Source organism: Apodemus sylvaticus, chromosome 2, assembly GCF_947179515.1.
Source record: "Apodemus sylvaticus chromosome 2, mApoSyl1.1, whole genome shotgun sequence".
Classification (NCBI taxonomy): domain Eukaryota; kingdom Metazoa; phylum Chordata; class Mammalia; order Rodentia; family Muridae; genus Apodemus; species Apodemus sylvaticus.
This window is the reverse complement of record NC_067473.1, coordinates 112,920,903-112,992,621: the sequence shown is the minus strand read 5'-3', so window position 1 is coordinate 112,992,621 and position 71,719 is coordinate 112,920,903. Positions and strand designations below refer to the sequence as shown.

The 71,719-nt window shown below is 43.7% G+C and overlaps 1 protein-coding gene across 2 annotated transcripts; it reads left to right on the top strand.

The window, feature by feature from the left end:
* The first annotated feature begins 33,638 nt into the window (after positions 1-33,638).
* On the top strand, positions 33,639-71,135 carry Pole4 (DNA polymerase epsilon 4, accessory subunit). Of its 2 annotated transcripts, none has more exons than XM_052174046.1 (4): positions 33,639-33,933; positions 34,379-34,463; positions 34,920-34,961; positions 70,972-71,135. In XM_052174046.1, exons 1-4 carry the CDS (start codon positions 33,718-33,720, stop codon positions 71,133-71,135), a joined length of 507 nt encoding a protein of 168 aa, XP_052030006.1. In that variant the 5' UTR covers positions 33,639-33,717. The 2 variants fall into 2 exon arrangements, with proteins under 2 accessions (XP_052030006.1, XP_052030007.1); XM_052174047.1 differs by lacking the exon at positions 70,972-71,135 and adding an exon at positions 40,151-41,461 and having other exon boundaries at positions 33,650-33,933.
* Positions 71,136-71,719: the final 584 nt, after the last annotated feature.

Below are 71,719 nucleotides of genomic sequence, written 5' to 3'. Positions count from 1 at the left end.
AGAGACAGGCCTGGTGATGGGAGCTGGCAAAGCTCCTACGGTCCCTTCAGGGTCTCTGTGGCCTCTAGCCTTATCTCAACCAGGGACCATGCTACCTTTCACGGTCTAACAGTCACCTTACATTTGGAGACAGCTTTTGATAATCATGGAGTCCACTAATTCAGCTAGACTGGCCGGCCAGAGAATGCTAGGAATCCTCCTGTCCTGGGATTATGAGCATGTGCCACTGAGTGCACCTTTTTGTGTGGGCTTGGAGATTTGGACTCATGTCCTCAAACTTGAGCCACTTTGCCAACTGAATCATCTTCCTGGATAATTTATTTACTTTAGGATGGCAAAATTGTAGCACGTGTCACTCATCTTTATACTCAGTAGATAGAAGAATGTTCATAAATACGGGGCGTCATGAGGGCTCGTCTTGATAGTCAGCCTGAGTAGATTTGGAAGTCACCTGGGAGACACAGCACCTGGTTTGTCTAGGAGAGAGTTTCTGAAGAGATTTACCCAAGGACGGAAGGCCTGTGCTGAGGGTGGGCAGCATCCTTCCTTGGGCTGGGGTTCCAGACTGAATGAAAAGGAGGAAGCAGGCTGAGGGCCAGCTTCCTACTACAGATGCAACATGGCCGCCTCACACTCCTGCTGCTGTGCCTTCTCAACGTGTGGCCAGTGCCCCGGAACCATAAGCCCAGAGACCTATCCTAAGTCAGTTCTGTCAGGTGGTCTCACAGGCGTGAGAAAAGCAGCTGATGCGGAGAGGGACTAGTGAAGGAGATCATGCCCTTGGGTGATCCCAGGTCAAGGTGCAGGGCGTGTATGGAGGACCGAAGCTCTTCTTCCCAGCAAGCAGAGTCATGAGAAGAAATGTCCTTGGCTCCCTGGGACCCTGTGATCATGCGTAGGAGGGGATTATGGAAGGTGCAGCTATTTCTCAGGTTCCAAAATGTGTTAATTTGATAATAATCTTGCCAAACTGAGCCTAGTGACACAGCCCTGTAGCCCTAGCTACTTGGTAGACTGAGGCAGCAGGCCTACATATGCTGCAGAGTGAATTCAGCTAGCCTCAACACAACTCCTGTCTTAAGCTTTTTAAAAGGGGGGCTGGATGGTGCTGTGCTCCCCAGCACGACAAGATAATGAAACACTCTCCACAATAACGAAACAGCCTCTTCTGCATCAGGCCGTGGGAGCTGCTGACCAATAGGGGCTTGCTGCTGGTCAGCTCACCTGGGCTGAGTGCTTCTGCCTTGTCCTGCAAAGGGCGCCTGCGTGGCTCCTGGCTGACCTGGCTTGAACTGAGTGGAATCTGGTGGGAATTTGATGACCAGCAAGTAAGTGACTTAGTCTGCTCTGTCCCTTGCTGAAACTGGGCTAATAGTTTCTGCTTCCCGACCCACTTAGAGAATTACAGGAATAGTGGACGGTTCTGGTGTGGAGGTGCGTGCCTGTGGTTCCAGTTTTTAGGAAGCAGAGGTTGGAGAAGCTTTTGACACAAGCTAGAATCAGAGAGGAAGGAGCCTCAGTTGAGAAAATGCCTCTATGAGATTCAGCTGTAAGACATTTTCTCAATTAGTAATCAATGTGGGAGGGCCCAGCCCATGGTAGGGGATGCTATCCAGGGGTTTGTGGTCCTGGGTTCTATAAGAAGGTTTGTTGAGGAAGCCAGGAAAGCAGGTCAGTAAGCAGCCCCTCTCTGTAGCCCTGAATCAGCTCCTGCCTCCAGCCCTGCTCAAGTTCCTGTCTTGACTTCCTCCAATGATGAACCATGATCTACAAGTGTAAGCCAAATAAACCCTTTCTTTCCCAATTTTTATTTTGGTCATGGTGCTTTGTTGCAGCCATAGAAATCCTGACTAAGACAGCCTGACTTCATTACACATTGTTTCAAAAGCATCAAGGAAAAATTAATCTGGATTAATTCAGCTGTAATCGAGAGGTAACACTCGAGAGGCAGAGGCAGGAGGATCTCTGTGAATCTGAGTTCAGCCTGATCTATAGAGTGAGTTCTAGGCCAGCCAGGGACACATTGAGGGAGCTGTCTCAAAATTAATAAATAAATAAATAAAGGGAGTATCAGGGTTTCTCTTCTCCTGGGGGAAGCAGAGTTAACAAACAGGGGTTTGGCAGGCCCCGTGGGAACACTGGAAATAACAGACTATATCTGGGATCGGCTTCAGAGAGACAGATCGACTTTACTTGGGATGAATCAAGGGTTATATACAGTTTGAGGGACATGGGTAGGAATATCCAGGGTGAGCAAAGGTCATTGGCTGAAGGATGAGGCACTGAGATGCCTCATTAGCATGGAGAGGCGTTCCAGGGGTCTCAGGTGCTTGCTGAATGGGTTCTTATGGGAGAGAACGGAAACTGAACCTACAAGCTAATCGAGGCTATGTATGTGATGTTCCTCAGGAGGAGGGTTTCGAACTTCTCAGACCAGGTCAGAGAAGGAGAATCCCTGCTGGCAGAGGGAGTTCCCCATTTTGTTCTGAGCTTAGAAGGCTATCCAGGCAATGGTAGACCTTGACCACGCAGCAGGTATCAAGTACACAGTGCAACAGGGGTCTCAAGTCTCTACTCTTGAACCCCAATATTGTTCCCTGTGCTTGTAAGCAAAGTCAAACTATTATAACAGTCCCATTGCTTCCCCTGTGTTTGGGTGTGGGCGTACGCATGTCCATGCCATGGTTGGGGGGTGTTTGATGAACACAGGTTTGCCTCTCATCCTCTGAGCTAGTCCGCCAGCCCCAACAAGGCCACATCGTTCACCTGTGAGAGCAAGCTTTTGTCTCTCTGCTGCCTGTCCCATTGCTCTGTGTCCCAGCAGGTCTCTGATGCTCCCGCCTCAGACACAGACTCCCTTTCTCCATGGCTACCTTTTCTTAGTGCTTTTTCAGTGGAGCTGTTCCTCCTGTGCAACTGCAGAATTGAGGGAATTTTGCTCACCCATGTCTGGCACCTCCCTTTCGACATCTCTGCTCCACCACTGGCTCCCTCTTCTTCTTCCTCTTTTCTTTTTTTCTCTTCTTTCCTCTTCCTCTCTTTCTTTCTTCACGTGTGTGTGTGTGTGTGTGTGTGTGTGTGTGCACCTCTTGCTCTCCATCTTGAATATTGAGGGAGGGTCTCTTTCGATGAAACTGGAGGGCACTGGTTAGGCTAATGTGGTGAGCCATCTGGCTTTGGGGATCTAGCCAGCTTGCATAGGCAGCCCTGGCTGTTTGGCTTTTATGTGGGTGCTGGGAATCTGTTCTTATGTCTTCATGTTGCCCTGGTTAACATGCTCTGTCCTGAGCCATCTCCCTAGCTATTGGTTTTGGGTTTGTTTGTTTGTTTTGTTTGGTTTTGTTTTGAGATAGGGTCTTGTGTAGCTTAAGCTGGCCTTAAGCTTGCGGTGCAGCCAAAGCTAGCTTTGCACTCTTGATTCTCCTGCCTCCTTCTTCCCAGGGCTGAACTGGCCTTCCTAGCTCCATCTTCCTAGGGCTGAACTGGCTTTCCTAGCTCCCCTGTTCTTAAGAGCCTACGGCCTCGAGTATATGTCAGAGTGACCACCAGGTGGCGCCCGCCACTCGGAGGAGCTGAAAGGGCTATGCCGGGCGGGGAGAAAGAGGAGCTAGACCTGTTGCTGTGCAGAGTCAAAGGCTCTAGAAACCGGCCTTGGGGAACCACAGGCCAGATGTGACTGGCTGACTGATGCGCAGCTTGAGTTCGGGTTGCATTTCCTTTGACTGTATTATGCAGATGTGTTAGGATTGTTCCTTGGGGGCGGGGAAGCAGGGAAGCGGGGAGGGGGGGGGAAGGGGGGATGAGGGCCGGCTCGGTTGGTGATGATGCTGGTGCTGCCACCTGTCAGGCATTTAGGAGGTAGTTAAGTTTCAGCTGACAGTTACGGGAGGGGGTTGGGGGAGGGTTGGAGGAGCCACATCCTCTTCCTTACAAGCACCTCAACCTCTCTGTCAGCTGCCTCTGTCTTCTCTTGGCTTGCCCTGGAAGCCTCTCGGAATTCACAGTTGGCAGATGCTGCCAGGAGGACAGAAGCCAATGTGAAACTAACATACAGGAACCCTGGTTAGAATGTTTAAACATTTCGAGCTGGAGAGATGGCTCAGGGGTTAAGAGCCCTGACTGCTCTTCCGGAGGTCCTGAGTTCAATTCCTAGCAATTACAAGGTGGCTCAAAACCATCTGTAATGGGATCTGATGCCCTCTTCTGGTGTGTCTGAAAACTATGCCAGTGTACATATGTACATAAAATAAATAAATCTTAAAAACAAACAAACAAACAAACAAAAAACAAAACACAGTGAGGCCTTCGAGATGGCACAGGAGGTACCGGGGCTTGCCTCCAAGGCTGACAGCATGAGTTCTATTCCCAGAGCCCACGTAGTGGAAGGAGAGAACCGACTCTGACCACTGAGGACAAGTGCTCACAACAAATACATGTGAAGAAGGATCACGTAAATCCCAAGGTGGCAAGAAACTGAGGGACATCTGAGGTTGACCTCTGCCATTCACAGCTGTGCCACAGTACATGTGCATATGTGTGTGCACACATACACCAATCCCCCACACATGCACACACACACACACACTCCCCACAACCACATTCTATCCCACACATACCTATTCTCTCCCACCACACACACCCATACCCACTCACACTTTTGAGACTTTCCTGCGGTGAAAGTCCAGGAAGGTCACACCCCAGGTCACACCCCAGGAAGGTCACACCCCAGGTCACACCCCAGGAAGGTCACACCCCAGGCCACACCCCCAGGAAGTCTTTGTATCTGGTCATAAATGTGCGTTTGCACCCTCTCACAGGATCTAGGCTTATCTGATCACTCGATGCCCCCTTTGCCCTCTTCTCAGCCTGTCACCATCACTGTTCTCAGCTCTTTTAATTTCCCCAAGCCTTGCTTGTTGTCTTTCGGGAAGTCTAGAGTGCCCGTCCTGTTACCTGGGACGTGTGGTGTGGTAGATAGAGTCTCTGTTGTGGGAGAGCCCTCTGTGGCTGGCTGCCCCTTTCACATGGGTTCTGGGCTTCTAACTTAGATTCTCATGCTTACAAGGAAAACACTTTGCCAGTTGAGCATCTTCCCAGACTCTCTTTATCTTGATTCTCCCTTTTTTGCCTTTCCAGCTCCTGCTCAAACAACAGCCTAGATTAAATCCTTTTTATTGAAGTAACTGCTCCTGACCCACTGATAGACCTATGCCTAACGCAGGCCCCTGAAGGCATCACCTGAGAATCACACCACAGTGCTGCTTCCCTGGGATGCTTCAAGGTGTCCAGTCTCAGAAACCTTGCCGGTATTCCCAGCCTCTTAGTTTCCAAGGTAAAGGAAATGCTCGCCCAGGACAGTTCTCCGGTCTGAAACAGTATATATGAGCATGGAAGGAATGTTTAATTTGAGAAAGCCAGTAGAGACCCTTTATCTTTTTACCCCAATCAAAGCTGTCAGAGCTAGTTAGCATCAGAACCAGTCAAGTGTCTCCAGCTGCTGCTGTGTGTGTACCGCAGCCCATCCAGTCACCAAGGAAACCACGCTTCAGTGAAAAGGGCCCCCAGGAACCAGCTAGAAACTCAGTTGCCTGACAAGTCTGTCATTTGCAACTGGGCCCAAGTGTAGAAGGAACAATTCTCAAAACTTCTCCTGCCCAAACTCCTGCTGTCTGCAGCTCTCCCCCACCGAAAATCTGCTCACCTCAGAGAGACATGTTCTGGCAGGCATGACCAACAGCAGGAAGAGTGCTTGCTTATTTCCTAACAAATAAGACAGGCTGTCTGCTGGGCTGGATGACTAGCATCCTTGGGGCACATCAGCCCACCTTCCCAGATCCTAGTGCCCTCTGGCCTCCAAACAGCGGTCACTGAGTCTGCCCAACATCTCTGGGCAGCGGTAATCAGGAAGGTTGGTCCATAATTAACCCTTCTTTTTCTCCAAATTGGTTCTCCCTCTCCCTCTCCGTTCCTCCTCCCTCTCCTTCTCCCTCTCCTTTTCCCTCCCTCTCCCCTCTCCCTCTCTCCCTGTCTGACTCTCATGCTTCTCTCTGTTTTATTTTTTTTAAATATTATCTTTATTTTCATTTTAAGTGTGTGTGTGTGTGTGTGTGAGAGAGAGAGAGAGAGAGAGAGAGAGAGAGGAGGCTAAACGAGGCTCCTCAGGAACTAGAATTTTATAGTCTGTTGGACATGGGTGCTGGGAACTGAACTGGGGTGCTTTGCAAGGGCAGCATGTGCCCTGAAGTGCTGAGCCATCTCTCCAGTCAGTTCTGTTTTGTTTCTTTGGAGTAGGATCTCATGTAACCCAGGCTGGCCTCCCACCTGCTATATAACCAAGAGTGGTCTTGCATTCATGATTCTCCTGCCTCTATCTCCCAAGTGCTGAGATTACAGGCAAATCCTATCATATCTGGCTTGAACTGGTATTTGCTACTATCACTGCATTAAAAAAAAAAAAGTTTAAATAGATCCCCAGCTCATTAACGAATCTAATGTGACAAGAGGATTCATTCATCTGTGCGGTCTACAAATATTCACTGAGTGCTTCTTGTTTGCCAGGAAGCAGTAGTGTTGAGGTTAATAGAGATGGTAATTTACCGGTTGTAGATGAAACCAGAGTCATTAGACAGGATGTGGGCGGGCATTTCTGAGGTGGGGACTCACCAGCTGTGTCCCAGCTATTTATTGCTCTGTAGCAATCCATCCCAACACATCATGACTTCAGGTGATCATGGTTATTAATCTCTCCATGAATTTTCAGCTTAGGTGGGGAGAGGGGAGGCTGCAGAGTGACACAGAGTTGTCTGGAGGGGACTCCCGACATGGAGGACTTTCTCCCTGGAGTGTTTAGTCCATGCTGTGTTTAGTCTCCATGCTGTGTTTAGTCTATCAATAGGGATCTCAGGTTGAAGAGTCAACGGAGACACCCGCAGCAGCTTCATGTTTACATCACAGCACGGCGGCTGACTTGGAGGCATGCTTCCAATAAAAGAGCCAGACGGAGGCCACAGCTGCTTATAGTCTTAAAAATCACGCGGTACTTTACTCATGGAGTCACTGGAGACATTGCATCTTTAAGGGTCTCCCGTCTCTACCTTCCAAGGCCGGAATCACAGATGAGCTGCCATTCACACCAGGCATTTAAATAGGTTCTGGGGTTCCAGACGTAGGTTTTCATTCCTGGGTGACAAACATTTACTCCCTGAGCCTTCTCCCTGACCTCCATCCAAATCCTGGTAGGGCAGTCCCAGCTACTGCGCTTAGACTTGAGATGAGACTGAAACCCCAGTAAGGACACGGATGGAGCTGCTCAAAGGGAAGAACCGGTGAGGGCTTGGACAAGAATGTTGGCCTCAGCCGGGTAGTGGTGGCGCATGCCTGTAATCCCAGCACTTGGGAGGCAGAGGCAGGAGGATTTCTGAGTTCGAGGCCAGCCTGGTCTACAGAGTGAGTTCCAGGACAGCCAGGGCTACACAGAGAAACCCTGTCTTGAAAAAACCAAAAAAAAAAAAAAAAGAATGTTGGCCTCAGAGGTACAGAGAAGAGGATGAACTGGTGTGATGGCTGGAATGACATTGGCCCCAGTAGGCTCATGTGGAGTGGCACTATTGGAAGGTGTGTTGCCTTGCTGGAAAAAGTATGTCTGGGTGCAGTGGTTTGAATATGCTTGTCCCAGGGAAAGGCACTAATGGGAGGTGTGGCCTTGTTGGAGGAAGCGTGACACTGAGGGAGTGGGCTTTGAGACCCTTCCCCTAGCTTCCTGGAAGATATCGGTCTTCCCCTAACAGCCTTCAGATCAGGATGTAGAATTCTCAGCTCTTCCTGCGTCCTGCATGGGCACTGCCATCAGCCTGATGACAAGGGACTGAACCTCAGAACCTGTAAGCCAGCCCCAGTGAAACATCCTTTATAAGAGATGCCTTGGTCATGGCGTCTGTTCACAGCAGTAAAACCCTAACTAGGATAACTGGAGACAAAGCCAGAGCAAATGGCTGACTCCACCCACAGACTGGCCATGGTGGTGAAGGAAGCTGCACCGGTAGCAGGGCTTGAGCATCCATGTACACGTGAAGGTGCTTCCTCTGACAGGAAGACTAGGGCAGAACTCACTGACGTACATATGAGGTAAAACCTTGAGTCTGTTAGCCATGTCAGATTTGTGAGATACATTAGTGGCTGAGAATAAACAGGTTGACAAGTCAACGTGAAATTCAGTGAGGATGTTGGGGCCAGAAATATAAATCTGAGGATGACCAGTATGGAGACAGTCTGTAAAGCCAAGGATCCTGTCACCTGCAGAGAAATAACAGAGAGCAAAGCGTGTGAGGACTGAGTCCTGGGAAGAGAGGGAAGCTTCCAGAGAGGCTGAGGAAGACTGGCTGAGGAGGAGGGAGACCAGAGCTGTGAGAATTACAGGATGAAGAGAGATTTGGAAAAGAAAAGTTAAGAAAGAATTAATCTAAACAACCCTGTAGGCTCCTGTAGATCTGAATTTCTACAATTCCAGAAATTTCCCAAGTTCCTTCTAACTGAGATATTCTTTTTTTTTTTAAAGATTTATTTATTTTATACGTATGAGTACACCACCATTGCTCTCTTCAGACACACTGGAAGAGGGCACCAGACCCCATTACAGATGGTTGTGAGCCACCATGTGGTTGCTGGGAATTGAACTCAGGACCTCTGCAAGAACAGTCAGTGCTCCTAACCATTGAGCCATCTCTCCAGCCCCAACTGAGATGTTATATGACAAGCAGCCTTTGGGAAAATGAAGAATCATTGGCTCTCGCCAAAGACTCAAGCAGAGAGAGAGAGAGAGAGAGAGAGAGAGAGAGAGAGAGAGAGAGAGAGAGAGAGAGAGAGGAAGCTAGACGTGGTTCGACTCTTTAAACTCTGAAAGCCCACAGCGAGTGGACACACTTCCACCTAACTGCTGAGGACCAAGGATTCAAATGCCCGAGACCATGGGGACCCATCTCATTCAAGCCACCCCAATTCCACTTCTTGGCCCCCTAACCTCCTAATCATAACATAATGCAAAATGCATTTAATCCGACTTCAAAAATCTCCATAGGCTTTCAATCACAACTTTATTGAGAAGTCCAAGGTCCAGAGTCTTTTCTGAGATGACAGGCAACGCCTTGACTGTGAGCTGCTGTAAGATAAACAACAACAACAACAAATTACATACTTTCGACATAAACTTCACTCTGAATATTTCTGGGTGGAAGGGAGACACAATTCAGTCCACAAGCCCTTGCATTACTGTTGCTGAGAAGCGAGGAGGGAGGAGAGAGCGCCCTCCAAGGTCCAGAATGCCCTGAATAGACGAACATTCTGAATAGATAAACAACCATTTGAGTAGAATGAGACTGCGCTTCTGTCCACCCAGGTCTCAAGTGGATTTATTCTGAGGTTCCCCAAACTGGGAAGACAATCAAACAAAACAAAACAAAACAAAACAAAACACAAAAAACGAGTTGTCACTGAAGGTGCAATACCTTGCTGACTTGACTTCCGGTAGCAGCAAGAGCTGCCGGGGCGCAGCTCCAGAGGCCACGGTTGCCCTGGTTACTCTTTTCAGGAGCCAGCTGGGACACAGCGGAGTTGGTGGGTTCTCAAATTAGAAGTTCGTGAGCGTCTCCACCGGATGCTCACACTGCAGGAGCCACTGGGATCAAATTTGTATCCCATCGGGGAGCTCCACTTGCAGGTTTGGCTGGGAATTAAGTTTATGGGAAAGAATAGAAAGTTCCGAAGAACAAATTAAGTAAGTTCGTGGGAGACTGTACTGCGCATCGCCTGGTCTTTGAAAATGGCCCACTACAGTGGGCAACGAACCGGGGAGGGAATCTCATTGAATCCTACCCCAGAAAGAATTTGCTTCTCTGCAACTCCGAGTCCCTTGTAGCGTGTTAATGAATCACTTGCCATCACATCGGCTTGTGTACCCTCTCGTTTCAATTTGTATGTTGGAGTGCCAACCCTCAGTGTGACAGTCCTTGGTGATAAACTTTATACTTTTAGGAATTAAGGTCAGACAAGGGATTTTATGATTAGGACTTTGGCCCAAAAGGATTAGGACAGTCAAGTGCCATCTTCTAGGCTAGCTCTAGCTCTCCCATTTTCTCTGAGAAAGCACAAGGAACAGCTAATCTTCAGGTAAAGAGGGGTCCTCACCTGAACCAGATCAGCTGGCACCTCGACTCTGGGTTTGCTGGCCTTTAGAACTACTCTTGGCATTTCCCAGTCTCTGATATTTTGTCATAGTAGCAAAATACACTCATGCAATTGATTAACATTTATTTTCCCCAATTAAAAGGCACAGATTCTTCATCTTTGCGTCCCCAAGTACCACTGTGCCTGACCAGGTGGCTCTCGCCACCAATCATCATCTGTTAACAAAAAGAGTGATTAGTAAGTCATTGATTGACAGGATAGGGACTGTTCCATTCACCGTGAGATGGGGAGGCCAGACAGCTATGAACACGTACTTAATCAGCCTGGGACACAAAGGGCGTTTCCAGGACCAGAGTTAATTGAAAGTGGACTGGGACCAAATGCTATCTTCAGCTGCAGACTACACACAGTCGTCAATCTGTCAGTCCAGCCCGTAGGGAGGCTGCTTCCCTGATTTATGGCTTTTCCTTCTCTCTAATTAGGATCAGAGCTTTGCCAGTGCACATCGTCTTTCCTCTATAATCTAACACTCGCAGAGTCAGCAGAGACTTAGAAAGCTGAGAGGGAAAGGCCAGGTGGGGTATCAGGCGACAAGCATCTGGCTTATCTCAGAGACCTCACAGGGTTGCACTGCCTCTGCCTGGGTCTAGGTCTCTAGAGTTGAAGGACTGAGTCTGTCAGCCCAGCAGACGCAGAGCCATCTGTAGCCTTTTCTCTAATTAGTTAAGCTGTGGGAGCTGATGCATGAAGCCACCATGCCAATCTATGGAATCCTAAGGGCGCTGGGACCGTGAGTGGCTGGAATGCCTGTCTATCTGGGCTCTCACATCCTTCCACTGCAGACGGGCCTCTGAGGAAGGCAAATAGGAGAGGGTTCCTTGGAGAAAGTGGAGTCTAAATGCAGGAGGCCAGGATGTGAAAGTGCTTGGGGACATTAAGCTGGGCTAGCCTGAGCAAACCAGTCTTTGCTAGTATGTCCCTTACTGTTACCTCAGGGAACTGTGCTTTCCTTTGCATAGCTGGACGCACTGGAAGGCTTGACTCAAGGCTTCAGAGAAGGAAAACAAAACAAAACAAAACAACAACAAAAACCAAAACAAAAAACAAAACCCAACAACTTCAGCTCTATCAGTATTTAGGGTACAGGAAACTGGTGCAGAGAGATGAAATGGGAGCTAGGGGCTAGCTCAGCGGCACCCTAGGGATGAATTTCCCTAAGACTTCCAATCCCAGTCACCATTTTTCCTTCTTAAACAAACAAACAAACAACCCCAAGATGAAACAAAACAATCTCATCCCTGGTTATCATGTAGCCCAGGCTAGCCTCATTGTTCACTATGTCACCAAGGTTGACCTTGATTTTCTCATCCTCCGGTCTCAACCTTCTTAGTGCTGGGATTACAGGCATGTGCCACCGTAGCTGGCTTATGCAGAGCTGTGCAGTTCCCAACAGGCCGTGTAAGCATACTCGACCATCTGCCCGCACGCCAAGCCCTCTATCCTGGCATTTTTTTATGTGTGACCTTCAAGGCTTTGGTACGTCTGCACTTGAGTTTCTAGTCCTGTTCAAGTTCGAGCTGTACGGTCATATTTTATTTTGTAGCCTCACAGCTGATTCTTTAATTTTAGTACTGTGTCTTCTGCATATTTGCGTACTTAGAATAGTTGTTTCTGCATGGCTACCAGTGACACTTTGCCTGAAGTAACAGGCAAATCGGTAATTAAAACAACCTGATTTCATCAGTTTAAGATTTGAAGAAACTAAATTATTCTGTGTCATAGGACCTATAAAAGCCAACCCAAGAGGCAGCTTTTGGCCACCCTGGGAGAAGTCCTTGCAGGGTGGACATCTGTACTTGAACGCAGAGCAGAGGCTGCTGTGTGGCTCTGTCCCTACTTTACTTTCCTCACGTGCATACCGGTACACGGCCTCTGGTCACTTGTGGTTTGAGAGGTTATGTCTGTAGCTCCAACCTCACTTCCAAATCCTAGAACTTAGTACCCCATGGTCTGGGGGCCTCAGATACACTCTAAGTTTAGTCCTCATCACTTTCCCTCTATCAGGGTGAGGGCTCCGCAGGTCAAGTACTTGCTGTGTACGCATTAGAATGTCAGTTTGCATGCACAGAAAACTCACACATAAAAGTCACCCATCACAGTCGCAGAGCCAGGAGGTGCGGACAGGAGCCTCCCATAGGCCTGTTGGTCAGCTGGCCTAGCTAAAACAGAGCCTCAGGTTTGCTGAAGCCCTGACTCAGAAAATAACTCGGAGAGTGAATGTATACATACAAGGGAGTGCGACTACATACAAATGTACAAACACATACCACATACATATTATTTTCTTTTAAAGAAGAAAATCATGGGGGTGGTATATCTATACATTTTCTCCTATCCTGACACTTTGGAGTCTCAGGATGCTCTTTTGTCCCTTCCCAAGGCCCTAACAGCCTTGTGTGTCCTTCTTCAATTCACTCTCCGGCTAGGCTGAGCTCTTCACTACCTCGCGTCTACAAGACCACCCTTTTCTCTCCTAACCATGATTCCCTCTTGCTCCTTCCTTATTTTCCAGAGAGCTCTTCCTCTGACACAGCTCTGCTTCTGTGTTTACCATGCCTACAGTCACCGGGCTGCTCGCCATAGCTCTCACAGGGAAGGATCTACTTTTGGCAAAGTTCTCAAGGCCAGCCTGACTTCTCAGAGGATTACATTTCTCACTCCAGAAGCTCCCTTTACTACCTGGTTCCTAACATATGGGTGAGCACAGGTATGTGATCATGCTTCCTTCAGAAGGAGGGGAGGAGATCTTAGCCGCAACAGAATCCGGGGTGCCAGCTCCTTCACTGAAAAGGAAGGCTGGGGAATTGACATGCACACCAACAGGGGAGGTGTAGTCAGAGAGGTGTTGCACACCAGCAGGAGAGGTGTAGTCAGAGAGGCGTTGCTGTGTTCACGGAAGACTTGGAAACAGCCCATCATCAGGAGCTGGTGGGGACTGATGGAGGTTGGGCTCTGTACTCTAAAATTGTTTCAGAGCTAACTTTTTCTTTTTGAAAATATTTATTTGTGCGCGCGCATATTATCCAGGAAGGCTAGAAGGGGATATCAAATCCCTTGGAGTTGGAGGTGTCAGAGTTTGGTATCACCCATTGTGGACCCTTTACCACTGAGCCATCTCTTCTGCCAGAACTACTACTTTAAAAAAATTTATTTATTTATTATATGTAAGTACACTGTAGCTGTTTTCAGACACTCCAGAAGAGGGTGTCAGAGCTTGTTATGGGTGGATGAGAGCCACCATGTGGTTGCTGGGACTTGAACTCAGGACCTTCAGAAGAGCAGTCGGTGCTCTTGACTGCTGAGCCATCTCTCCAGCCCCAGAACTACTTCTTTCAGGAGCTAACTTAGTAAAGCCTGAATGCCTTAAAAAATATTTTTAAATTTAATTTTATGTATGTGGATGGTTTCCCTGCATGTATATACGTGTACCACACATGTACCTGATATTCACGGAGGACAGAAGAGGGTTTCAGGTCCCCTAGTACTGGAGTTACAGACAGTCATGGGTCCCCAGGTGGGTGCTGGGAATTGAACCTAGGTTCTCTGGAAGAGCAGTCAGTGTTCCTTACTGCTGAAAAGAAGTTATATCACTGGGGTGTGCCTTTGAAGGAGGGTATTGGGACCCTGCCCCTCCTATTTCTCTCTCTGCTTTATGGCTGCCCAGATATGACCAGACATCCTCTGTCATGCACCATTGCCATGATGAACTGTCTGCCATGTCCCAAAGCAAAAAGGCCAAGAGTCCTTTGACTGAAACCTTTGGAACTGAGACCCAAAACAAACTTTTATTTTTAAAGTTGATTGCCAGTGGTGTTTTATCATAGTAATGGCAACTTACTGTGGTGGTTTGAATATGTTTGGCCCATGGGAAGTGACACTACTGAGAGGTGTGGCCTTTATTGGAGGAGATGTGGCCTTTTAGAGGAAGTGTGTCACTGTGGAGTTGGGGTTTTGAGGTCAGTGGAATCAGAGCTTCTTCCTGGCTGCCTTTTGTTCAAGATGTAGGCCTCTTAGCTCCTCCAGCACTGTGTTGGCCTACACACTGCCATGCTTCCCGCCATGATGATAATGTACTTGAACCTCTGAAAAACTGTAAGCTAGTTCCAACTAAATGTTTGCCTTTATAAGAGTTGCCTTGGTCATGGTTGTTTCTTTGTAGCAATGAAACCCTATCTAAGATACTTACCAATAGTCCACCATTTAAAAACAGATGCTAGCCTTGTGTCTATACCTTACACATGGCAGTAAAGCCCCAGGACAGACTCCTGTTGTCACACCATTCTGGTTGGATTTGTGTAGTATCCCTTTTGATCTGGCTAGTTTGAAGGTGAATGCGCCAGAGTCTCTAAGGTGGTTCTCAACCTGTGGGTTGCAACCTCTTTGCACATCAGGTATCCTGCTTGTCAAGTATTTAAATTGCAATCTATACCAATAACAAAATTATAGTCATGAAGTAGAAACAAAATAATTTTGTGCTTGGGGCTCACCACAACATGAGGAACTGTGTTAAGGGTCACAGCACTGGGGAGGTTGACAGCCACTGCTCTTGTACGGATCAGATAAGGGTGTTGTTATGAAAGGATAGAAAATAATACAGCCTAACTCTAATGACCCCAAGAAATCAGAAGTTTAAAATGCTATCTCGCTTTGTTAGAAACTAGGTAAAAGGTCACATTCCAGAGCCCACCCTTTGTTTACACCTAGCAGAAAGGCCTTGAACAGGTAATCCTGGCCCTATAGGGTAACTGGAAATGGGCTAAGCTTATCTTGCTTCTGTAAACTTACGCCTTTACCCCTAAGCAGGAGTTCACGCAGCTGTAGACATTATAGAAACTAATTGGTCCACTGAGCTCGGGCTCCAATAATTTAAACTGATTGGCCTAAAAACTATGGAGTGGTACAAATCAATTGGCTCGCAATTCTCGGGCTCTCCATGCTAAGAAATGATTGGTTTGTAATTCGAGTGCTTTGTCGTAAGCTTATAAAAGCTGCTGCAATTTGGCACTCGTGGTCCTCAGTCCTCTACCCCTGCGTGGTGTACCGCTGTGGAACCCAGAATTCTGGAATAAAGAAACCTTCATGTTATTGCATCGAGACCGTTTCTTGCGAGTGATTTGGGTGTCGCCTTCCGGGGTGTGGGGTGCTGGGGCACACTCGGTTTTTGGGGGTCTTACAGTTACACACGTTTTTTACAGAAATTAAAGACAGAATTGCTGAGTTAGAGTAAGAATGTCTGAAGGTGAAAGGTCTGGCTAGCTGTGTGATTTCATTTGTTCAATTCTTTAATGAAAATACAAGAAGCTGAGGAAGCCAGGGGCTGTTCTGGGCACTTGGGAGATACAAGATCAAGTGAGGTGTAGGTTGTTATTGAGAAGAGGATGGAGAAACAGGTGGGAAGAATACAGGAACTACAAGTGACAAAAACATTTGTGTTTCCCTATATGTTAAGCCAAAAACAGTCTGGGATATTAGTGTAAGGGTGGAGGTTATTTGGAAGGAGAGGCTGGAAGACAGCCTTCTGGAAGCTTCTTGAAGGGTGTGTTGGTTTATCGATGCATTCAATAAATAAGTACAAACAGAATTATCTACTTTGCTATGTGCATCCATGCTTGAATTAAGTTTTTAAAACAATAGGAAATAGTAGTGAAGAGTATTTTTTAGATTTATTTTATTTTTCTCTCTCTCTCTGTGTGCACACTTGAGTGTTCACATTAACACATGTGTGTGCAGGTGCTCACAACGGCCAGAAGAGGGCATCAGATCCTCCAGCGCTGGAATTATAGGTGAGCATAAACCTCTTGGTGTAGAAACTTTCCACCAAGCTCCTCTGAAGGACAGGCAAGCACTCTTAGTGCTGAGCCATCCCCACAGCCCTCAGAATGTTTTTTATACAAATGCAAATTTATGCTGGATAGGGGCATTTTACAAGATAACTCAGCCTCAACCCAAACAATCTATCCAGAGGCAGTATGTAAATGTGGTGCTCAAGTTCTTAGTCTGAATGTTTAGTGACTATAAAATAATTGAATTCCAAGTTAACCAACCTTTTAACCAACTGTGCACCCAGTAGGCATCTGTTAGGCAACTTCTACTCCATCTGTTAGGTTCTGTTGGAAACCAGCCGAGACCAAAACCAGGACATCATTCCAGCCTCAAGGGACTTCACGTTTGGTGGAAGACCCACGTGAGACATACAAAACCACCTCCAAGCAGCCTAGGACTGCTATGACTTCTGAAAATGAAAAGAATGAAAAGTCACTTGGCTGGGAGAAAGCTACGGTATAAGGAGAGTAAACAAAGTAACTTATTTATTTATTTCTCAGTTCCTATCCACCAGTATGATTAATGTTTTTTTTATTTATTTTTACTTATTAAAACTTAGATAGCTTAAAAAGAAAAGCAGGAGAGGGGGTCCAGAGATGGCCCAGTCAGTAGTGTGAGCACGAGGACCTGAGTCCAAGCCTGGACCCTAGCCCCAGCGCCCACATAAAAATCCAGATGTGGTGGCCCAGATGTAGCGGCACATCTTGGAGTCTCAGCTCTAGGAGACAGAGACCGCTAGGTTCCTGAGGCTTACTGGCTAGCAAACTTAGCCTCATCAACAAGCTTGAGGGTCCAGTGAGAAATCCTGTCTCTTCCCAGGTGACACCTTGAAAGGATAGAAAATAATACAGCCTAACTCTAATGACCCCAAGAAATCAGAAGTTTAAAATGCTATCTTACTTTGTTAGAAACTAGGTAAAAGGTCACATTCCAGAGCCCGCCCTTTGTTTAGACCTAGCAGACAGGCCTTGAATAGGTGATCCTGGCCCCATAAGGTAACTGGAAATGGGCTAAGCTTATCTTGCTTCTGTAAACTTATGCCATTACCCCTATGCAGGAGTTCACGCAGCTGTAGACATCTAATTGGTCCACTGAGCGCAGGCTCCGATAATTTAAACTGATTGGCCTAAAAACTATGGAGTGGTACAAATCAATTGGCTCGCATTTCACAGGCTCTCCATGCTAAGAAATGATTGGTTTGTAATTCGAGGGCTTTGTCATAAACTTATAAAAGCTGTCGCAATTCGGCACTCGTGGTCCTCAGTACTCTACCCATGTGTGGTACACGGCTGTGGAACCCAGAATTCTGGAATAAAGAAATCCTCATGCTATTGCATCGAGACCGTTTCTTGCGAGTGATTTGGGTGTCGCCTTCCCGGGTGTGGGGTGCTGGGGCACCCTTGGTTTTTGGGGGTCTTACAACCTCTTCCCAGGTGACTTTAGCATCTGATGTGTTGACATAAAACTAGTGAGGACAGGTGGTAACTGTGCTATTTAATAACCAAAGCCATTGTTTTTGTGGGTGTATTGTGAGCATGCATGTGTGTGTGTGTGTGTGTGTGTGTGTGTGTATGTGTTGGTTGTGTGTGGTTACAGGTACCTATGTATGTGTAATTGCCCATGTGGGCACATCTATGTAGAGGCCAGAGGACAACCTTGGGTATTATTTCTCAGGGAGTGTCTACCATTTTTCTTTGACAGAGGCTCTCTCAGGCCTGGAGCTCACTGCTAGGCTAGCTGGCCAATGACTCCTGGGCTTCCACTGTCTCTGCCTTCCTATGTCTGGGATTACCAGTGTGTGTGCATCCACACACATGCACATAAAATGCAGGGCCACGGGCAGGTCACCCTGAGATGCAAGCTGGGAAGGAAACAGCAGATGCTTCAGGGGAAGCGAGAGCACAGGTCAAGCAGAGCACAGCCAGCTTTTCTTTACGTGGTCTCTGGGCACAAAGCTTGCCACCTTATAGTCCACAGCACATTACCCTATCAACTGAGCCATCCCCCAGCCCTGGGGACAATTTTTATTAGAAGTTTGGTTATTTTTAGTAATTCATACTATACTTCCATGGTAACATCTATAAAGGGATTTCTAAATTTTATTTTTATGCATATGAGTGTTTTACCTGTATATAAATATATGTACCACATGTATGCCCAGTGCCCATGGTTGATAATCAACAGTGGGTGCTGAGCTCCACTTTAGGTCTTGTAAGAGCAGCAATTACTCTGAACCAATGAGCTATCTCTCCATTCCCCAAAGAAACCAAGTAATATCTTTTTTTTTTTCCTCCTGAGACAGGGTTTCTGTGTAGCCCTGGCTGTCCTGGAACTTGATCTGTAGAGGAGGCTACCCTCAGCTTACAGAGTTCTGCCTGCCTCTGCCTCCTGAGTGCTGGGATTAAAGGTGTGCACCACAACAACCCAGTAAATATTATCTTCTTAAGAAGTGTGAGAAGTGTTAATGAGATCTTAAGGCAGGAGATTGTAGTAAGACGAATACCCATGGAATTCTCATTTCAATATTCATATTAATCACAGTGTTTCTACCACTCATGAATATTCCTCTCTCCACACAGTGGCTAATCCAGTCAGTGCTATAGGCTCTGACTTGAAAAACCTAGAAGCATCTTTAAGGGACTTGAGATAATTTGCCTCTAAGACGTTCTGTTCTCAAGGCCCTCAAGTCAGTGGAGTTTTTACTGACAGCTGCCTGCTGAGGTCATTATCTCCACAGTGACTTGGGGCAAGGTCAGCTGCCACGTCTGGCTTCTGGAGTGACATTGTGACACATCAGCACCCACCACCCCCCCAGCATGTTAGTGTGGTTGGGAAGGAAGGGTGATGGGTGCGTTTTGTCTCCATGGTCTCTGATCTGTGTGGGCACATTTACTTACTGGGTCTATCTTCTGGCACATCAAGGCCAAGTGGCTTCTGTCACATTTGCTTATTATTTGTGTATGGAGGGAGGCACATGCCCAGTGCATGTACGGAGGTCCTACAATCTTGAGAGCCAGTTCTCTCCTTATACCCTATGGGTTCTGGGGCTCAAACTCAGGCCCTCAGACCTGGTGACATGTGTCTTTGTTTACTAAGCCTTGTTGTTGCACCTGACACTCTTTATTTATCATCTTTTCTTTCTCTGAAATTTTATAATGAAAAAATTCTTTCATTCTTTTTCAGGTTAATCTTATAATCATTTTTAAGATTATAAAATGACATGCATTTACTGTAACCAGAGATATAATGTTTAGATCTGAAGAGAAAAAATTAGTAATTCCAGCCTCTCTCAGCTCTCTTTCCATTCTCATGAAGTAATAACAATTGGGCAATACTGTTATGTATAAGTTTGTACATCTTCCATATTTCATGACCATCATACACACACAAAATACATATATACACACAAACGTGAACACACACACATACACACTTATAATTTAAAAATTTTAAATGTCAAAATAGACAATGAAATCCCCACTCATTGATCAGGAAGAGCTCATATATCAGTCTTCAGCCCCTTGAGTCCCAGTAGCCTGGGGTGGGTGGGCAGGAATTCACCAGGAGCTCAGTGTTTATTAAATGCTAAACACAAAGAAATTCATGCTTCTATTGCTATGGAAATGGAGAATATGTAAGCACTTGTGTTAGAAGGCCCAAATGCATCACTTTTAAAGAGCTGAGAAGCCCAGTTCATCCTGGACAAGCCCAAGTGGCCAAGGCCATAAACAAGGAGATTTGCAGCTAAAATCTACAGTTGACAGGCCCAGACAGGCATGTTCTCTGACTGGGGAAGTCATCCAGTTTTGTAGTTTTGTATACTTCTACATTGTTGCCTGGAAATGAACTGGAACAATACAGCTTTTAATGGGAAAATTCTTAATTATGGACTAGGTACTACTTCCAAGTGCTTGGCAGTGCTGGCTGAAAGGGTCTTGTTGCTCTGATGTTGCTCTGTACTCTGCTGATCTGGGGAGACTCCCTTAAAGAATAGACTTCAAGGGCCACTGTGAGGCTGCACCTTCACCAATGGCCTTCCCTGACCTCTTACAGTGACAACTATCAACTGCTCACCATAATCCTGTCATCCCTTCAAAACCAGTACCATGTGGGTAATTCTTACACATTACCAAATATTGCAGCCAGCACAAGGTCTATCTCTGGAAGATAGCTTCTTTGTGCTCTCAGAAAACCCTACTAAGATGACTTCCCTTCAGTGATGTTGTTCTCTTCATAATCACTGGTAATTTCTTAGCTCCAGCTAACTAGTATCATTTGTACTTCTATTCTTAACTCTAAAGTTACTCTTTACATGGCCCAAGCAGCCCAGTTCTGCTGCTTGCTGGGACTGGAACTTAGCCTCCTTGTTCTATTACATCTTCACTAGCCTTCTGTTTTCAATAATTTCCTGTACTGTCTAAGCTCAGGTGTCCTGAAACTTGCTCTGTAAATTGACCTTGAACTCAGAGATCTGTATGCCTGTCTCCCAAGTGTTGTGATTAAAAAAAAAAAAAAAAAAACAAGCTTGATCTTGTTCTGTAGATCAAGCTTGCCTCTGTCTCCTGAGTACTGAGATTAAAGATGTGTATCAGAACCTAAGGGCTCCTTTAATTTCTTTTCATAAGATCTTTATAAGCATAGCTACTCTGCCTCAAGATGCTGATAAAAAAGCCTGTCTTCTAGCCTCAAGATCTGGATTATGTGGGTACCCTCCATTTCTAGATTGTAGTTCATTCCATATATAGTCAAGCTGACAACAAAGAATGGCCATCACAATCCATTCCATGTCAGTTTGACATACAGTTTTATCTTTCTATGTCCAAATAAAAACAATAAGCTGCTCATAATAACAGCTAACATGATATAACTGTTCCTTGTTCAACTTAAAATGCATAAATAATTACAATAGCCAGGTGGGATCTTGCCCTAAGGTTACCACTCCTTTAATTGCAATTAATATCCTTGAACACATGATTTACCTCTATTCCACTTCTTGGTGCCCCTTTAATCTTTGAACTAAACATTTTGTATTTTTTCCTTTCTAAGCTTGCTATGTTTGATCAAAAGGTTCTTCATAAGAGTAAACCAGAGGACAGAATCTATATTATGCAGTTTTGAGATTTCCTTTGTCAATGCAAGTAATCTAAATCTCTTCACTTTAGCCTCAGGCAGACTCTTTAGACAAGGGCCAAAAGCAGATACATTCTTCATCAAAATATCACAAGTCAGTTTCTAGGCCACATACTAAAATTTTTCTCCTCTGAAACCTCTTGAGCCAGGTTCCTACAGTTCAAATCCACCCTTAAGACCATTGTCTTCCATGGTGCTGAGCGCCATTCCTAGGATAGCCCATTAAGACCCACTTAACACATCCCATTGCTTTCTAAAGTCCCAAAATTCATATTCCTCCAAACAAGAGGGTGGTCAGGCCTATCATAGCAATACTTCAGTCCCTGGTACCAGCTTCTGTCTTAGGGTTTCATTGCTTTGAGGTGAAACCATGACCAAGACAACTCTTTTTTTTTTTTTTTTTTTTTTTTTTTTTGGTTTTTTGGATTTGGTTTTTGTCAAGACAGGGTTTCTCTGTGTAGTCCTGGCTGTCCTGGAACTCACTCTGTAGACCAGGCCTCAAACTCAGAAATCCACCTGCCTCTGCCTCCCAGAGTGCTGGGATTACAGGCGTGTGCCACCACCGCCCGGCCCCAAGACAACTCTTAAAAAAGAAAACATTTAATTGGAGCTGACTTATCCTTTCAGAGGTTCAGTCTATTATTACCATGTCAGGAAGCATGGCAGCATCCAGGCAGGCATGGTGCTGGAGGAGCCTAGAGTTCTATATCTTGATCCAAAGGCAGCCAGAAGGAGACTCTCTTTGTCAGGCAGCCAGGAGGAAACTATGTTCCACACTGAGCAGAGCCTGAGCATAGGAGACCTCAAAGCCCAGTGACACACTTCCTCTAACGAAGCCACATCTCCTTCAACAAGGCCACACCGTCTAATAGTGACACTCCCTCTGGCCAAGCATTCAAATATGTGAGTCTTTGGGTGCCAAACCTATCCAAACCACCACAGAATTTAATCTGTGTTTTTCCATATGGATCTAAAGAAATCCTCAGATAGGGAAGAAGACTTTTAACTAAGTATGTTGTGAACAAGAACTCCTGAGAAGAAGCTGTGCCTGCAGTGACTGATTGGCTGATTAGAATTTCAGTACTGTGAAGAGATTTGAATGTTACAGGTTCAAAGGCTACCTTCAGCTAGTTCTAGCTCTCTTGAACAGCTATTCATTGCCCAACTCTGTGTCAGAACTAAAATCTTCTAATACATAAAAACCTTTTGGAATCTACTAACTTAGCAGATTAATAGCTTCCCCCAACCTAGAAACTCATATAGTGTTTTGGGCCTATAGTAAATGTTGGGGCTATCTTGCTGTACCTGCCTCTCTGATGTACCCACCAATGTATTTTAAACTTGCCTTGATGTATGACTTTCTTTGTTCTGTAAAACTATTAAAAGCCTCATGAAACTGCTTCCCTCTTGGAACATAGAATTAGAGATAAGCTAAATCTGTATTCCTTGGCCATAGAATTTCACCCAAAATGGCTCTAGAAAAAACTATTCCATTTAAGATGGGAGCTGTGGCTTTACTTCAATGATATAAAGAAAAAAAAATCTTCCTTGAAGAGGCTTGTTACATTCCTTTCCCAAGGACATATGAACCAGTTAGGGTACCAATGGACCAAAGGAAAAAATGCCATCTGATTTTAGCTTAGTGTTTTAAAGAGTTGTTGGAGTTACTGTAGAAACATGGGTGAGGGTTACTTATAGGAGTAGGTGTAATTCAAAATTGTCTTCATATCTGGGAACTCCTACCCTAACATGGGTGGTAGAAATCGCAAAATATGCAGAGAGTTTTGCCTTCAGTTAACCTTTCACCTCTAGTACCTCCTGGGATGAAGGACAGGAGTGTGTGACTGTAGTCTCAAATGAGTGGTAGCCACCCAGCAGTCCATGAAAGGAATGTCTTAGTGTTTCTATCGCTGTGAAGAGATATAATGACATCACAACTTTTATAAAGGAAAACATTCAATTGGGGCCTAGCTTACTGTACTGGCTGGTTTTGTGTGTCAACTTGACACAGGCTGGCATTATCACAGAGAAAGGAGCTTCTGTTGGGGAAGTGCCTTCATGAGATCCAGCTGTGGGGTGTTTTCTCAATTAGTGATCAAGTGGGGAGGGCCTCTTGTGGGTGGTGCCATCCCTGGGCTGGTCTTGGGTTCTATAAGAGAGCAAGCTGAGCAAGGCAGAGGAAAAAAGCCAGTAAGAAACATCCCTCCATGACCTCTGCATCAGTTCTTGCTTCCTGACCTGCTTGAGTTCCGGTCCTGACTTCCTTTGGTGATGAACAGCAATGTGGAACTGTAAGCTGAATAAACCCTTTCCTCCCCAACTTGCTTCTTGGTCATGATCTTTGTGCAGGAATAGAAACCCTGACTAATACACTTACTGTTTGAGGTTTAATCCATTGTCATCCTGATGGGAAGCATGGCAGCATGCAGATAGACAAGGTGCTGGGAAAATAGCTGAGAGTTCTACATCTGGATGGACAGGCAGCAGGAAGAGAGTGTAACACTGGGCCTGGAGTGAGTTTCTGAAGCCTCAAAGCTTACTTCCGGTGACACACTTCCTCCAAGGCCACAAGCCCTAATCCTTTCAAATAGTTCTTTTCCTATAAGTCTATGGTGGCCATTTTCATTCTAACCACCACAGAAATGAAAAATAGGTGAAACCTTGTGAGGGTTTCCTGTGGGTAAACACAGCAGTTGAATTTCAAAATGGCAGTGGCTATAGTTGTCAAGAAGGCAGAGTTTTACAAGCTTTTCCTCATAACTTTAACTAATTCACCACTTCCTCTAAGTTGCATTTTCTTTCTGTTGAATTTGTTAGCCTATAGAGTCCTAGGCCTAGGGAAGGAATCTCTACTCCTTCCAATGACATATTTGAGTTACTGCAACCCTTCCATACACCTCACATCATGGTTAGGATTAGGTGTCATGAGAGGGGTCAACAGCAGGAGGCTGAGGAGGAAGTGCACAGGGCTGTGGGAAGCAAGTTTGGTGGGACTGTAAATAGTTACAAATAACAGTTATAAAATAGTCCCTTCCATAAATCAGTGGAGGAATCCTCTTTGTAATACTCCAGCTGATGATAAAGCAAGACTGGGATTTTGTTATAATTAAATCTGGCAGGAGAGTTCTTCCTCAAGTCATAGTGAAAGCCAAAGTGGAACTCTTGTACAATCAGAGTCCTAGGCCAGCACAAGAACAAGCAATGGCAAAGATGGACATTTCCAGACCTAGTAGGAACTGAATATTTGACTGTGGTCTACCAAGTCACCATATGACCTGAGCTGCCCATCATGAATCTGACTCATCAACTCATAAGATAGGATGTGCATAGCAGCAGTCCATTATCAAATGGAAATGGTGCATACATGATAGGGCCTGAGCAAGTCCGGAAGGCACAAGCAAGTTATACGGAGTTTCTCAAATGACTATCATTTTCTATTCCGTTACAATGTTATTTGCTACAAAGCATGCACCTATTGCCTCATGGGATTATACCCTATGATTGGTTGACTGAGGATGAGAGGACTACTGATGATTCTGCTTCTTCTGTTATCCACCCAGAGGTGGATAGTTGCAGCCTTACAACTCCTTTCTGGAACAATGCTCAAAGATAAGTGTGAAGGGAGATCTTAACAGTAAGCAGAACTTTGGGCACTAGTACACATAATCATCCACTTTGTTTAGAAGGAGAAATGGCCAGAAGTGTGGTTGTTCACTGATCCATGAGCTGTAGACAATTGGTTGGCTGGATGGTCAGGGACTTAGAAAGAGTATGACTGGAAAATTGGTGAGAAAGACACCTGGGGGAAAAGCATGTGGATAGATGTCTCCAAATGGACAAAGGTTGTGAAGATGCTTGTGTCTCATGTAATTAGTTATGGAAAGGTGACTTCAGCTGAGAAGTTCAGTAATCAAGTAGGCAGGATGACCCATTCTGTGGACAGTCAGCTCCTTTCCCAGCCACTCCTGTCATTGTCCAGTGTGGCCATGAATGAAGTATCTCTGGTGGAACAGATGGGGGTTATGTATGGGCTCAACAACATGGATTTCCACTTACCAAGGCTGGCCTGGCTACAGCTGCTGCTGAGTGCCATATCTGCCAACAACAGAGACCAACACTGAGACCCAGACATGGCACCTGATGTGACCAGCTAGCAACCACATTAGACTACTTCCTCTGTGGAAAGGACAACACTTTGCTTTTACTGGAGTAGATGTGGTTATGGAGTTTCATTTCTAGCACATAATGTTTCTGCCCAAACCATCATATATGGATTTAATGCCTTATCTACTATCATTATATTCTACTTAGTATTACTTTTGACCAAGGCTCACCTCACGGCCTGAGAAATATGAGAGTGGGCCCATGATCATGAAATCCACTGGCCTTACCATGTTCTCCACTGTCTTGAAGCAACTAGCTTAATAGAAATATGGAATGGCCTTTTGTAGACACAGTTACAGTGTCAATTAGGTAGCAGCAGCCTGAAGGGCTGGGGCAAGGTTCTCCCCAGTAGGTGTTATACGCTTTGAGTTGGCATCCAATATATGGTGTAATTTCTCTTATAGCCAGGATCCATGGGTCCAGGAATCAAGACATGGAAAAGGGAATGCCACTCATTACCACCCCACTAGTAACCCACTAGTCTGTTCCCATGACCTTCAAAGAACTGAGAAAATGCCATAGATGTCAAAGAAGCAAGAAGCTTTATTTAAAGAGACAGTACAGCGTACATTGCAAAGGAGCAGCAGGCTACCTGAGCTAGAGTACCCAGGAGCCGTAGGTTACTGTTTGTGTTCTTCTTTTATGGCATCCAGACTGAGGAGTTAGTTGTTATGGGTAAGGTATGTGTGGGTTTCTGCTTTGATTGACAGGCTTGAGTTGTGTAAGCTTTTCTTTGTTATACTTGCCATTTTCCATAATACATCTGATTTTTGCTCATATGAATTCTTAATCTTGCACAGACACATATGATTTTGCTCATATGAATTCTTAATCTTGCACAGACATATATGATGGTAGATAGGGATTTTTTTCTCTAAAAGGTCAAGAAACACAGCTTGCACTACTGTGAGCGCTCTAGTTACTTAATGTTTGAATAAAAACCAACTGTTTGAATGAGAATGTCCCCTTAGGCTGTATGTTAAAAGGCTTGTTTCACACTTGAGAATAATTAGGGAGTGCGGCCTTATTGAAGGAGATGTGTCACTGGGGTGGCTTTGAGGTTTCTTTCTTTTTTCTTTATTGAAAGTAGATTTTTCTTCATACAATATATTTTAATTGTGTTTTTCCTCCCGCTACTGCTCCCAGATCTGTCCCACCTCCTCACTTCCCCAAATCTATACCCAATTCTCTCTCATTAGAGAACAATCAAACATTATGGTTGTTTGAATTAGAATGACCCCATTCTAATTCAAATAGTTTCAATAGTCTCAAATAGTTTAATGCATAGTCATTGGGGGTGGTGCTACTTAAGAGAGATTTAGAGGTGAAGCCTTGTTGGAGTAGGTATGGCAATATTTATTAGACAAAATGTGTCACTGGGGTGGGCCTTGTGGTTTCGAATGCTTAAACCAGGCCCAGTGTAGAACTCTCAACTACGCCTCCAGCATGCTGTCTGCCTGCACGCTGCCATGCTTCCTGCCTTGCTTCCTTGCCATGATGATAATGGACTAAACTTATGAATATAACCAAGCCACAGTTAAATGCCGTCTTTTATAAGAGTTGCCATGATCATGGTGTCTCTTCACTGCAATATAACAAACACTAAGATAGGCATGTAAAAAAATAAGATAAAATACAAACAAACCATAATAGGACAAAACAAAGAAACAAACAAAAGCAAGAGCCAAAGAGAAAGCATTAGAAACACATATGGTACCAAGACACACACATTTACACACACAGAAAATGCACAAAAACATAGAAGCCATAAAGTATAAGCAAAAGACCTGTATGGTAAAACAAATGACCAGACAAAACATTAGGAAACAGAAACCCTCCAAACATTTGTTTTGTTTCTACTTCTGGGCAGGGAACATGCCCTTAAATGTGGTTTGAACACACAATGACATTATTCCATCACAATGTCTGATTGTTTTCTAATGGGGGGGGGGAGAGGAAGAGGGAGAGAGAGAGACTGGGATGTGGATTTGGGGATGTGAAGGGTATGCAGATCTAGGAGCAATTGAGGGAGGGAAAACATAATTAGAACCAGCTGTCAGTTGGAGATAGCATCTGAGTTAGGGATGGAACTTGTGTCCATTTCCCCTGTCAGCATTGGGACCCCATCTGGCTTAGGTTGAGCCACTGCTGTGCATGCTGCCACGGTCTCTGTGAGTTCTTATGTGCGTCGGTCCTGTAGTGTCTGAAAGGCCTTGTTTCCTTGTTCATCCCTTCCGGCTCTTACAATCTTTCCGCCAGCCCTTCCTCAGAGATTCCTGAGCCTTGGAGTTTGCTGGAGACACCCTATTAGGAGTGAGTGTTCCAAGGTCTCTCAATCCATACATTGTCTGGCTGTGCGTCTCTGTATTTTGTCCCATCTACTGCAGGAGGAAGCATCTCTGATGATGGCTGAGAAAGACAGTGATCCATATATATAGTATTACAGAACGGCATTAGGAGTCATTTCATTGCTACATTCCTAGTTTAGCAGAGCAGAAATATTTGGTTTTCTCCTAGGTTGGTGGCCTATCTAGCCTCATGTTCTTGGCTACCTAAGCAGTGTTGGATATGGGTTCCATCTCATGGAGTGGGCTTTACTTCCAGACAGTGGTTAGTCACTACCACAACTTTTCTGCCACTGTTTTACTTATGTATCTTTTTGGGAGGACAGATTACCATTGCAGATTCGAGGGTTTGTAGCTGGATTGTTGTTTATTTTTTCTTTTTTGTAGCATGCAGAGAATATTCTAGTACCATGAATGCTTTTAGTAGGAGTGAAGGTTCCATCTCAAGTCTCCATATGTAGTGAGTTATGTAGGTGTTGTAGTCAGCAATAGGGCCTTGCTGTCAGTTTGTGGAGAGCAACTAATAGCTTTGGAAGTAGCCTGGTGTCTTAGGATTTCCATTGTTGTGAAGAAACATCATGACCATGGCAACTCTTAGAAAAGAAAACATTTAATTGGGGCTGGCTTACAGTTTCAGAGTCTTAGCCCATTAACATTATGGCAGGAAACATGGCAGAGCACAGGCAGGCATGTGCTGGAGAAGGAGCAGAGAGTTCTATATCTTGATCTGAAGTCAGCAGAAGGAGACTGTGTCACTGGGTGTAGCTTGAGCATAGGAGACCTCAAAGCCAGGCCCCACAGTGTCATACTTCCTCCAACAAGGCCACACCCACTCCAACAAGGCCACATCTCTTAATAGTGCCATTCCCTATAGGACAAGTATTCAAACACATGAGTCTATGGGGGCCATTCCTATTCAACCCAAAACACCTGGGTTGTCCGGGAGTTTCCATGGGGTCCTTTGGCCAATATCTTGAATAGAGGTAACCCATTCCCAGTGCTGGCCTTTGAGTTTTCAAAAGCCCATGTCATTTCTGTTGGCTGGCTTTCTTCCTCAGGGTTGTTATCGCAACATGTAAGTTCTTAGCTATTGCTCCAGCACCAAGCCTGCTTGCCTGCTACCACACTTTCCACCATGCTGGTCATGGAGTAATCCTCTAAAACTGTAAGCAAGTCCCATATAAACCCTTCCCCCTCTATAAGTTTCCTTGGTCATAATGTAACTTCACAGCAATAGAAAAATAACTTAAGACACGAACCACAAAATGGTTCACACGGAGTAACTTATTCTATGGAGTCCAGGTTAAGTTATCTCCTATGCCTGCTTGCACCTGAATGACTTCTTACTAGCCTGAGTCAGAACAAAGACTTATCTGAGTCAGGTTTCCTAACCCTATAGGAAATTACTGAATTGTAGCAACATGATCAACAAGACCAAATTTTGAACTTAAAGCAAAAACAAGTCTTAGTCAGGTGTAGATTTGCTGCTGTTTATAGCTCCCCTTCTGCCCTCTTTTTTTCTAGAACTCTCTCCCATTTTTTTCTTTCTATAAAACACAATGTACAATAATCCTACTCCTATCTGGTCTCCAAGAGAAAGGTTGCTCCATATCCTTCATCTTCTCCTTGGGTCTACTGCTGAATATTTGATCTACATGATTGTTGGCTGTCTCATGAGCTCTTTTCCAAATTTTGTGACAACTTGCTGTCCGTAGTGATGGCAGCTAGTGCTATCTTAGCAGAAGTGAGCTTTCTTTGCTTCACCAAAGATCTGTGTGATGTTGACAGTCAGGTAGAAATTCTGCTGCCTCTTCCGGAAGCAGACACAACTTCTTATTGCTCTTCTGCAAGTGAACAGAAGGATGGTTATACAAGCCGACTTCCTCACCAAGCTGACTGAGATTCTGAAGCCTGTTACCAGCTTCATCTCAGCTTATATGGAGGCTTTCCAGGTAGGCCAAGGCCCTCATGGTTGGGCTCATAGGGCCCTGAATTTCACAGTCTGTCTCAGTCTAGCTAGCCAGCCCACGATGGGTGAAACAACTTGCAGTTATGCTGCATGTCTACAATCAGAGTATTTGGGAGGTTGAGACAGGAGGACTGCCACTAGTTCCAGGCCACCTCTCTTTCAAAAACCAAACTGAAATAAAACAACATAAAAGAGAACATGTTAATATTAATCTTTGTGAATACTACTCCTAAGAAGGGCCTGGAGAGATGATTCAGAAGTTAAGAGCACTGTCTCAGAAGACTCAGGTTCAGTCTCCAGAATCCATGTTGGGTGGTTCTAAGCACGCACACACACACACACACACACACACACACACACAGTCATATATATGCACTCACACACATGCAGTCACACGCAAAAACCCTCATAACAACTTACATATTCTCAGGAAATTAAACAGCATTAAACACTAGTTCAAAACGAAAGAGGACAGAAAATTGGGTCGCAGTGGGGTGGGAGTGGAGCTGGAAGGAGTTGACGGGAGGAGTTTGGGGTGAGTGTGCTTAAAATATGCTGTATGGGGTTCCCCGTGAATTAACAAAGATGTTTAAAAATGCTTCTAATTATAAGTAGTAAAAGACTAATACATGATTCTTAAATGTATGCTTATTTGGTAAACAAATATTAGGTTTATTGTTTTGTTTGAAGCCAGGTCTCACTATATAGCACTGGCTGCTCTAGAATTCACTGTGTAGATCAGGCTAGCCTCAGGGTTGTGGCCATCTTTCAGGACCGGCACACTCAGCTCCACGCATCACTTTAGTTTATGACTGCCATGTTATTGTGCCTCTTGCGTATCGACAGAGAGGGCTTAAACCTCACACTCTCCTCTGCTCTCTTCTTATAGACTAGCCACAGTTCCTTTTCTTCACATTGTTTCTTGAGAATAAAAAATCCAATATTCCAGACCACTGAACTGAAAAGTAATCTGCTGGGAATGAGTTAGGATAGCCTTCGGTCCTTCATGATTGCCACTCAGAGAGGCTCATAAACCATCTCAAGGGCAGCTGACTCCTACAGAGGAGAGCTCAGGACAAGCCGAGCGCTGCCTTCTGAGCAGGGCCTCTGTGAACAAAGGGAGGATGTGACCAAAGGCATCAGTATGCTCTCTGATTTTCAGGCTTTTAAAGTTATGAAATGTATGTGCTTTCTGTTGAACAAAATCCATAAGCAAATGTCAAGTTGATTGCTTAAAGTTGACTGCACAGGCTTGAGCCTGTGACTCTATCACTTGGGAAGCTGAGGCAGGAGGACTGTCACCAGTTCTAGGCTAGCCTGTGCTACAGTTTCATAATGCCAGGAAAAAAAATTGTCCAAGACAGTGACTGCAGGAATGACTAGAGAACCTTAGCAGGCATTTCCAGATAATGACTTTTGCCCTCAGATTCTAACATGCCTTCTGAGGTGATGTTAGTTTCAGATGAGCTACTGTTAATGATCCATTGACTCTATAAATACTTACTAAATACTTAAGTGTTGGGTACTTTATCATAGTCTCAAGAATCAACGAACAAAACCAGACAGAAACACCCTCCTTTAAGAATTTTCAATCTGGGGAAGATACGACTAGAGGAGTAGAATACTGATTTAAAAAAAGGGGAGGGGAGGGAGGTGGACTGGAGAGATGGCTTGGCAGTTAAGAGAACTGACTGTTCTTCGGAATGTTCTGAGTTCAAATCTCACCAACCACATGGTGGCTTACAGCTATCTGTAATAGTTGATACCCTCTTCTGGGGTGTCTGAAGACAGCTACAGGGTACTTATATATAATAAATAAATCTTTAACAAAAAAGGAAAAGAAAAAACAATCACACAGGGAGAGGCTCAGTGCTACTAGTGGGACCAGCACTCTGAAGGACAGGTGTTGAGTGGTATGACTGATTTAACTTCATCTGTGGAATTTCAGGTGGGAAGAAAGGTTTCCATAAGGAAGAGAACCCTGGGAGTTGAAGTAGAGAAGAGCTTTGGAGAAGAACAAAAGAACAAGAGACAGAGTCTACATGGTCCAGGTGCAGAGAGGACTTGGAGGAGTCACAAAATGGACGAGAGGGTGGATGGAGCCCAGTGCAGCGACCCTTGTAGATTGGATTTATATCATTTCAAAGTTGGGGTGAAAAGACTGAAATCCATGTAATCAATTTCTATGAACAATCAAACAATCAGAATAAAGTTTCTTGGTATGTTTTGCTTCTCTTTTTCTTAACTACAAAGTAGAAAGGACTCAAGACAAAGGTCCTAAGGAAAACTCTGGCACAATGTGATTCATCGCCCCTCCCCTGGAGCTTTTCATTCTGGCCAAGACTCATTTTGTTCTAGTGGGGCTTCTGTACATAGGCCCAGCAAGTAAAGGATTTCAGGTTATTATCCAATGCAGCGAGCCCTTGGCTGCCCTTTATTCCACAGGTATATGACGGAACAGTCTGTGGCCCAGTCATAGCTGTAAACAAAATTACGTACCTGCATCAATAGTACAGGTGTTATGACTAAACATTAATATTTATATAAAGCAGTTAACTAGGTACACAGTGTTTTTATTATGCCTTATATTAAAACTTTGGTGTGTGTTGGATGCATTTGTTGGTATAAAGGCCCAAGGCCCACCAGCTCACTGATTGGTTAGGCTAGCTTAGCTGGCCAAGGAGCTTCAGCAATCCTATTCTCTTAGTGCAGAGGTTACGGAGTTATGTCACACTGGCTTTTTACTGTGTTCTGGGGATTTGAACTTCGGTCCTTGATGTGCAGCAGACACTTTACTGAGTCATCTCTCTTGCCTATTGTAAATATTTGCCGTTCCTCCATGCCAGATCTCTGGTGTGGTATGAGAACTCATAGGTAAGGGGGAGGAAGAGGCTTCTTGGAGATCCTTTCCAGAGGTTGGTGAGGTCAAAGCGATTTTCTGTTTTAAAGATAGGGTCTTACTATGTAGTCCTAGCTGACTTGGGAACTCCCTCTGTATACCAGGCTGGTTTCACAGAGCTTGATGTGCTTCTGCTAATCGAGTGTGTACCACCACACCCAGTCAAAGTTATCTTGTTAATACTCAGAGGTCATTCTCATTCCCTCAAGAAGGTACAGTGGAATTTTCCATAACTACTCAAATCTGGATAGTAATAATGTTCAGAAGCAGCTAGATGATCCAATTGGTTTCTAGGGGAGACATTAGTTTCTTCTCATCAATTTTTGTTTTTGAAAAATTACTTGTCAGCCGGGCAATGGTGTCCATGCACACTTTTAATCCCAGCACTTGGTAGGCAGAGGCAGGCAGATTTCTGAGTTCGAGGCCAGCCTTGTCTACAAAGTGAGTTCCAGGTCAGCTGAGTTCCAGGACAGCCAGGGCTATACAGAGAAACCCTGTCTTGAAAAAACGGGGGAAAAAAAAAAGAAAAAAAAAAGGAAAACTTGTCATGATAATGCTTGGCTAACGCCACATACTAGTATTTTAAAACGTAAACCCTATGCAATTATTGTTGATCTATTCTAGAGAAACACAGTTTTTTGGAGTAAGGAGATCAGTGTTCTGATGCAGCCCATGTTTGAACAACCACAGAGAGAATTAATTTGCTTTCCATGTCTGCACGCCTTTTTTGTATTGGTTTCCTCCCACTGGACTACACTTCCAATTCTGCCCGTCAAACGTCCCATTCCACCTAAAACATGATCCCAGCGCTGGTCCAGGTCTGGCGCTGCGCGGAGCCGCGCTGTGGGGACACCCATGGGTCCCCCTCAAGTCGGCCTAGAGGGTTAAACTCAGAATCTATAAAAGCTCCGGTGAAGCACCCAGGCTTCCGGCTCAGCTAGTCCACGCCCTGCCGCCAGCAGCCCGTGGCCGCCCGGAAGGCAACAGCAGACACCAGAGCCAGAGGGGGCGTTTCTGGCGCGCCACGCCTTGTAAGGGTGGAGCCACGCCCATACGGAGAGGCGTGGTCTCTAACCGGCGCGGGAAAGGGGCCGAAATCGCGTGCGCGCTCTCAGACAGCGATCGCGCGCAGCAGGTTTAGGGAGGGGATGGCGGCAGCGGCGGCTGCTGGGAGCGGGACGCCCAGAGAGGAGGAGGCTCCTGGAGGGGAGGCAGCAGCTTCGCAGGCCCAAGCCCCGACGAGTGCACCCGGGGGCGCTCGCCTCTCGAGGCTGCCTCTGGCGAGAGTAAAGGCCTTGGTGAAGGCAGACCCTGACGTAACGCTGGCGGGACAGGAAGCCATCTTTATTCTGGCGCGTGCCGCGGTGCGACCGGAAAGCAAGGGCGCCTGGGTCGGGGAAGGGGCGTGGTGTTTAGGGGGCGTGGTCGAGGGGGCGTGGCGGGCCCTAGTATGCCGACCTGACTTGTCTTGAGACCTAGGAAGGCCTTTGTAGGCCTAGTTTGAGTTTGTTAGCCACTCTCCTCTTCATGAGGGCTCACACAACTTTAGTTTGCATGGCTCCCGTGGCTCACACAGAACTTGAAGGGGATCCTAGTGAATGAGTGGGGTGGGTTTATAAATATTAGGGTTAGAAAGAGATAGCAGAAGTATTTTCATGAAGTTTAGTACAGTCTTAGCTTCTAGAACTTTCCTGTGTGTTAGAGTCCCCCTTCACCCTTCTTGTCCACGTATACACAGGATTGCACATCTCAGTGGGCTAGACTCCACTAATCTCTGCTTACTTTTTTTTTTTTTTTTTTTTTTTGCAGGAACTGTTCGTGGAGACTATTGCAAAAGATGCCTACTGCTGTGCTCAACAAGGAAAGAGGAAAACTCTACAGAGGAGAGATTTGGGTAGAGTCGCTGTGGTACCTCAGGGTGGACAGGGGAGCTATGGGCTGGGCTTTCTTATAGCTGGTTCACAAGGCATCATTGAAGCAAGGAGAAATTTGGTTTTTGATTTATTTGTATAGCTGGTAACTTGCATGTGTGTAAGCCTTTAGAGACTGTACCTCTCATTCTCTTCTATGCTGCCAAACTCTTTTTCTGGCACCTTTAGAGTACAGAAAAAAAGTGAATTTAGGAATAAGACAGGATTGTAGGAGGCCTTGAACAGCATTTTTGTGGGCTTTTGTGGCGAGGCAGTTAAAAGAATAGCTTAAAGATGAATCTTAGGACATCAGGGTTATAGTTTATAAATGTTGTCATTTGCATAAAATTCCATGTTGGCTATTATATGGATTATACTGTTTTGGGTCTGTTATCCAAATGGCAAGAGCTAATCAAGTTTCTCTTTACCTTGTATTTCAGATAATGCAATAGAAGCTGTGGATGAATTCGCTTTTCTAGAAGGTGAGTTCACTGTCAGCACAGACTGTTTCTCTGTTGATGCTGTGAATTTCAAACCTTATAAAACCTTATAAAAACAGATGTGTGGTTTTCGTTTCTATATGTGGCAGCGATTCTCCCTGCTTTCTATTTTGATAGAAAAAAGGAACATTTTCCGTTCTTGGGAATTAGAAATTTCTACAGGGAAATTGCAAGCTTAAAAAAAGAAGGAGGGAGAATAAAAAATACCATAGAGTTGGATTTAGATTTCGAATCCTATTTATATCTCCATCCCTAAATACCAATATTGCTCCCTTAGAAGGTTAAGAATTAAAACAATTTGTAACTCTTTTTAACAGTCATCTTTATGTGTTCGTGTGCTTCTCTGTGTGTATGCCACATATAGGAAAGTACCCATAGGAGCCAGAAGAGTAGTGTGAGCTGCTAAATCTGCTGGAAGAGCAGCAAGTACTTTTTTGTTTTGTTTTTGCTCTGTTTGAGTCGGGGGTTTCTCTGTGTAGCCCTGGTTTTCTGGAATTCACTCTGTAGACCAGGCTGGCCTTGAATTCGCAGGGATCCAAGATCCCACTGCCTCTGCCTCCAGAGCGCTGGGATTAAAGGTGTGCTCCAAAACTGCCTGCTGAGTAGCAGAGGTCTTAATCACTGAATCATCTCTCCACCCGCAGTTCCTGACTTTAAAGATAGGGTCTTATGAAGCTCAGGCTGGCCTCACTGTAGCTGAGAGTGACCTTGAATTCCTTTTCTGTCTTCATCGCCTAGCAAAATGCTAGTAATAACAATGACAATAAGCAAATAAATACATAAATAGGCACATGCCACCTCGCCTGGTTCTGAAATAGTTTCTTCTCTTTACACTCTGTTCCATTCTCTGCGCCACCCTTTGCCCATGACACTCTTTAGATGTTCTCTTTGAACATGTTTTAAGATTTCTCCCCAATGTCAGCTTCAAGTATTTTTGAGTATTCTCTATGAGTTGTAGATTTTGTTTTTCAACCTATTTCTCTTAAAAATAACTTGAATTAGTTGCCCAACTTGCTTTGTAGCCCAGTGTCTGGTCATCCTTGGTAGTGTTCTTCATAGTCTTGAAGAGAAAGTACTCTGTTCTGTTTTGCTTGCTTATTTTATCAATTGCTAAGTAAGAATTGCCTGTTAAATTCTCCTACCACAACTGTAGATTATTTCACTTAAATTTCTGATTCTATTTATTTTGTAAGACCATGTGGTTAGTTATGTAAAAGTTTAATATTATGTTGTTTGTGACAGCCTATAGTATTTATAGATTTCTAATGATTTTGAGGCTCCCATTTAAAAGATTATTAGACCGTCCCATTTAGACAGACTGAAGTTTGATTCTTTTCTCCCTCAGCCTGCCAAACAGCCCCTCTCCTTCAGGGGGCTTTGGAGGTTGGCCTTACTTTGTGACTTTGCCCTCCCTTAATATGATTGTCAATTATTGAGAAATTTTATTTTTAAAATATGTTTTATTCGTTGCTCTAAACAGAGACTTGCCATCAACAAAAGCAGAAGTTGCTAGGCGTGGTGGCTCATGCCTGTAAGTGCCAGTCCTTGGGAGCCTGAGACAGCAGGATTTTAAGTTGGAGGCCAGCTTGTGCTACAAGGGGGGCTCCACCCTGGTGTGGCCAGTGACATACTGCCTTATCAACAACAGAAAACCCCAAAGAAACTTACTGTTTTTTTAGTTAGAAGTATTGCTGGTTTGGTTTTTCTAATGTCTATTCCACTGACTTATGCTTTATTATAGGATTAAGAAATAACGTTGGCCCCTTCTATCCTATGACGCATCCTTCAGTTCGGTGCTTTTCCTTCTCTGTGAACATAAGATGAGGTTGTTTTGGAAGCTGGAGGTTGTTGTTTTGTAGCTTCACTTCAGGGTGAAGAGGAACAGATGTCATGCTTGAGGCCCCACAGGCCAAAATGCAGAATACTTCCTAGGAGTGTGACTGCTCTGGTTCTCCCAGATATGCCACTGGGTTCTTTGAAGAAAGTCCTGTGATTTTTTTTTTTCTTGTCTTTCATATATGTTTAAATCTGTGGCTTCTGCATGCAGGAAGGGCTGTAAGACGCCTGGGGGAGGGAAGCCCGTGTCCTGTGAATCATTAGCTCCTCTCCTTTCACTTCTTTTTCTGTCAGTGCAGGTGACTGTCTAGGACAGTGCTTCTCTACCTTCCGAATGCTGTGACCCTTTAATATGCTCCTCCTGCTGCGGTGACCCAAATTATAAAGTTATTTCATTGCTATGCCATAACTAATTTTGCTACTGTTATGAATTGTAATATAAATATTTTTGGAAATAGAGGTTTTCCAAAGGCGGTCACAACCCACAGGTTGAGAACCACTGGTCTCATGCCTCTGCAGGTTCTCCTGGGGTGGGGGTAGTTTCTCCTTCCTGGGGTGGGGGTAGCTTCTCATTCCTAGGGTGGGGGTAGTTTCTCTTTCCTAGGGTGGGGGTAGCTTCTTCCTGGGGTGGGGGTAGCTTCTCCTTCCTGGGGTAGGGGTAGCTTCTCCTTCCTGGGGTGGGGGGGTAGCTTTTCCTCCCTAGGGTGGGGTAGCTTCTCCTTCCTAGGGTGGGGGTTGCTCCTTCCTGGGGTGGGGGTAGCTTCTCCTTCCTAGGGTTGGGGTAGCTCCTTCCTGGGGTGGGGGTAGCTTCTCCTTCCTAGGGTGAGGTAGCTTCTCCTTCCTAGGGTGGGGGTAGCTTCTCCTTCCTAGGGTGGGGGTAGCTTCTCCTTCCTAGGGTGGGGGTAGCTTCTCCTTCCTAGGGTGGGGGTAGCTTCTCCTTCCTAGGGTGGGGGTAGCTTCTCCTTCCTAGGGTGGGGGTAGCTTCTCCTTCCTAGGGTGGGGTAGCTTTTCCTCCCTAGGGTGGGGTAGCTTCTCCTTCCTAGGGTGGGGGTTGCTCCTTCCTGGGGTGGGGTTAGCTTCTCCTTCCTAGGGTGGGGGGGTAGCTCCTTCTTGGGGTGGGGGTAGCTTCTCCTTCCTAGGGTGAGGTAGCTTCTCCTTCCTAGGGTGGGGGTAGCTTCTCCTTCCTGGGGTGGGGGGGTAGCTTTTCCTCCCTAGGGTGGGGTAGCTTCTCCTTCCTAGGGTGGGGGTTGCTCCTTCCTGGGGTGGGGGTAGCTTCTCCTTCCTAGGGTGGGGGTAGCTCCTTCCTGGGGTGGGGGTAGCTTCTCCTTCCTAGGGTGAGGTAGCTTCTCCTTCCTAGGGTGGGGGTAGCTCCTTCCTGGGGTGGGGGTAGCTCCTTCCTGGGGTGGGGGTAGCTTCTCCTTTCTAGGGTAGGGATAGCTTCTCCTCCCTTGCCGTCTCATCTGCATTCGGCTCAGGTCTTTCCTCTGTTTATGAACATGCTCAGTGAGTTGTTGATAATTCATTCTTTTTTGTTGTTGGAATTGCCCAGCTGCCAGTAACTCTGTTCTGTATTATGGGCCATGTCTTTTTTTTTTTTTTAAACTGGTCTAGTCCAACCTGTTTAGAGTTCTGAAGGCTTCTTGTATGTTCATGGGCATCTCTTTCTCTAGGTTACGGAAGTTTTCTTCTATAATTTTGTTGAAGATATTCACTGGCCCTTTAAGTTGTAAATCCTGGCTCTCTTCTATACCTATAATCCTTAGGTTTGGTTTTCTCATTGTGTCCTGGATGTTTTGGGTTATAAGCTTTATGCATTTTGCATTTTCTTTGACTGTTGAATCAATGTTTTCTATGGTATCTTCAGCACCTGAGATTTCTTTCTTCTGTCTTTTGTATTCTGTTGTTGATGCTTGCTTGCATCTGTGACTCCTGAATTCTTTCCAAGGTTTTCTCTCTCCAGAGATGTCTCACTTTGTGATTTCTTTATTGTTTCTACTTCCACGTTTAGATCCTGGATGGTTTTGTTCAGTTCCTTCACTTGATTGTTTTTGTTTTCCTGTAATTCTTTAAGGGGTTTTTATATTTCCTTTTTAAGGGCTTTTTGCCTGTTGACCCGTGATCTCCTGTATTTCTTTAAGGGATTTTTGTGTTCCCTCTTTTAGGACTTTTACCTGTTGACCAATGTTCTCCTGTATTTCATTAAGGGAGTTATTTATGTCCTTCTTGAAGCCCTCTATCAGCATCCTGAAATATGATTTTAAATCCAACTTGCTTTTCAGGTGTGTTGGGTTATCCAGGACTTGTTGTGGTGGGAGAATTGGGTTCTGATGTTGCCAAGTAGCCTTGGTTTCTGTTGGTAGAGTTCTTGTGCTTGCCTTTCTCCATCTGGTTATCTCTGGTGTTAGTTGGTCTTGCTGTCTCTGACTGGAGCTTGTCCCTCCTGTGGGCCTGTAAGTGTGTGTCCGTATTCCTGGGAGACCAACTCTTTTCTGTCAGGGTCTGTGCACAGAAGGCTGTGGAGCCGCCTGGCTCCCCGGCACAAATGGCGGCAGGAAGATTTCCGTCCCAGCTGCTCTACTGATCTTATGCCCTGTGTGCTCCTAGCTTTTTCCTCCAGAGAGAAGGTGGAGACCTCACCTCCGTGCTCAGAAGTGAAAGTGCTGCTGAGAGATCACACTCTCCTGGTGGGCTTTGCACAGAAGGCTGTGGAGTTGCCCTGTTCTCTGGTGCAAATGGTGGTGGGAAGACCGGGCTGTGTCTTTTAAAAAGCTTTTTCTCTTTTGAATACACTAATGGAGGCATACAGACTTGTGAGTTCAGGTGCCAAAACTTAACTGAAACCTTCTGAAAAAAGATTAGAGGGACTGGAGAGATGGATCAGTAATTAAGACTATACTTTAGCAGAGGAGCCAAGTTCAGTTCCAGCACTCAACAGCCTTCTGTAACTCCAGCTTTGGGGGAATCTGATGTCTTTTCTGGTCCTTAGGGAGATTGTAGACACACTCACAAGTACACATGTAATTAAAAAACAAAACCTTTTTATTGTTATAAATGCTTTGTTTAGAAAGCCTTTCCCTTTTTGAATTATCATTAAGTAGTCCAGCAATTCTTTAGCTTTTTTCCAGCTCTAATTCTAATTCTGTGCATTGGTAAGGTTAATTCCCAATAGACTACCGTCTCTAAAGACATCTCCCCCTCGGTCTTTTGGATAGATACTCCTCAGATTGCAACTGATGTTACAAGCATGTCCCCGTGTGCTTTAACTTTGCCCAGTTTGTGACACTATCTAAGATTGAGACAGATTCTTATACATTGTTTTTTTTTTCTGTTTTTAGGCACTTTGGACTGATTGTGGAGCTGGGTCATTTTCTGATCCTTGGCTGCATCTGTCTTCTTTCCCCTCTGTAAGCCTCAGCTTTTGGAGAGAGTCTACGCCATGGACACAATCTTCTTATTCTTTTACCCAAGATGGAAGAAGCAGAGATCTCTTGGATAACATTCTCCACAAAGTCTTCCATTACTTGAGTTTGTCTTCCAATTCAAGCCTGGATGTAGCTGAATGCTGTTTGAGGCAGAGATGAAAGGACCGTTCTGCATAGGTGGTTTAATGAGCATGGAAGATTAGAATAAAGGTCTTTGGCCAGCTTTATTCCTGTGTTTTATATTGCCTTTGCTCTTGCCCTGTGACTGGGAACCCATGTGATCAGGCACAGATCTTCCTCATCTTTTTACCAACCACCCCAAGTCAGTCTTTTTATGAAATTTGTTCTTTCTCAGCATGTTGTTGGAATGTGGATCGATAATATATGGGATACCTCTTCTCTGTAGAAGTCAAATTGATGGCGTTCCAACAGTTTTATTGAAGTGTAATTCATGTGTCATATTCAATTCAAACTGTAAAGTTCATTGGCTTTTTAAAAAAATATTCTTAGGTATATGTAGTGAGATTTTGTATATTTTCCTGTGAATGGATTCACATGAGTCGTGTGTATGACAAAATTTAGATAATGTTATTTAAGTTTGATCTATGCTATGATATGCATTTGTACCCTTTCCTTTAAGTTGTGAAATATATATGATATAAAGTTTCCCATTTTAACTGCTTTTCAGTATGTTGCTCAGTGAGACTGAATATATTTAGAGTGTTGCACAACCATCACCATCTTTAGCCTCCAGAACTTTGTAACAGTGTTCTTAGCCTGGAACATGGTGCACATAGAACAGTAACTTCCTTTCCTTTTCTCATCTCATGTCATGCTAAATGATTGTTTTTTGTGAGATATGGGCAGTGTACTTGGAGTACTTAGAATGTAGTGGTTCAGGAAAGCAGCAGAGAGCTGTGGCTAGGGCTGCAGCATAGATCTCTTAGGATACAGAGTCTGCAGAATCTTTTCTCTAGAATAATAGATTTGGCCCTGTAATACGTTAAAAATAAACTTTCAGAAAAATACTAAATTTGTAGGAAAGTGTTTTTAGTTCTTGCTTACCAAGTCCTCCCAAGACTGACATTACAGGATTACCAGGAACTGACATTTATGGCCTATTATTTATTGAGTTTCAGTTTTTATTTGAGTTCACTAATTTTTCCATTAATATTCTTTGTTTTGAGATCTAATCTAGAGTATTAAAATGTTTTTGCTTCTCGAGTCTCCCTAGTTTTGTTTTTAATTTGTGTGTTTTACATATGTGGAGATCTTCTATTTTTATATCATTGGGCAGCAAGTGACTTTTTAATTTGATGTGTTTTTTATTTACATTTCAAATGATTTCCCCTTTTCTGGCTCCCCACTCCCCAAAAGTTCCATAAGCCCTCTTCCCTCCCTCTGTTCCCCCATCTACCCCTTCCCACTTCCCTGTTCTGTTATTCCCCTATACTGCAGCACTGAGTCTTTCCAGAACCAGGGGCCACTCCTCCGTTCTTCTTGGACATCATTTAATATGTATGGGTATTCAAAGTTTCTAGGCTAAAATCCACTTATCAGTGAATGCATACCATGATTCATCTTTTGAGACTGGGTTACTTCACTTAGTATGATGTTCTCCAGCTCCATCCATTTGTCCAAGAATTTCATGAATTCGTTGTTTCTAATGGCTGAATAGTACTCCATTGTGTACATATACCACATTTTTTGTATCCATTCCTCCATTGAGGGACACCTGCATTCTTTCCAGCTTCTGGTTACTACAAATAGGGCTGCTATGAACATAGTGGAGCATGTGTCCTTATTGCATGCCAGGGAATCCTCTGGGTATATGCCCAGGAGTGGTATAGCAGGGTCCTCCGGAAGTGTCATGCCCAGATTTCTAAGGAACCGTCAGACTGATTCCAAAGTGGTTGTACCATCTTGCAATCCCACCAGCAGTGGAGGAGTGTTCCTCTTTCTCCACATCCTCGCCAACACCTGCTGTCTCCTGGTTTTTTGACCTTAGCCATTCTGACTGGTGTGAGGTGAAATCTTAGGGTTGTTTTGATTTGCATTTCCCTAATGATTAATGATGTTGAACACTTCTTAAGGTGCTTCTCAGCCACCCAAAGTTCTTCATGTGAAAATTCTTTGTTTAGCTCTGTACCCCACTTTTTAATAGGGTTATTTGGCTCTCTGGGTTCTACCTTCTTGAGTTCTTTGTATATATTAGATATTAGCCCTCTGTCGGATTTAGGGTTGGTGAAGATCCTTTCCCACTCTGTTGGTTGACGTTTTGTCCTTTTGACAGTGTCCTTTGCCTTACAGAAACTTTGTAGTTTTATGAGGTCCCATTTGTCAATTCTTGATCTTAGAGCATAAGCTATTGATGTTCAGGAACTTTTCCCCTGTGCCCATGTCCTCAAGGATCTTCCCCAGTTTCTTTTCTATTAGTTTCAGTGTGTCAGGTTTTATGTGGAGGTCCTTGATCCACTTGGAGTTGAGCTTAGTACAAGGAGGTAAGAATGGATCGATTCGCATTCTTCTGCATGCTGACCTCCAGTTGAACCAGCACCATTTATTGAAAAGGCTATCTTTTTTCCATTGAATGCTTTCAGCTCCTTTGTCAAAGATCAAGTGACCATAGGTGTGTGGGTTCATTTCTGGGTCTTCAATCCTATTCCATTGATCCGCTTGCCTGACATTGTACCAATACCATGCAGTTTTTTTTATCACTATTGCTCTGTAGTAATGTTTGAGGTCTGGGATACTGATTCCCCCAGAAGTTCTTTTACTGTTGAGAGTAGTTTTAGCTATCCTGGGTTTTTTGTTATTCCAGATGAATTTGAGAATTGCTCTTACTAACTCTATGAAGAATTGAGTTGGGATTTTGATGGGTATTGTGTTGAATCTGTATATTGCTTTTGGCAAAATGGCCATTTTAACTATATTAATCCTGCTGATCCATGAGCATGGGAGGTTTTTCCATTTTTTTGAGGTCTTCTTCCATTTCCTTCTTCAGAGATCTGAAGTTCTTGTCATATAGGTCTTTCACTTGTTTGGTTAGAGTCACACCAAGATACTTTATGCTGTTTGTGGCTATTGTGAAGGGTGTCATTTCCCTAATTTCTTTCTCAGTTTGCTTATCCTTTGAGTATAGAAAGGCTACTGATCTGCTTGAGTTGATTTTGTAACCAGCCACTTTGCTGAAGTTGTTTATCAGCTGTAGGAGTTCTCTGGTAGAGTTTTTTGGGTCATTTAAGTATACTATCATATCATCTGCAAATAGTGATAGTTTGACTTCTTCTTTTCCAATTTGTATCCCCCTTTGACCTCCTTATGTTGTCTAATTGCTCTAGCTAGGACTTCAAGAACTATATTGAAAAGATATGGAGAGAGGGGGCAGCCTTGTCTAGTCCCTGATTTTAGTGGAATTGCTTCAAGTTTCTCTCCATTTATTTTGATGTTGGCTACCGGTTTGCAGTATATAGCTTTTACTATGTTTGGATATGGGCCTTGAATTTCTGTCCTTTCTAAGACTTTTAGCATGAAAGGATGCTGAATTTTGTCAAATGCTTTTTTCAGCAGCTAATGAAATGATCATGTGTTTTTTTTTTTCTTTGAGTTTGTTTATATAGTGGATAGCATTGATGGATTTCCATATATTGAACCATCCCTGCATCCCTGGGATGAAGCCTACTTGATCCTGGTGGATGATAGTTTTGATGTGTTCTTGGATTTGGTGGGCAAGAATTTTATTGAGTATTTTTGCATTGATATTCATAAGGGATATTGGCCCGAAATTCTCTTTCTTTGTTGGATCTTTGTGTGGTTTTGGTATCAGCATAATTGTGGCTTCGTAGAAGGAGTTGGGTAGTGTTACTTCTGTTTCTATTTGGTGGAATAGTTTGAAGAGTATTGGTGTTAAGTCTTCTTTGAAGGTCTGATAGAATTCTACACTAAAACCATCTGATCCTGTGCTTTTTTTGGTCAGAAGGCTTTCTATGACCCCTTCTATTTCTTTAGGGGTTATGGGTCTGTTTATATGATCTATTTGATCCTGATTTAATTTTGGTATTTGGTATCTGTCTAAGAAATTGTCCATTTCCTTCAGATTCTCCAGTTGTGTTGAGTACAGCTTTTGTAGTAGGATCTGATGATTTTTTTTTTTAAAATTTCCTCAGTTTCTGTTCTTATATCCCCCTTTTCATTTTCCTGATCAGTCCACTGATGAGAGGGGAGTGTTGAAGTCACCCACAATTATTGTGTTAGGTGCAATGTGTGCTTTGAGCTTTAGTAAAGTTTCTTTTATGAATGAGGGCGCCCTTGTATTTAGAGCATAGATGTTCAGGATTGAGAGTTCTTCTTGTTGGATTTTTCCTTTGACCAGTAAGAAGTGACCTTCCATGTCTCTTTTGATGACATTAGGTTGAAAGTCAATTTTATCTGATATTAGAATGGCAACTCCGGCTTGTTTCCTGAGACCATTTGCTTGTAGAATTGTCTTCCACCCTTTTACTCTAAGGTAGTTTTTGTCTTTGACACTAAGGTGTGTTTCCTGTATGCAGCAAAATGTAGGGTCCTGTTTACGTATTTAGTCTGTTAGTCTTTGTCTTTTTATTGGGGAATTGAGACCATTGATGTTAAGAGATATTAAGGAGTAGTGGTTATTGCTTCCTATCATTTTTGATGTTAATTTTATACTTGTGTGGTTATCTTCTTTTGGGTTTGATGAAAGAAGTTTAATATCCTGCTTTTTCCAGGGTATAGTTTCCCTTGTTGTAATGGTGTTTTCCCCCATGATCCTTTGTAGGGCTGGGTTTGTGGAAAGATATTGTATAAATTTGGTTTTGTCATCTTGGTTTCTCCATCTATAGTGATTGAGAGTTTCACTGGGTATAGTAGTCTTGGCTGTCATTTATGTTCTCTTAGAGTCTGCATGAGTTCTGCCTAGGATCTTCTAGCTTTCATCGTCTCTGGTGAGAAGTCTGGTGTGATTCTGATAGGTCTTCCTTTATATGTTACTTGGCCTTTTTCTCTTACTGCCCTAAGTATTCTTTCTTTGTTTAGTACATTTGGGGTTTTGATTATTATGTGACGGGAAGTATTTCTGTTCTGGTCCAGTCTATTTGGAGTTCTGTAGGCTTCTTCTATATTCATGGGCATCTCTCTCTTTATGTTAGGGAAGTTTTCTTCCATAATTTTGTTGAAGATATTTGATGGCCCTTTCAGTTGTAGATCTTCACTCTCATCAATGCCTATAATCCTTAGGTTTGGCTTTCTTATTGTGTCCTGGATTTCCTGGATGTTTTGGATTACAAGATTTTTGCATTTTGCATTTTCTTTGACTGTTGAGTCCATGGTTTCTGTGGTATCTTTGGCATCTGAGATCCTTTCTTCTATCTCTTGTATTCTGTTGTTGATATTTGCATCTATGGTCCCTGATTTCTTCCCAAGGTTTTCTATCTCCAACGTTGTCTCCCTTTGTGATTTCTTAGTTGTTTCTACTTCTGTTTTTAGATCCTGGATGTTTTTGCTCAGTTCCTTCACTTGCTTGTTTGTGTTTTCCTCTAATTCTTTGAGAGATTTTTGTGTTTCCTCTTTCATGACTTCTGCCTGTTGATCAAAGTTCTCCTGTATTTCTTTAAGTGATTTTTGTATTTTCTCCTTATTGGATACTATCTTTTGACCCATATTTTCCTGAATTTCTTTAAGTGATTTTGTGTTTCCCTTGTAAGGGCTTCTAGCTTTTGGTCATTTTTCTCCTGAATTTCTTTAAGAGATTTATTTATGTCCTTCATGTGTTCCTCTAACAGCATCCTGACCAGTGATTTTAAATTCAACTCTTGTTTTTCTGGTGTGTTGGGGTATCCAGGACTTGCTGTTGTTGGAGAATTGGGTTCAGATGCTGCCATAATGCCTTGGTTTCTGTTAGTAATATTCCTACATTTGCCTTTAGCCATCTGGTTCTCACTGGTGTTAGATGGTCTTATTGTCACTGGTTGGTGCTTCAACCTCCTGTGGACCTTTAAGGTTATTTCTTCGACACTGGATGACTGGGTTTCCTCTGGCATAGATTGCTGATTTGTTACCTTCCTCTTTTGTACCTTTGGAGCCCTGCTGAGTCTTGCTTCAAGCAATGTTATACTTGGGTTGTCTCAGTGAACCAGGTGTTCCCCAACTGCTCTGTCATGGAGTGAAGATGGCGGCGGAGAGTCACTCCTTCTGTTGATCCTCACATAGGACACAGGGCCCAAGACCGGCTGTCTGGCAGATGAACCGCCTATGTGCTCAGGTCCTAGGTGCATGCAGACCCCTGGCGGTTTGCACCCCCAGAGATCTTAAGCTCAGGATAATACAGTACCTAGTGATGCTTTTCGGCCCCTGCAGGTAGTGAAGATGGCCACAGAGATTCACTCCCTCTGCTGCTCTCTACATAGGACACAGGCCCCATGACCAGCTGGCTGGCAGACAAACTGCTTATGTGCTCGGGTCCTGGGCGTAGGCAGACCCCTGGTGGTTTGCACCCCCAGAGATCTTAAGCTCAGGATAATACAGTACGTAGTGATGCTTTTCAGCCCCTGCAGGTAGGGAAGATGGCTGAGGGGATTCCCAAGTGACTTTTATTTGCTGATCTATCTTGCCAGCTCCCTTTCCTTGTTGGTTTGTCAGTCTGTCTCTTTTTAAGATTGTGAGTCTGTGCCTGTGCCTATGGGTGTGCCACATCATGGGAGCTGATTCCTTGTTGAGCCATCTTGCTGGCCTATAGCTGGAGTTTGGTCTACACTGCTTTGTGTTCCTGTATGATTGCACACATGCACCTGCCCTGAAGCTAATTCGGATCTCCAAATAGAAAACACATGTGCACCAGTTATTCTTAAAATAACTCAGTTGAGGCTAACTCAGTGACTAGGCACTCACTCCTAAATCTTCCCCTGCGATCTTAGGCCCAGTCGGGGAAGTAACCAATAGCCACTTACCCGAAATCTCACATGGCTGGTTGGCTTTATCTCCTCCACTACCCCATCATCCCATTCTCTCCCCCAGTCTTCTGATTCTTTCTAGACTCTCAGTGTCTCGCTGGATGCCCAGTCATTGGCTATTGGCATCTTTATTGATAGATCAAAATCCAACTGGGAGCAAGGACCTTCAGCATCAGTAAACACAGATTCTTGATGAAAGTATCAGAATCACCATCTACATCTGTCAAATTAAAAAAAAAACTTCTCTCAGACATAAATTGAGTAGAACCATAACAATCATGTAAATTGCAAAGTATAATATGCAATTAGCATCTAGTCTATCATATTTGTCAATTAGATAAAGTACTCTATCATCATTTCTAACTTTAAGAGTTAATAATTCTATCTCTGAATTATGTTTAGATTTTAGCTTGTAACACCATCTGAAAGCCATGTTTTTATTTCTATATCATATCGTTAATGTCAAACAACTTTTTAAGTTTGCTTATGGGACTATAATTAGTCTTCAGTCCTGTCAGAAATCTGAGAATGAATTAAGTATTACTTGAGTATATAGAAAGCACTAAACATAGCTTCTAAAACTTAAATTGTAGAGACAGCTGACTGCCTGGACAGTCCCCTAATTTCTTACAATGTGAGCTTTTATGTTCAGCCTTCTGGCTGAGGATCATCTAAAAGACTTTTGTAAAGGAGAACATATGAAGGACTAGCTTACCCTGTCTTGGTAGAACTTAGCAGTTGATTATCCTACATAGTGTGTCCTTTTCCCCAGACAGTATTTTTAATTCAGGTGAAGTAGGCAATTTCTGCCTCATGGCTACTTTGCTACAATAAGCAACCTTGCCTGGAGGTGAAGATGCTTAATTCTTCTTTGAAGGAGACTGGGGAAGCTGTCAGGAGCAGATAGGTCTCATTGTCACATGATCCTTAATGAAATAACATTAAATGTCGTATTCTGGACTTCTGACATTTTTGAAAACTGTCTATATATCTGAGTAAAGTATATTGAACTGTTAAACCTTAGCTACTCTTGGCCATTTCTATTTGAATAAGTTGCAAGTACTTTATTATAATTAAATTAGAATCCAACCTCCTAACTAAGAGTTAACTTGGCCCTTAACTTGAGTTACTTAATCATCTTATTCTTAAATGAGTTGCATAGGGCACAATACCTAAGATTAACAATATTAATTTCAAACTTTGTATCAATATACAGATTCATACCAATGAAAACCTTAATTCTATATCCATATATAAATTCTGTACCAATGTAAGAAATTATAACTTCAATTTTAGATCAATTACAAAAATTTCTATCTGTGTAAGATTATGGCTACATAATGTTTTGTTCAAGATAATTTAACAATCCATCCCATCTATTTCCTCCGTGTTCAAAATTGTGACCATTACCAAATTATCCCTTAATGTGATGACGTATCTAGTTTGTAAAATAACCATAACCAGACTCCCAAATTCAAGGAATCAGGTTGACAACTCTCCATAGCTTCTTCCTGCTCATTAGGGGTGATGAGAAATTCTTTAGTGGGCCAGGGAGGTGTAGGAAAATTAGAAAATTGGTTAGACTTAAAAAAGCTTGCTGGAGAGCCGGGTGGTGGTGGCACATGCCTGTGATCCCAGCACTTGGGAGGCAGAGGCAGGCGGATTTTTGAGTTTGAGGCCAGCCTGCTCTATAGAGTGAGTTCCATGATAGCCAGAGCTACACAGAGAAACCCTGTCTCAAAAACAAACAAACAAAACAAACAAACAAAAAAACCTTGCTGGGTAATAGCATCTATTATCCAGTCTCTGTATGGGTAGAAGGCTCAGGACTGGATCTGTCTGAAAGGCGGGATGAAGTGAAATGATATGGAATCAGTACCAATCCTAAAACTTTTCTAGAAGCAAGTCACTGGACAGCATCAGGAAGCAGGGGACGGGAAGAGCAGGTCAGTTCAGCATCTTTGAGGATGAATCTTGTCAAAGTTGTATATTCTGTAATATATGAATTTCACAACCAAAATTTTGGTATCATTAAGATTTTTGTATGGGCGGGGCAGTGGTGGCACAGGCCTTTAATCCCAGCACTTGGGAGGCAGAGGCTGGTCTACAGATTTCTGGCAGATTTGGGAGGCAGATTTCTGATCTACAGAGTGAGTTCCAGGACAGCCAGGGCTATACAGAGAAACCCTGTCTCCCAAAAAACAAAACAACAAAAAATTTTATGCATTGTACAGGATGCACACAGATCAATTAAGGATGAAATTTTGCTTCTTGTTTAGCAGATGAAAGACAACTGTCAAGCTGGGTGTGGTGGCGCACGCCTGTAATCCCAGCACTTGGGAGGCAGAAGCAGGCAGATTTCTGAGTTCGAGGCCAGCCTTGTCTACAGAGTGAGTTCCAGGACAGCCAAGACTACACAGAGAAACTCTGTCTTAAAAAACCAAAAAAAAAAAAAAAAAAAAAAAAAAAAAAAAAGACAACTGTCTCTTTTATGAATTAATTTTATCAATAACCAAATGTAATAAATCTTCATTCATGCCATATGAAGGAGGGCACCTAGAATCTTAGGGGTACATAACCAATAAGACTTATTGTTTCATTTTAGCTGAAGTTTTGCTAGAGACAATATTTATGTGTAAGCCAGTTACTGGGCTCTTCCTATGTTGAGAAATCAGCAGCTCAATTTACTTGTCTTGTTTGATTTTCTTGAACTTTTCAAAGCCTTCCTGTGGTCTTCCCCTGTCATATCTGATCAATGTCACTCGGGAAGGGGTCCAGAGCCATTCTCCTTTCCTGTCAGCACAAATACAGAACCTTTCTCCCCAAGAGGCACGACCTTGGTCCAATAACTGGGATCCATTAAGGGTATAGTTTGACCTTTCTCCCAGAGGAGATTTAACACAACCACCAAACTCAACTATACTCATTTTGACAATCAAATCAATTCGAAGCAACTAAAGCAAATCTAAACAAATATTATCTGTTGAGACTGTGCTTCTACCCTGTCTGTCCTGAGAGACTGTCTCCCTGCCCCGATCTTCATGAAATTAAGGCCTAAATTATTTATACATTTTATGTAAACTTGACTCCTTCCTACTGTGGAGATTAGTATCTCTATAGGTACAAACTTCTCTGTATAATTCCCGTTCTCTGTATAATTCCCAAGGCCTAAGTTTCTGAGATAGGCTAAGCTCCCTACTTCCTGCTTCTGATCTAATTTTTTAAGGTAGAATGAATGCCTCGAGATTTATGTATCTCTGTATTTAACTTTAATTAAATTCCCTTCTATTTACTGTATAAGCCTATTTACAGGCTCTAACTTTTAATCATACTAGGCTGACAATCCCAGAAATCCCTTGTCAACCACTTTCAAAGATCCCAAGAAATTGTCCTGGCAAGATTTTACATGTCTTTAAATCATTTGTTCATTCATTTTCCCTAATTTCTTCCTCACAAGCACGTGTGTGCACGTGCCTGTGTGTGTGTGTGTGTGTGTGTGCATGTGTGTCTGTGTGTGTGTGTGTCTGTGTGTGTGTGTCTGTGTGTGTGTGTGTTTTCCATTCGTGGATCAAAAATAGCTCCTGTGAGGGTGAATGCATGTGACCAGCTAGGAACACAAACTGGTGTAGACAAAACGCACACTACATATGGCACCCCATGTGGAAGGTGAGAATCCACTATTAATTTAAGAAATTCTCAGATTTCACACACACATAATATAGTTTAAGAGGGGGGAGGACTGGTTTTTCAACGAGTAGAACTGAGTCAGGTGGTTCCAGCAAACCTGGAATAAATGAACACAGCTGCTGCCAGAGGAGACGTGAGAAGCAGCCTGGAGGTGCCTGCCTCCAGCCGCCAGATAAACAACAGACGGACATTTATAAGTCTGATGTCGTTGTTTTTAAGGATAGAAGGGAATATACAGATTTTGTCCGAGCCACGTGGGGATTTCTTCCCACAGTTCGAAACTGATACAAAGAGCTTAAGATGAGAAGAAGAGAGCGCATGGCAGACACAGCAGGTATTAAGCTCCACAGAAGGGAGAAGTCAGGGAAAATGAATGAACCAATGATTTAAAGACATGTGAAATCTTGCCAGGACAATTTCTTGGGATCTTTGAAAGTGGTCGACAAGGGATTTCTGGGATTGTCAGCCTAGTATGATTAAAAGTTAGAGCCTGTAAGTAGGCTTATACAGTAAATAGAAGGGAACTTAATTAAAGTTAAATACAGAGATACATAAATCTCGAGGCATTCTACCCTAAAAAATTAGATCAGAAGCAGGAAGTAGGGAGCTTAGCCTATCTCAGAAACTTAGGCCTTGGGAATTATATACAGAAAGGGACATACTACAGTTTGTACCCACAGAGATAGTAATCTCTGTTAGGGTTCAAGTTTAAATACCTTGGCTAACTCAGTGACTGGGCACTCTTAAATCTTTACCCCAGGCCCAGTCGGGGAAGTGGCCGCTTCCCCGGAATCTCACCTGGCCAGTTGGCTTTATCTCCTCCACTCCTGCGTCCCCTTCTCTCCCGGAGTCTTCTCATTCTCTCTCTGTGTCCTACCCACACAACTCTCAGTGTCCCACTCTGTGCTCAGTCATTGGCTATTGGCATTTTTATTGTTAGATCAAAATCCAGTTGGGGGCAAAGATCCTCAGTAAACAGTAAACACAGATTCCTGATCAAAGCATCAGAACCACCCTCTATGCTGGCCCTTTTGTTTTTTGTTTTTTAATCGCATTTACAGTCTTGACTAATGCTGGCTAAATACTCTATAGCATGTTCCATACATGGTTTGTATGTTTGTCTGTGATTAGCTGAGTTTGAATATTACACAGACCCACCAATAGGCATGTTACTACAAATATTGAAAGTGCTTACTTTTATTCAAGAGAAAGTTAAGAAAAGTAAGTTTGGGCCAATAGTGGGAAAAATTAATAAGTATGTTATCAGCATTTCTTTATACAGCAAGGCTAATCATATTTTTTCTTGTGTGTGTGTGTGTGTGTGTGTGTTATGCATGCATGTTTACATGTGTGTGGAAGCCAGAGTTTGATGTTGGTTATCTTCCTCAGTTGTCTCACTTTATTGAGGCAGGGTCTCTAAGTTCAACCCAGAGCTTCCTAATTTGGTAGATAGTCCCCGGAGCCTCATCTCTGCCTCTGTATCGGATGCTTGGTGGGTTGCCACCAAGCACTTATGTGGGCACCGGGGATCTGAACTATGTTCCTCATTCTCATGCAACAGGTACCTTTACATTTATTTTTAGCATTTCCTGAAAAATAGAAATTCCTTAATGTTGGTGTGCTCTTTCAAAATAGAAACGGAAAGAATGTTAGATACTGTCACTAAAAAAATATGAGTTAGTATATTTTAAAAATTTCTGGGCATAGTGGCATATACCTTTGATCCCAGGACTGAGGAGGCAGGTTCAGGCAGATCTCTGAGTTTGAGGCCATCCTGGTCTACAGAGTGAGTTTCAGGACAGCAAGGGATACACAGAGAAACCCGGTCCTTAAAACCCTTCGCCCACATCCAAAAAAAAAAAAAAAAAAAAAAAAAAAAATAGAAGAAAGAAAGAAAACCAGGTAGATAGAACCATTTCCTGTGGGCTGGAGAGTTGGCTCAGTGGTTAAGAACACTTTTTGCTCTTATAGAAGACCTGGGTTGGTTCCCAGTTCCCAGCACCCACTTTTAACTTTAGTTCTAGGGAATCTGTCATTCTTTTATGACTTCTGTAGGCACCAGGCATATATGTGTTGTGTATGTACACATGTAGGCAAAACACTCATAAAGTTACAAAAGCTATGCACATGACTTAAAAAGGTAGTAGTATGTGAGCCAGGCATTGATGCATGCCTTTACTCCCAGTTCTCATGAGGCATAGACTGGTGGATCTCTGAGTTTCAGGCCAGCTAGTCTACAAAGTGAGATCCTGACTCAGAAGAAAAACAAGTTAGTATTGAATTCAGTAAGGTCATTTTAATTTTTGGTTCCTTTTAACTTTAGGTGCTAGGTCATGGTGTAAAATGCATGTAGAATTTCAAATGTCATTAGACATTTTCCTCCTGGTATCATGCCTGTGATGTCACATTATAGGTAAAAAAATGGTGCAGATATAATTCAAGTTGACTAGTCAATTGACTTCAAAGTTGATTATCCTGGGCTGTTTCAGCAGGCCCTAATAATACATGATCCCTTAAAAGCAGAACTTTCTTCTAAGAGTAAAATGCATGTCAAATTCAAAGCATGGAAGAAAAAGCCTTCCTCCTCCAACCTCCACCCCAGTTTCTCTCTGAAGCCCTGGCTGTCCTGAAATTCCCAGGCTGGCCTCCAACTCGCAGAGTTCCACCTGCTTCAGCCTCAAAGGGAAAAGGCCTTTCTTAACATCCTGGCTTTGAAGATACAGGAGACAATGAGTCAAGAAGTGTGGGCAGTCTTAAGCTGAGAACTATGGTGGCCTGCATAGATAGAGCTGTAGTGACACATCTGTGAGTACTCCAGGAAATGGTGCTGGTCACTGGAGCGTCAGCATCTGGCTTGGCGCTTGGCTTTCTTCTCTGCTGATCTCAGTCTCACCAGTTTGCCCCCCCTCCCCCCATCTGTGTTTTATATAGTAATTTGTTGATGGAAACTCTTGCCTGGTCCCTGCTGCATATTTTATTGTTGAATAAAAGTGAGCCGACTCTTGAAAAATAAAAGAAACATTTAGTCACTGGAATGGCTAGCAGCAGCTTGCTGTGGTTTTAATTTGCATTTATGAAATGTGTCATGCAAATACTTCGCCCCAGGCCCACCACATACATATTTTAAAGCCTGATGAGTGATTTTTACATGTGTTCAGCCCTGCTGGGGGTGACTTCAGTGAGGCACTTGGGCTTCCCAGGACTCTCCGCATTTTTGCATGTCTTTTTAAGGCTGTGGAAAAGCAGGACTTCCCTTGTCAGCATCTCTTGTGCTCTGCGTGCTTAGTGTCTGTCATTCATGGGCCAATGGGCCAAAAGAGACTGGGCATCTCTCTGTCTGGCTGCTTTATATATGTTAAGCTTTATATAATGTTAGCATCAGGTTTTAGTAAATCCTGATGCTAACATTATATAAAGCTTAATGATCATCTATCTGTTGGCATTTTTTCCCATAAAAACACCAAGTATATGCATGTGTGTGTCTGTGCATGTAAGATCATCTGCCTGAGGAGGCCACAGGTGTCAGGTGGGTCCCCATGGAGCTAAAGAGTTATAGTCTCTTTCTCTTTCTCTTTTTCTCCCTGTCCCGCTTTCTCTTTCCCTCTCTCCTCCTTCCCTCTCTCTCTCCCTCCCTCCCCTCTCTCTCCCTGTGTGCATGTGCTCTCTCTTTCTCTCCCCCCCCCCCCCCCATCTCCTGTCTGCATGATGATTTCCCTGGCCTAGTTCCTTAGTTACTCACCCAAAAGCTGCCCCCAAATAAATCTGCCTTTGACTCTCTAAAACTAAACAAAACAAAACAAAACAAAATGAAACAAAACAAAATAGCTATAGGCAGTTGTAAGCTTCGGGGGGGGGGGGGGGGGCTGGGAATCAAACTCCCATCTTCTGGAAGAGCAGTCTGCTCTCACGTATCCCAGCATGGCCTTGGATTTCTGTGTAGCTGAAGATGACCTTGAATTTCTACTCCTAGAATCATAGGCTATTCCCAACGTTTATGCTTTGCTGGGGGTCAAATCCAGGCCTTGTGCATACAACCACCTACACTAAATCCTACACGTTTAGGAAGAGAATCTCATAAAAAAGGTTAGAAAAAAATTGCAATCTTTCTGGTTCTTTGTATTAGAACCGGGATCTAATGTTTCCACGTCATGCTGAGTAGCTCTGAGCAGCTCAAATTTAAGGCATTTTTCCATCATGTTTTCTAACTGTTGGTTCAGCGGTCTCTACCTTGGGATCCCCCTCCTTTCGCTTAGAAACTTGGTTTTCTTAAGGAGGTCTTTTTCTTTCATTCTTTTAATTTTAAAGTTAGTTGCAATATTTTTGTTTTGAATGTGAAATGGCTTTAGGAGAATTCTACGTTTTTAGAGAGGCAAATATGTCTCTAGGTCAATTTTGGGTTGCTCCCTTTGTTGTTTTGTTCTTGGATCAAAAGCAACTTAGAGGAGGAGAGGGTTTATTTCATCTTGTTTCCAGGTCACAATCAATCATAAAGGGAAGTCAAAGAAGAGCCTGAAACAGAAACCTTGGGACTCATGCTGTTTGCTGGCTTGCTCCAGGCTCATGCTTAGCTAGCTCTCTTATCCTGCCCAGGGCTCCCTGCCTAAGGATGGCACTGCCCACAGTGGGCTGAACCCCCATGTTTGTTAATTTACCAAAGTAATCTACCACAGGCACGCCTACAGGTCAGTCTGATTCTGGCAGTTTCTCAGCTGGGGCTTTCTTCTCAGATGACTCTAGGTTGTGTGAAATAGGATCAAGGTTAACCAGGACAAGATCCTTTACCATTTATGTGGCTCTTTATGATCATCACAACTACAAAGTGCCTTTAGTCAGTCATAATCATTTAAACATTTTATTTTACATTTTTTAACTTTAAAAAATTAATTTTTGACAGTTTCATGCATATAAGCTATAAATGTGCTCAAACCTATTATTCGCTCATCTCCTTCTACCCCTGTTGCTCCCCCTTTCCTAAGTAGTCACCCCCCAGGCTTTTTTCCTCTTCCTCCTCTTCTTCCTTCTCCTCCTTTCTTCTTTCTCCCTTCTCCCTTCTCTCTTCTTCTTTCTTCCTCTTGATGGAGTTTCTCCGTATTGCCCTGGCTGCCCTTAAACTCTCTCTGTAGGCCAGACTGGCATTGAACTCAAAGAGATCTGCATGTCTCTGCTTCCTGAGTGCTGGGATTACAGGTGCCACCACTGCCCAGCTATTTTCTTAATTAATTGATTTATTATTTATTTATTTATTTGTGTGTGTGTGTATGTGTGTGTGTGTGTGTGTGTGTAGGTTTTGTGCATTCACCATACCTGCTGTGTGTCCATTGCTACATGGGCTATGTTGTATCCAGAAGATACACAATATTTCACCTTGTACTTTAAGTCTTAGCATTCTTCTATCCCCTCTTTTGTGTAGTCTACTGGGCCTTGAAAGGTGTGATATAAAGGTCCTGTTTAGGGACGAGTACTCAGTAGTCCCTTATTCTCAGTCCTTTGAACAGTTAGCCTCTGCATTAACTGTCTCCCATTGGAGAAAGAAACTTATCTGGCCAAGAGGTAGAAAGCACCATATCTACTTTGACACCATATCTACTAAGCATAGTAAGTTCTTCCTAGGGTCTCTGGCCCCTCCTGCTATGGACTTTCAAATAGTTTTTAGTACTAGGTACTAGGTATATATTTGTTCCCAAGGAAAAGGCCTCATATACAACCAGCTAGGGATTGGTTACTCCCCAAACACTCATAATCACTATTGCACCTGTGGGAACATCTTGTCTGGCAGGTCAGTGTAGTAGTATCCTGTAGGAGTTGGGTCTGATGCTAAGGTCCTGTATCCCAGTTGGTTCTTTATCAATCAATAAAGATGCCATGGTCCAATCTGGGCAGAAGGGAAGATGTGGGACTTCTGGAACCCCAGAGGAGGCTAAGAGAAGCAGGAGGAGGAAGGGAGATTTTTCCATGCTTCAGAGGGAGAAAAGACTGAGTGGCCCTCGGCTGCTTCCCCAGGTGGGAGATTAGAAATGCAACTAAGTTGAGGGCCATTTTGGGTTGTTGAACAGGAGAAGGTGACTGGGACACTAAGCTAAGGGCAGATTAAGAGGTCCTGAGCTAAGGGTATTGGGAAGGGCACACTAGATGTGGGAGATCTGAAGTGCCCAGCAATTGAGCCAATAAGGCAGGTTGAAGTTGAGCTACATGTGTATGTCTGCGTTTTTCACCCACGGATCCAATGTTCCCTGGGTGGGGCTGGTAGGGTGGCCCGTTCCCGGAACATTAAAATGGGGCAGTTAAAAGGCAACACACTGCAGCATCCTGGTCTACAGCTAGGTAAGACTGCTAATGCCGTTTCTCCCCCAGCAGCCTGCATAACATTTTACAGTACTAGGAATGCTAATCAGAGGGGAGGGAGCTACAGTTCCCACTTGATTTACCTGTGTGTTTCCAGAGTATGTGGTAGCTTTAGCAGTGGGGCTTATCCTGTTCTATAAGTGATCAAGAGCAATGCAATAGCCTCCATTTTTACTATTTATTTATTTATTTAGAGATAAGAGTTTCTATATGTAGCTTTGGCTGTTCTGAAACTCACTATGTAGACCAAGTTAGCGTCTAGCTCACAGAAACTCACCTGCCTCTGTCTCCCTTTTCTTTTTTTAAGATTTATTTATTTATTTAATGTGAGTACTCTGTATCTGTCTTCAGACACACCAGAAGAGGGCATTGGATCTTATTACAGCTGGTTGTGAGCCACCACGTGGTTGCAGAGAATGGAACTCAGGACCTCTGGTAGAGCAATCAGTGCTCTTAACCACTGAGCCATCTCTCCAGCCCCTTGCCTCTGCCTCCTAAGTGCTGAGATTAAAGGTGTGCAGTGGCACAGTCTGCAACTTCCATTGTTTTGAGAGCCTCGGAGGTCTCCCTGGCTAGCAACTCACTGGGAGGTATCCCACACCTGCACTGGGATTTTTGTTTAATGACCTATGGCTTCTGAGAACAGAATGATGTATTTATGCAGGGCACCACCCAAGTGTTGAAGTTTGTAAAGGTCTTCAAGAAACATAGCATGCTGCCTCCAAGTGGTACATACCTGTTATCCTAGCTTTTGAAAGGTAGAGGTTGGAGAATTAGGAATTTTAGGCCAGCCTAGGCTACATAGTGGACTTTGAGACCAATCTGGGCTACAAGAGACCCTCTCTCAAAACAAATAAATGAAATAATGCATGCTGATCTATAGGAACTAATACTGTGGTTGAAGAGAGTTTGTGATATGCATTACATATCTTTAATGCCTTTCTTCTTTAATGCCTATTTTAAAAAATGAATATTTCCCTCCACCTTATTTTATATTAACAAAGTATTCTATTTGAGTGTCTTAGGGTTTCCATTGCTGTGAATAGACACCATGGCCAAGGCAACTCTTCTAAAGGACAACACCTTATTGGGGCTGGCTAACTGTTCAGAGGTTCAGTCCATTATCATCAAGGCTGGAAGCATGGCAGCGTCCTGGCAGACATGGTGCCAGAGAAGGAGCTGAGAGTTCTACATCTCAGTCTAACTGCAAACAGAAGTCTGGCTCCTATGTGGCTATCAGGAAGGTCTTAAAGCCTACCCCTACATGACACACTTCCTCCAACAAGGCCATACCTACTCCCACAAGGCCACACTTTCTAATAGTACCACTCCCTGGGCCAAGCACATTCAAATCACCACATTGAGTAATGAAATGAGCCTAACAGATTGTAGCTCCTCACATTTCAAAAGGTAGTAGAAGGCTGGGGATGTAGTTCACTGGGTTGAGTACTTGTCCAGCACATGCAGAGCCCTGGGCTTCACTCCTGGCACTGTATCAAACTTAGTGGAACAGGCATGTATCTCCAGCATTCCGTAGGTAAAAACTGTATGGTCAGTAGTCTGAAGTTACCTTCAGCCACAGAGCAAGTTGGGGGCTAGCCTGGCTTTCAAACAAACACATAAACCTGTAAGACCTGAAAAAAACCGAGGGAGCCCCAGTGCCCCACGCCTTGGAAGGCTACACCCATATCACTCATGAGAAACGGTCTTGATGCAATTAGCAAGAGGATTTTTTTTTTTATTCTAGAGCTCTGGGGTCCACAGGTGTACAACGCACAGGGGTAGAGGACTGTGGGACCCTGAGTACAGAATTGGGACAGCTTTTCTAAGTTTACAACAAAGCCCGAGAATCACAAACCAATCATTCCTTAGCATCAAGAGCCCTCGAAGTGCAAGCCAATCGATTTGTACCACTCCACAGTTTTTTAGGCCAATCAGTTTAAGTTATCAGAGCCCCCACTCCGTGGACTAATTAGTTTCCTATTTTCTTGGAGGTCTATAGCTGCGTGAACTCCTGGATGGGGGTAATGGCATATGTAGTTTACAGAAGCAAGATAAGAAGATAATTAGATCATTTCCAGTTACCTTATGGGGCCAAGATCACCTATTCAAGGCCTTTTTGCCTAGCTCTTAACAAAGGGTGGGCTCTGGAATGCAACCTTTTACCTAGTTTCTAACAATGAGCACAGAGAGCAGGCTCTGGAAATGAAATGTTTGGGGTTCCTTATAAGGCTGGAGTTAGAGCTTCTTTGGAGCGAGATAGCATTTTAAACTTCTGACTTTTTGGGGTCATTAGAGAGTTAGGCTGTATTTTCTATCCTTTCAAACCAACCAACCCACCAACCAACCAACCAACCAACCAACCAACCAATATGACTACAAAATAGCATACTATGTTTTGCAATAGAGAGAAACACTATCATGAATACTCGTTAGGATGGAAGCCACTGTAACTGGGGCTTTTGTTAACTTAGATCTTTGCTTACTACTCAGTAACTTACTATTGTGGACTCTCCATTGTGAATATGGGTCGCTTGGGGTAACAGGAGTTCTATGTAAGAAATGAGAGTTAGAAATGATTTGTAACTCTCTGAAAGGAAGTGCACAAAGGAAGGCTTGTTGGCATATCAGACATCAAGTCAGCTAATGAGTGTTCCTTTCTGAGGAAAAGCTTATTTTGATGTGCTAATAACCCCAGGTTTCGTAGCCTGAAGCACACTCGCAGAGATTATGAATGTCACCCTGAAGGGCCTCTTTGGAGACAATTGGAGAGCTTTTACCTAAGACAGACAACATGTCCTTTACACTGCCTGTTCCTAATAGAGTCCATGGCCATAGGGAGAAACTTGGTTTTAAAAAGACATCTCTGTTGGTCAGCTCATGGTGTATCTCCAACGAGCTGATAATGAACACATCTCTACCTTATTAGGGAAGATAAATAGAAACTGACCAGGGAGCTGCAGGGCTCGCCGTTCTCATCTGAGGGTTGTCATATCCACATGTCATAAAGCAGAGATCAGCATCCAGCCTTCCAGACAGCCCAACTCACTATAATGAATTCTCTGAAGATGCTCACGGTGTCTTCAGGAAATGCGCACCACCTCAGGACAAGTGAGAATTATTTCAAAACAACAGGCTACTGACAGCAATGCTGACTCCCGTAGCCTGCTGAGAAACTCTGCTTTTTGTGCTATGGAACAGTAAAATACCAGGGGGATGCTGGCTAGGTGTTGAAGGATTATTTCTGGATTCTTCTTTTTTGCACTGGTAGGACATGGTTGAATGCCAAAAGAGAGATAAAAAAAATTGTTTTTTTCCTTAAGGTCACTCTTAATGACTGGAGACATAAAATCGTGATTTCATCAAGCAGTCAGTAAAAGTAAAAAGTTGAGGGAGGAGGGTGTTCTGGAGAGAGAGAGAGAGAGAGAGAGAGAGAGAGAGAGAGAGAGAGAATCTATACTAAAAGCAGGGGTAATTTGACACAAGGCAAGAAGCAACCCTAGGGTGGCAGGCCTAGTAGAATTTGACAAGGGCTTTGCTCTTCAGTAAACTCTGTGTATGTATGTATGCATGTATACATATGCATACGTGTGTGTGTGTGTGTGTGTGTGTGTGTGTGTGTGTGTGAGTGTATGTGTACACATGTGGAGGTCAAAGGATAACCTTAGGTGTCATTTGTCAAGATCATATTTTTTGAGACAAGATCTCTCACTGGCATGGGGCTGGCCAAGTAGGATAGGCTGGTGGACCAGTGAGCTGTAGCAATCCTCCTGCCTCTGCCTCCCCTGCTCTGGGATTACAGGCTTTGTGCCAGGGTCTTTTGTTTGTTTGTTTGTTTTATTTTGTTTTTTGTTTTTTTTTTTGGATTTGGTTTTTTCGAGACAGGGTTTCTCTGTATAGCTCTGGCTGTCCTGGAACTCACTTTATAGACCAGGCTGGCCTCAAACTCAGAAATTCACCTGCCTCTGCCTCCCAGAGTGCTGGGATTACAGGTGTGTGCCACCACCGTCCGGCTGTGCCAGTTTTTTATATGTGCGCTTTTGGGATTGAACTCAAGATTTTACACTTTGTATTGTGAACACTTTACCAACAGTACTATTTTTCCACTCTGGTGCTAGACATTTTGAAAGAACTGTACCTCTCTAGAGTTCTCCTAGTTTGTTTGTTTGGGTCAGGGTCTCACTGTGTAACCCCGGCTATCCTGGAACTTACCATGTAGACCAGGCTGACCTCAATTTACGTAGCTCTAACTTTCTCTGACTCTTTGCTGACATTTAAGGTATGCATCACCATCCATAGCTGATTCTCATAGTTTTATATAGCGATTTAGAAAAATAGTATATAGTCTATGTTGGGGTGAGGGTAATGGGTATCTATTGAGAGTCAGCAGTCAAAAGATGGGGATTAATGGATGGATGCTCCTCCTTTACTGAATGCCGGGAGTATGTTAGCAACTATTCTAAAAGATAAAAAGAGGATCTGGCAGTTGCAGGAGACTGAATGTAATCTGGAGAACATGCTGGTGACTGTTTATTGTAAAGGACAAATTGAACCCTCTTGGCTTGATGTCCTGTGACTGATATGATACTTGGCTGGGGCTGAAATTGCCTAGTAAGACTGACTAGATTGGGAGGTATACTGGGTGGTTTTGTGTGTCAGTGACACAAGCTGGAGTTATCACAGAGTAAGGAGCCTCCCTTTAGGAAATGCCTCCATGAGACCCAACTGTAAGGCATTTTCTCAATTAGGGATCAAGCGTGTGTGTGTGTGTGTGTGTGTGTGTGTGTGTGTGTGTGTATGTGGGGGAACTAGCCCATTGTGGGTGGTGCCATCCCTGGGCTGGTAGTCTTGGGTTCTATAAGAAAGCAAGCCGGTAAGCAGCATTCCCCATGGCCTCTGCATCAGGTCCTGCCTCCAAGTTCCTGCCCTGTGTGAGTTCTTGTCCTGACTTCCTTTGGTGATGAACAGCAATGTGTTCGTGTAAGCTGAATAAACCCTTTCCTCTCCAACTTGCTTCTTGGTCATGATGTTTTGTGCAGGAATAGAACCCCTGACTGAGACAGGAGGGATCTAGTCTGCCTTTCTGTGCTAATACACCCATCCCCAGCCTTGATTCAGACACTCTGGCTTCCTTGAGGGCACTCTGGTCTAGCCAGAGGCACCTTCTGCCTCTTGTGTGTTCTGTCTCATCCCCTTCCCCACCTGCCATCGTGCTTAAGCTTAAGTCCGATACACAGAAACGCTCTCTGTCCTCCTTCTAGAGGAGGGTGGTTGTATCATGGCCTCTCATGTTTGTGTGTCTCATCATAGGGCTACCCACATGGATACACATCTTTTTGTGTATGATGTGTGTCTCTTTTCACACAGCTGTTTTCATGAGGGTAGCAGTGGACAGGACTGTCTGCTTTGTGATTCTAGCTTTGGGACTCCCCCTAAGGTCTGGTGTGAGAAAAGAAGAGAGTTAGTTTAAAGACTAAAATAATTATTTTTAATGGACCAAGGTCCAGTCAGTAAAGTGCTTGTTTTGAAAAAGTGAGGTCTTGAGTCTGATCCCACAACCCACAGGAAAAAGCCAGGTGTGGTGGCTCTCACCTGTCATCCCAGAGCTGGGGGGCTGGAGACAGGAGGATTCTTGGGGCTTACCTAGTCTGCTTGGATTTTACTGCTCCAGGGCAGTAAGCAGTCCTCTCTCAGAAAGGGGTGGTGTGAGGCTGAAAGATGGCTCAGAGCACATACTGCTCTCGCCAACGATTTGAGCTCTAGTCTCAGTATTGAGGTCAGTGGCTCATAGTTGCCTCTAATTCCAGATCCAGACCCAGGAGTTAGACACCGCTCCTTCTGGTCTCCACAGGCACCTGCACTTATGGGCACAAACCCACGCAAGACACCCTTGAACACACATAATTACAAAAACTCTCAAAAAATAAAGTGCATGGTGTCTGAGAACAATTAATGAGGTGGAACTCCTGACTCTGTGCTCACACAGGAACACACACACACACACACACACACACACACACACACACACACACACACACACACGGCAGGGAAGAGACAGATGGAGAGACACACAGAGAGAGACACAGAGAGATAGATTAGTGTGTGAGTCTATGGGAACTGTGGGAACTTTGTTTTATTTCTTGAGACAAGATCTCATGTAGTCCAGGCTGGCCTTGAAACTGGTATGTGACTGAGGGTGACTGTCGGCTTCTGACCCTGCTCTCACTCTGGAGTGCTGAAATCACATGTCTATGCCACCACACATGGTTTTAGGCAGTTCTGGGGATCGAACCCAGGGATTCATGCTGGTTGAGCACTCTCAGATGAGCTACATCCCGCTAGCCTATGTAGAAATGGTGAGAATCTCAGCAAACAGATAAGATAATGTGAGTTGTCAGCCAGATGTGGTGGCACATGCATTTAATCCCAGGACTTGGGAGGAAAAAGCATGCAAGTCTCTATGAGTTCAAGACCAGCCTGGTCTACATAGAGAATTCCAGGGCAACCAGTGCTACACAGTGAAACTGAATCTCGAAACAAACAAACAAATAAACAAACTGTGAGTTTTTCTAGGTCTAGGAGTTCACATTACATATCTATATCTATATCTATATCTATATCTATATCTATATCTATATCTATATCTAATCATCTATCTACCTATCTATCTATCTATCTATCTATCTATCTATCTATCTATCTATCTATCTATCTTATATACTCCTTATATAAGGGTTAAGGGGAGCTGCCACACCTCCCAGGATTCATGTACTTTGAATAGCCAACACTTATTTTTAAATTATATTTTAAAATTATAGATTTCAATACAGCCTTTTCCTATACATCGTTAGCTTTGGTTATCTTTCATCAGTGTTCCCCATTCCTCACTCCCATCTCCCCTTAAACATTTCCACCCCCAGTCTCCCCATCTCTGCCTGTGTTCTACTACTGATATCCTATAAGGTTCCTCCCAACTTTCATGGCTTGTGTCTAGCCTTCTGACATGAAAAAGCCTGTATCTTAAACACACTAATCTAAATATTCAAAGCTAGGATCCACATATGTGAGAGAAAGGTGACAATTTGTGACAACTGTCTTTCTGAGCCTGGGTCACCTTGTACAAAATAGGATTTTCCAGTTTCATCTGTTATCTACACATCTCATGATTTTAGCTTTCTCTCTCTCTCTCCCTGCCCACCCCCAACAGCTGAGTAGAGTTCCATTGTATGTGTGCATTACATTTTGACTATCTGTGTATTAGGTGAATGACAGCTGGTTCCAGTTCCTGGCTATTGTAAACACAGCAGTGGTGAACAAAGATGCTGTGGTGTGTATGCCCAGGGCTAGCCTAGCTGAATAGTTTTGCAAATCTCTTTAGGTGTGACTAGAATACAGCTAGATTCTCATGCAAGTGTCATTTTAGTCAAAGTATATAAAGAAATTCAGGTACCATGTGAATATTTAGTTCAAAAAGATATCGTTGGTTTCCTAAGGGTTCCTGGGGTTCCTGGAGCCCCTTCAACTGTACTTGACTAGAGCTACTGCTGTAGTGCCCTGCTGCTCAGTGTGGTCCAGGTGCCCTCAGCATCAGAAGACACAGGATCTGATAGACAAGAAGATGCTGTACCAGCATGCCCTGTGCTCATGCAAACAGGAGAGGCGCTCGCTTCTCCAGAAGTGTCTAGTGGAGGGTGCCAGGACAATACATTCGTAGGTCCTGATGCATCTGAACACTTTATTCCAGCCTCCTGTGGCAAGTCACAGATGCTACACTGAAAATCATGTTAGAGTCGGGCGGTGGTGGTGCACACCTTTGATCCCAGCACTTGGGAGGCAGAGGCAGGCAGGTGGATTTCTGAGTTTGAGGCCAGCCTGGTCTACAGAGTGAGTTCCAGGACAGCTAGGGCTACACAGAGAAATGTCTCGGAAAAAAAAAACCCAAAACCAAAAACAAACAAACAAACAAACAAAACAAAAACAACAAAAAGAAAATCATGTTATATTTTGGCTTTATGCAACTCTGGAGAACAAATGAATGGTTGGGATGGCTGGAGAGGAGGGTTAGGAAGATGCAAGGAGTTTTAGGAGCCCCATGAACAGACTCCCAAGCAATCTCTAAATCTCTGTTTTCAGTCCTCTCTATTACCCCTACTTCCTCTGGCCATTCTTTCCAGGTCTCTATACTCCCAGGCCTGGGCATGCAAACCACTTTCTCTTGAGGCTGTTCATGTCTGCTCACCAAAGATGGTGGCTTTGTGTCCTTGGTCACTCTTATTTTCTTTGCATTTTTTATTTATACTTTGTTCATTATGTCAGCATTTCTGTAATTGTGTTTCAATGTCTATATTTGTATGGAAGTATTCTACATGATTTTAACTATTAGCATGGTGTCTTAGTTAGGGTTATTCCTGCTGTGATAAAACACCATGACCAAAGCAATTTTGGGAGAAAATTCAGCTTAGCTTCCACATCACAGTTTATTGGCAAAGGATGTTAGGACAGCAATTCAAGCAGGGCAGGAGGCAGGAACTGTGCACATCATGCAGGGGAACTATTTGCTGGCTTGCTCCTTATGGTTTTCTCAGTCTTTCTTTGTTTCTTTCTTTGTTTTTTCTTCTTTCTTTGTTTCTTTGTTTCTTTCTTTGTTTCTTTGTTTCTTTCTTTTTCTTCTTCCTTCCTTCCTTCCTTCCTTCCTTCCTTCCTTCCTTTCCTCTTCCTCTTCCTCTTCTTCTCCTCCTCCTCTTCCTCCTCCCTCTCTCTCCTTCCTCCTTTCTCCCTCCTTCCTTCCTCTTTTCTTTTCTTTTTTTCCTTCTCTTGCCTCCTTCTCTTTGTTTGTTTGTTTGTTTGTTTGTTTGTTTTTTTGAGATAGGGTTTTTCTTTGTAGCTCTGGCTGTCCTGGAACTAACTTTGTAGACCAGATTGGCCTTGAACTCACAGAGATCCAACTACTGCAGCCACTGCCACCTCTGGCCAGCCTACTTTCTTATAGAACCTAGGACCATCAGCTCAGGGATGGCACGACCCATAATGGGCAGGGCTCTTTCCTATCTATCACAAATTAAGAAAATGCCTTACAGGCCTGCCTGCAGCCCAATCTTATGGGGGCATTTTCTCAATGAAGGCTCTCTCCCAACTGATGACTCCAGCTTGTATCAACTTGATACAAAATCAGCCAGTACACAGGGTGTAGAAGTGTTGCTCTCTACTAGGCTAAGTTTCTGTGGTGCTGGTAGGATGGCTGATAGGCAAAGTACAAGCAATAACCAGAGTTTAGATCCCAACACCAACATAAAAATCTAGGTGCAGTAGATACATTGGTAATCTTGGCAAGGGGGATGCAGGGACAAGTGCTCCCCCCTAGAACTTGGTGGTTAGACAGGCTAGCAGAATGGACGAGCTTATGTTCAGTTAAAGATCCTGTCTCAAAAAAGAAAGTGGAAAAATGCTTGAGGGAGACACCTGAGGTCAGCTCCCAGCCTCTGCCCAGTGTGCACACACCCACAGGGACACATGCATATTTACCATGTGTGCACACACCCACAGGGACACATGCATATTTACACAAACGAGTTTTGCATTTTTCATTTTTTCATATGTGCTTTATAAACAGCTTGCCACATCCCTCTGCTCTGTTGTCACTTTTATTGAGACGGTATTAAATTTATAGTTTAATTTAGGGAGAATCAACAATTTAAAATTATTGAGTTTCTCAAGAGTGGGGTCTGCTCTTCCATTTATCCAATTATTCTTTTATGTTCCTCAGTAGAATTTTAAAGTTTGCTTCTTGCAGATTTTGCCGGTGTCTTGAATTTGATTCTAGTTGCTCTTGTGAACAAAATCATTCTAACTAATATGTGTTGTAACTTTGTGATATTTTATTTAGCTATTATGTTGAAGTCTTTTTGAACTTGATGTGCTTAAATCTTCCTCAGATCTTAAAATGTATTAACAGGATTTAGCTTAGTTATAAAAGTAACACATAACATTAAAATAATTAAAAATATGTAGAAAGTAATAAAATGAAGGTAAAATGTCTTCTTCAGGTTTCTCACTTTTCTCTTAGAATTCTTGTCTATAAATTGTTTATTTTGTTCTTTTTGTTTTTTAAATGAATAAACATTTATTAAAGCTGATTGTTTTGATTTTTATTTATTTTTCCAAACAGTTATTTTTAAGGTTTATTTATTTATTATATGTAAGCACACTGTAGCTGTCTTCAGACACTCCAGAAGAGGGAGTCAGATCTCATTATGGATGGTTGTGAGCCACCATGTGGTTGCTGGGATTTGAACTCAGGACCTTCAGAAGAGCAGTCATCCACACAGTTTTTAAAAATAGTTTACTTAATTTTTATTTTATGTGCATTGGTGTGAGGGTGTCACATCCCTTGGAACTGGAGTTACAGACAGCTCTGAGCTTCCAGATGGGCACTAGGAATTGATCTTAGGTCTGCTGGAAGAGCAACCTGTGCTCTTAACTATTGAATCATCTCTCCAGCCCATACAAACTGGTTTTAAAACATGCAGTAGACTATATTGCTTGAACTGCAGGTGACTTTTTTTTTTTTTTTTTTTTGCATAAAATGTCATGGCTGAGAGTTGGGAATATAGCTCAGTAGGAGAGTGCTTATCTAGGGTGAGGCCTTAAATTAATTTCTCATGACTGGGAAGGACCAGAAGCCAACCTCACCAAGGAACACAGGTAGTTTTACACAGCTCATCTGAACATTTCCATTTCTTCTTTTCATGCTTCTTATCCAGCTGCTGTTTCTGGCAGTTTCCCATGGGAAGCATAACTGCATCTTCACCATTCATTTTCCCTCTGCTTTTCTCCAAGCACTAATGCTAACACCACAATAACCAAGCAACATGTCCGTCTTCTTGCTGACCTCACACTGGCTGTCATCTCCACTTGATAAAAAATTTAAACAAACCCCACAAATTTAGATACTTCTCTTAATAAAATCAGACTGAGAAACTTGTGAAGACTATCAACCAGAGCTAAGAAAGAGGGGCTGGCCACTCAGCTTCCAGATTTGAAAGTAGAGTGAAACCTGAGTAATAAGTAATAAAAATGATGAGTAATAAATAACTCATACCCCAAAGGACTTGTGTAGTATGAACTCAATAATAAGTGGATATTAATCGAAAGAGTATAGAACACCCATGATATAATCCTCAGAAGTCAAGAAAGTTAATAAGCAGAAGGCCCAAGTAAGGATGCTTCAGTCCCACTCAGGAGGGAGAAGAAAGCAACCAGGGGAGGTAGAGAGGGGGAGGGAACTGGGTCAGAGAGAGAAGGGGAGGGGAAAGGGGAACATGATCAGGTATTGGTGCAGGGGAGAGACAGGGGAGAAGTCCTGAGAACCAGCTGAAGGAATGGAAATATGCAACCTGGGGGTGGGTGGGAGTGAGGGACCCTCCAGAATGTACCAGAGACCTGGGAGGTGACAGACTCTTAGGACTCAAAGGGAAGGACCTTAGGAAATGCTCAACAATGGGGAGAGGAACTCATAGAGTCCACCTCCAGTAGAAAGACAGGGCACCAAGTGGACGGATGGGGTTGCCATCCTATTGCTGAAAACTCTGATCCAGAATTGTTCCTGTTTAAAAGAACTGCAGGGACAAAATTGGAGAAGAGATTGAGGGAAAGGCAGTTCAGTGGCAAGCCCAACTTGGGATCCATCTCTAGGGGAGTCTACAAGGCCTGACATTATTACTGATGCTATGTTGTGCTTACAGACAGGAGCCTAGCATGGCTGCCTTCTGAGAGGCTCAACAAGCAGTTGACTGAGACAGATACTTATACCCAACCATTGTACTGAAGTCAGGGATCCCTGTGTTTGAATGTAGCAGGAACAGTGGGACTACCTCTATGTAAATACCAGGGGTTAGGCAGCTGCAAAAACATCTCCTGAGGGAGGACCCAATTGAGGACTGCCTGAGAGACCAAAGATTGTAGACAGTGTCAATCAGTCAGGAACTGCTGCTTAGAAGAGATGCTTTCTTGGGACCAATGGGGACATGGGTGGAGGGTATTAAAGGAACTTGGTGCAGTGTTCAGGGAGCTTGCTACAGTATTTCTCACCAGAGCCTCTGTCCCTGGCTTTGTGCCACCTCACCTCCAACCCCCAAGGGCAGGTAGGGTTGGGAAGCATTAGTCCATGGTACAGGCAACAGTTGAATTAGGGAAAGGCTGGAAGAAGCTGAAGAGGAGGGCAACTTCATAGGAAGACCAGGAGTCTTAGCTAACCCGGACCCCTGAGATTTTTTTAGACAGTGAAGCACCAACAGGGCAGCAAACAGGAGCTGGTCCAAGGTCCCCAACACAAATACAGCAGAGAACTGCCTGGTCTGGCCTCATTTGGGAGAAGATGTGCCTAACCCTTGAGAAAACTGAGGCTCTAGGGAGTGGGGAGGCCTAGTGAGGGTGCATCCTCTTGGAGACAGAGGGGTGGAGGAATGGAACAAGGAACTGTGGGAGGGAGGACCAGGAGGGTCACAATGACTGGACTGTAAACAAAAAGTAATAATAATAAAAAAAGAGTAAGAGAAGCAAAGCCTGTACCTTCATGTCTAACTTCATTGACAGAAGCAGGAGAGGAGCACACCATCTTTGCAGTTTCCCCTGAGACTCCTTGCTCACTCTCCATGGCTGGGTCAGGAACATGTCTTAAGTTTTTTCTTTTTTTTTTGAAAATAAATCCCCCCCATACAATATATTCTGGTTTCAGTTTCCCCTTCCCCAACTTCACCTAGTTTCTTTCTTCCCATATGGATCCACACTGTCGTTGTTTCTCATTAGAAAACAAACAGGCATCTAAGGAATAATAAGAAGATAAAATAGAATAAAATAATGTAAAAACAAGAACAAATAAGTTAGAGCAGGACAAAACAAACAGAAGAAAAATAGCCAAAGAGAAAGCATGAGAGACACATATAGATGCAAAGATACACACAGGAATCCATAAAAGCACAGAAATGGAAGACATGATATATACACAAAGGACCAGAGGACCTATAGGGTAAACAAAAGAAAAAGAAAAAAGAAAAAGAAAGTTGTGATACAGCTTTATGCATTGAAGAACCTCCAAAGCTACCATTGAGTTTGTTTCGTGTTGGTCATCTTCTGCAGGGCATGGGGCCGACACTTAAGATGGTTTGTTTCCCCAGTGAAATTCCTTTGGAGACAACAAATTTCAGTTGGTTATCAATTGGAGCTGCCGTCTAGATTAGCAATGGGTGACGTGTTTCCTTGTATCATCTCAGCTCCTGGACCCCATCCAGGGCAGACCTATCTGGGCCCTGTGCATGCTGCCTCAGGCTCTGTGAGCTCATATGCTCAATTTTGTTACGTTTAAAGGCCTTGTTTCCTTGCTGTCCTCCAACGCCTCTGGCTCTTACAGCTTTTTGTCTTTTCTTCTTCAGGATTCCCTGAACCTTGATGGGAGGGATTAATGGAGACATGTAGCTGGATTTTGGCTACTTCATGTTTTTTTTATTTTTTATTTCTACCTTTCTTCATCCCTTTTCCTCCACCCTTTAAACCCTCTAATCCTAGATGGTAAAGAGCCATCTAGGATTAGATGGAAAGGATTGTAGGGAAAGGGGAGACATTATCCATTATCATTAGACGATTTCCTAGGGCAGTTGAGTTCCTTGGGACAAATTTGATCTTTGCTGTCAGGATATCTAATTGTCAGGATATCTAATTTCTTTTTATTGTTTCTTCTTTGCACATGACTATTTAACAAGCTGCAACCAACAGCAATCAAAAGCTACCAACCAGCAACCTATCCTGCCTCTCGGGACCCTAGCATTTTTATATCCTCTGAATACCCAGAATTCCAGATGTCACACTATCACAGAAACAATCTGCAGCTGGCAAAATCACACCCCTGCTAGAGCATGAGGCAAATCATAGTCAGCTATTGTAGACAATCTGAACCAGCCCCATACCACACCTAGGATTAAAATAAAAACATGTTCTTATATTTCTGTTTTTCAGAGAAACCAAAATTGTCACTATAGCGATAGCCCGTGCAGTGTTCTAAGATCTATCATCTGCACATTGTCTGGCTATGGGTCTCTGCATTTATTCTCATGTACTTTTGGAGGAAGCTTTTCTGATGCTGGCTGAGCAACTCATGGATCTATGAGCACAGCAGAATGCCATTAGGTGTAATGGGCTATTTTCTCTTGGTCTCAAGTTCACAGAATAATGACCCTGAGACTTAAATTATAATTACAAGTATCTAGGCCATAAGCTTTGGCTGCTCCCTGACTATTTTATAAGTTATTATTCCATTTATTCTAATATGACCAAGCCAGCTCAGTCAAGTTTCTCCAGGGCAGGAGCAAGGCTTAAAAAGAAAAAAGACAATTAGACAACATTGTAGCATGCCCCTAGCCAGTTCTGAGACTGAGATGGGTTTATTTTTTCCCAATCTGCTTTTATACCATTTTAATTACATGCAAGTAATAAGGTC

What these genes read in the sequence shown, in the direction of transcription:
- Pole4 (XM_052174046.1), top strand. Translation starts at nt 33,718, where the DNA reads ATGGCGGCAGCGGCGGCTGCTGGGAGCGGGACGCCCAGAGAGGAGGAG. An exon ending in TTATTCTGGCGCGTGCCGCG is followed by an intron (nt 33,934 to 34,378) that starts GTGCGACCGGAA and finishes TTTTTTTTGCAG; the next exon opens with GAACTGTTCGTGGAGACTAT. An exon ending in TGAATTCGCTTTTCTAGAAG is followed by an intron (nt 34,962 to 70,971) that starts GTGAGTTCACTG and finishes TTCTTTGCACAT; the next exon opens with GACTATTTAACAAGCTGCAA.